Below are 70,782 nucleotides of genomic sequence, written 5' to 3'. Positions count from 1 at the left end.
CATAAATGATGGTTGAACTGACGGAGTCTCTGGCTGCGCTCTGGGTATGGAAAGGTTGAAACCTCCTGAGCAGTCTGCAGCTGGGTTATTGTGCCCATTAGCTACTCTCCACAGCCTTCCCACCTGTGTGTTGCCCCCTCCACACTGTACCATGTCCCTTCAGCACATCCTGTGGGCAGTGGCTACTGTGACAGACCCTGGTAGCACATCTCTGATGAGCCTGTGCTAGAGGGAGCTGGAGAGGGTCCTAGAGCAGGTGTGGAGGCCTAGAGGTTGTGGGTGGGGAGGCCTCGCTATCAGTGGATCACCAAGATCTTTGCGTAACTTTGGGGATCCCTTGATCCTGGGTCCCCCTTTTCATTGCTCAGGGAGAAGGGAAGGGACCCCCTTCCTAGAATGATCCGAGGGAAATTTCCATGTTGGGAGCCCTGTGGAATCTCCCTTCCCTGGCCTGCACCCTGGGTTTGTAATGCAGGACAGAGGGCTACTGGGGAGAAATCTGGTCCTATATTAGTAATATTTTTATTATTAATTTACTTATTTATTAATTATGTTTGAGCAAGATCACAGCTGTGCCACTGTTACCAGGTGGCCGCCCCCGAGGTAGCCATGTGACTAATCGGAACCATACGAACCGTGACGACAAACCCGGATCCCAGGAATAGAGCCTGCAGCAGGGCTCGGCACTGCAGTCCAGCTGACTAGCATCACCGCGCATCCCCTGTGATTTGGCCTCCTGCAGTTTGCCATTGGCTGTCACGGGGAGGAAACCTGGTGCAAACTAAGCCGAGCAGCTGAGGTTCCCTGATGGCCAAGTAGGCCCCAAGGGAATGTGCAAACCTGCTTCATAAAGAGAGTTTTCTCCCTGTCTGAACAGATACTGCCTGCAGCCTGCTGCCCACGCAACCCCTCCGGTGACTCCTTGTGCTCCAGGGTGAAGACCTCTGGTGTCAGCAGCTCCCCTTCCAGCAGGAATTGGGTACGTTGGCAGGTTTGGCTATCTTTAAAATGTGAAGTGGAGGGGAAAGGCTGCAAGATGTTTCCATTGGCAGATATTGTCTGAAGCAGCAGAGGACTCAGTGATGGGGCTGGAGGGAAGGAAGCGCCACGTCATTTGGGAAATCCTCCCCTACATCTACCCATGCTGCACAGTGAATAATTTTAGCTACACAGAAATCTGACATTCCAAGCGAGCTCAGAGTGTCAAAACCCTGATGCCCTGTGTCAGGATTTCTCAAGGTCTCCTCTTTCTGTAGATGCTCTGGGCCCCATAATGCTCTGGGCTGAGCAAGAAGAGACCCCAGGGAATAAGAGTTACTAGTTCCCAATCAAGCCAGGTTTATTTTGTCCTGGAAATTTAATCAGCAAATGCATTTTCAACCATTTTATTCTCTGGCTCGATTGTGAATGCAAGAATTCAGGGCCGTGCACTCAACCACTTTGTAATACCTGTGAAAGACTTTCCAAAAGGTCCTGGAGAACAGAACCGCTGGTCCGTGTTTCAGCAAAGAGTAGATCTGAGGTGCATGAAAGGGGAGTGTAATAGTGGTTTAAATGTAGATTACACACATCACCTGTTACACGAGCATGGTTGAAGTAACTTGCACCCTCAGCTGGATATTAGTGCAAACTTAGTGTTTGCACTATTCACCCTTTTGTAACACCAACCCCACCCCGCCCAGCTGAAATAACTCTCTGTCTTTTCTGTCAAGCTTCTCATTTGCCAAATACAGGATGCAGATCCTGTGAGGATGAAGGGAAGTCTATAGGACAATTGAACTCTCTGCATTCAGTCAACATTGGCTAGGAAAATCACTTCAGCTTCTCTTGGAGGGATTTTGGGGGGTCAGAGTATATCACTGGGAGCATTTGGCAAGGGAAAGTTAATGGAGTCCTCTTCTAATTGAATTGAAACATGTAAATCTGGAGTGATGACGTTACAGTTAATGTTACTGAATTCAGAAAATGGTGCTAAAAATGATCTCATGTGCTCCAAAGAGGTAGTGGCATAATTTGGACTCTCTGGATAGGATAAAGTAAATAAAATATATATAATGAGGCAATGAAACACGTAAATAGCTTCAGTGCAGGGTAGATAAATACTATGACCATTTTCACCGTGCACTTCCCATGTGTTTACACAAATGTTATGATACAATGGGCCACACTCAGAAGTGCAGGGCCAAAAAGGGTGTTTGTGGGAAGGTCACAATTGCAAAAGCACACAGTGCTCCAATAGGCTGTGGAACTGTGAGCCACAAGATATCAATGGGGCCAGTTGCTTAGAAGAATGCAAAGAGGGGCAGGGTGTTTAAATGGGTTACTATTGGTGCTGAAAATGCAAAACTATGTTTTTGCTGATCTTCCTTGAACTCCAGGGAGTCTCTAGAATTCCACTCAGAGCAGAATGATGTCTCAATAAATATTATCTAATCTCCTGTGCTTTTTTCCTTCAGGAAGAAAAGTTTAAAACTCATCGGACCTTCTCAGTCCATTATGTCCGCTGTCAATAAAACAAAATTCAACCCTGCAGTTTTCTTTCTCACCGGGATACCTGGGAAGGAAGACGTCCATCTCTGGATCTCTATCCCCTTCTGCTTAGTGTATGTTACTTCAATAGTAGGAAATTCACTCATTCTGTTTGCTATAAAAACAGATCCAAGCCTCCATGAGCCCATGTACATTTTACTTTCCATGTTGGCCATCACAGACCTTGGTTTATCGATAAGCACTATACCGACGATACTGGGTATATACTTGTTTAACTCTAGGGAAATCAGCCTCAATGCTTGTTTTACCCAGATGTTCTTTATCCACTTTCTTGCAATAATTGAATCCGCCATGCTTTTGATGATGGCCTTTGATCGCTTCATTGCAATCTGTAACCCACTGAGATATGCTTCCATCTTAACCCTGCCGAGATTAGCCAAGATGGGGTCGGTGTTTGTGCTAAGAGGTGTGGCCGTAACATTACCATTCCCCTTACTCCTGAAACGGTTCCAATACTGTCGAGCCAACATCCTCTCCCATTCTTACTGCCTGCACCAGGACATCATGAAGTTGGCATGTGCGGACATCACAGTCAATAACATCTATGGCTTGTTTGTTACACTCATAACGCTGTGGTTGGACTCGCTGCTCATCTTCCTCTCTTATGTGATGATCCTTAAAACAGTGCTGAGCATCACCTCCCACATGGAGTGCCTCAGGGCCTTGAACACCTGCGTCTCCCACCTCTGCGCCGTCCTGGTTTTCTACATACCAGAGTTCAGCCTGACTGTCATACACAGATTCTGGAAGAGCTCTTCTCCCTTGCTACAAATTCTCCTGGGCTACAGCTACTTGCTGGGCCCGCCCCTGATTAATCCAATAGTGTACAGTGTGAAAAGCAAACACCTTCGTGCAAGGATAATTAGGGTGTTTGTCAAATAAATAATCAGTTCATCATATGGTGATACAGGAGTTAAGAAAAATAGACCATGGCCACCTATTCAACCCTGCACCCTTATGTGTGAGTCGAGAGCCATGTCTACACTACCCGCTGGATCGGCGGGTAGTGATCGATCCCCGATTGCTCTGCTGTCGACTCCGGAACTCCATCAGGACGAGAGGCGGAAGCAGAGTCAACAGGGGATGGGCGGCCGTCGATCCAACGCCGCGAGGATGCGAAGTAAGTGATTCTAAGTCAATCTAAGATACGGCAACTTCAGCTATGCTATTCTTGGAGCTAAAGTTGCGTATCTTAGATCGATTCCGCCCCCCCAGTGTAGACCAGGCCTAGAATGATTTCCACTCTTTCCACTGATCTCCACTCTTTAGGGAGAAGTTCAGAAGGGGTGTAAGACGTGGAGTAGTGGAAGTGGGGCTGTTCCCACTCACTGGTCAGAGAGGACAGGGCACTGGGGGAATGAGACCAAGGCTAACAGCAGCATATACAAAGTGACTGTGCTCGTGGAGAGCCAGGGGACTGGTGAGATGTTGGCCCATGAAGAGCCGTGTCAGTGGCTGTTCCAACCTCAGTATTCCGGTCAATACAGTTAATAAAGAGAAGGAGTGTGGAGGTTGTTTCACATTACACCTGGCCTGTCACACTGTCCAAATCATAGAATCATAGAATCATAGAATATCAGGGTTGGAAGGGACCTCAGCAGGTCATCTAGTCCAACCCCCTACACAAAGCAGGACCAATCCCCAACTAAATCATCCCAGCCAGGGCTTTGTCAAGCCTGACCTTAAAAACTTCAAAGGAAGGAGATTCCACCACCTCCCTAGGGAACACATTCCAGTGTTTCACCACCCTCCTGGTGAAAACATTTTTCCTAATATCCAACCTAAACCTCCTGCACTGCAACTTGAGACCATTCCTCCTTCTTCTGTCATCTGCTACCACTGAGAACAGTCTAGATCCATCCTCTTTGGAACACTGTTTCAGGTAGTTGAAAGCAGCTATCAAATCCCCCCTCATTCTTCTCTTCCACAGATTTAACAATCCCAGTTCCCTCAGCCTCTTCTCATAAGTCATGTGTTCCAGTCCCCTAATCATTTTTGTTGCCCTCCGCTGGACTCTTTCCAATTTTTCCACATCCTTCTTGTAGTGTGGGACCCAAAACTGGACACAGGACTCCAAATGAGGCCTCACCAAGGTCGAATAGAGGGGAACGATCACGTCCCTCGATCTGCTCGCTATGCCCCTACTTATACACCCCAAAATGCCATTGGCCTTCTTGGCTACAAGGGCACACTGTTGACTCATATCCAGCTTCTGATCGACTGTAACCCCTAGGTCCTTTTCTGCAGAACTGCTGCTGAGCCATTCGGTCCCTAGCCTGTAGCGGTGCATGGGATTCTTCCATCCTAAGTGCAGGACTCTGCATGGGTCCTTGTTGAATCTAATCAGATTTCTTTTTGCCCAATCCCCTAATTTGTCCAGGGCCCTCTGTATCCTATCCCTACCCTCCAGAGTATCTACCTCTCCTCCCAGTTTTAGTGTCATCTGAAAACTTGCTGAGGTCTTGCAGAGCTCTTCTGCAGTCACAGTCCTAGTGCTTCCTGAGTGCTCTGGGAGCTGCATGATCCATGCTCCAGCTGTGGACAGGGGCTATTCAAGGGACACAGTCCCGCACCCTTCCCCCATGCCCTCACCCAGGTGCTTGAGACAGAGACATGATTAACACAGGAGCCCCAGGAGAAGCCATTCAGGTAACATCCCCTGCCCATTATTGATGGCTCTGCACACAGAAGTATATTTCCTAGTACTCCTCCACTCTGTTTGTGCTGTCCCAGCAATGCAGTCACAACAATCTCCTGTCTCAGCCCAGCCCATTCAGTGTAGGCTGAGCACCTTCTCAGAAGCCAAAAGCAGGACACAGGCAGGAGCCCTGCCCCCTACATGGCCTCACCCCTGGTCCTCTTCTTTCCCCAAGCCTCACCCACTGACTAGGCTGGACATCACAGACAGGCCATGGTAAGAGGAGCCCAGGGAGCAAGTGCTGCTCTGGGGACCCCCAGATCCTCCATCTGTCCCCTAACTTGGGGCGTGGCCTCATAGCGGGTAGAGGGGGAGCTAAGGACCTCCTCCTCCCTCTGACTGTGAAAAGGGTGGTGCTGCCCATGAGCCTTCCGCAGGCATGGATCAGCATGGCAGGTAATACAGGACAAATGCTCGTCTAAAGTCATTCAGCCCACAGCGGGACTTGAACTCTGTATTTCGGGACTCTCCTGCCCAACTGGGGATGGGCAGTACACTCTAATTCACCACTCCTTTTGCCCCACCACCACAGCCAGAGCCAGAGTAGCGAGCCCCCCTCTCCCAGAGCAGCCCAGAGCTTCCACACACCGCATGGCTGAACCAATGATCCCCCCACCCCAACCCCAATGTTGGAGGAGCCCTGGGACGGCTGGAGCACTGCCAGCCATGCCGAGCTCACTCTCCTGAGACCCCAAGCCAGCCCATGGGAAAAGCATGTCTCTTCCCAAAGAACCTGAGCTTTTTATATGCCCCCGATATTGATCTTAGTGCTATGATTGTGGTATGACTATGATCTAGTTATGTGTGTCTTGTAGAAAAAAGATTCTTGGGTGTTTACTATGGAAAGCTGTGATGTGGAGAATATGATGGTCCTATTTGTGTGCTTGTATCATTTTTGCATCTGAAATTATGAATATAGAGTATGTATCTGTATTTCAAATGTAGTTCACTCCATTTTGGTATGTCAATTTGACTGCTATATAACATGGGGAGTGATACCATGTCTTGGCCTCACTCCCCACACAAGAGAACTCCTGGAAACAGCTGAGGAACAATTTCTGAACAGGGGGAAGTGCTGATCCCAAGCTAAAAGGATTTCTAGCTTGTGTTTGAAAATTTGATAGCCTGCTTGTCCCATCACCCAGGGTGAGAAATTGTTCATTCATATCCATTTTATTTTGCGTGTTACACTTAGTTTCCATTTTTTGTTTATGTGCTGGATAATGTGCTTTAATCGGGTTTCTATTCATTTAAAATCCATCTTTTTGTAGGAAATCAAACTATTTTATGCTATATCTTTACCAGCGTGTTTTGAGTGAAATGGCTTGGGAAAATCCCAGCTTTGTGTACAAAGGCTGTCGTATATCCTTCCCACATCAAGGGGAAAGCCACCTAGATTAATGAGCTTGTGTTGTACTCCTGTGCCCTGCAAAATGGTATAATTTGGGGTTTATACTCCAGTAAGGGAGCAAAGGCTGGGGAGTTGGGAAATTGTCTGTTGTCTCCAGCCTGTCCTTGAGTGGCTCACTAAAGCACTCGGGCCGCTCAGTTGGGGGTGTGGCACCACCTACCGTTGTGTTGGGTGATAACAGGGCTTGAAGAGGCTGTCTTTGTCACCAGCAAAGCAGTGTACGATTGGCCAGCCATGCTGGAGGGATGAGCGGCACAGGGGTTCCCACAGCACCGAGACTGCCCCCTGGGGGTGACAACCTGTCACAGCGCTCTGTGTTTCTCAGCTTCCTGGTTTCATCAGTAATCTCCATGGAGTGCAGCGAGATTCCTGAAGAAGCTGAGTAGCACATATTGCCTCCTCAGCTACCCTGGAACCTGCTTGGCACATAAGAATAAAAAGGTCCCTGTGCGAACCCTGCAACTGGCAGCGAGTGGCCACAGCAGCACCAGGGAGGCTGAGCCTGTCCAGGCCTATGTCCACCACTGGCACTTCCCCCCGTTCAGTCTTTGTTCCTCAGGTGTTTGCAGGAGTTCCCTTGTGTAGGGAGTGAGGCCAAGAGATAGTTTTATTCCATCCAGCTTAGATAGTGGAAAAATACAGGTAACCACAATGGAGTCAGTGTCATGTGGTCTGGTCACATGCTGTCAAGGCTGAATCCCCACTCTGTCACTCCGAGTGCAGAAGGTGGGGGCCCACAAGGAGTCTAAAAAATAATACTGGCCACTCCAGGCTTGTAGTAAACTCCCAAGGTTACAGCTTTTCTCTGACCGTGGCTTGGTAATTGCTGACACCACCCAAATGCAAAACAAAAACAAAAACAAAAACAAAATAAAACAACTTGGACCCAGGAAGGAGCACTTGGGAATTCCTCTCTGTGGGGGATGCAAAAGTCCTCCCCCCCGTTCCCCAGGGAAGAACTGGAAAAGAAAACAAAGAAAGTAGCTGTTGCCACCAGCTAATCACACAGCATGTGCACAAACCTCTTAGAACACCAAAAATCCTGTCTTCTTCTTAAAAAAGGGAAATTTTATTAAAAACAAAGAGGAAGAAAAATACATCCAGAACTTAGGCTTTTGCTAGATTTGAAAAGAGCAATTCCAATAATTAAGCACCCGAAATAGCTTTTGTGGGGGTTCAGCTTAAAGGTTACAAGCAAACAAAAGCATCTGGGGTTAGCACAGAGGAGATCTAAAAGCCAAAAAAAAGAAATAAACCTAATAATGTCTCTTTAACCGTGCCCTGTCCCATGATTTCTTCTAGGTACGGAAGATGAATTTTTATACCTGGTTCAAGCTTTACACAGCATTGCTGCTTAAAGCATTGCTGGTCCCTGGCTCATTCTTCAGAGACCAACAGACAAAGGGAAAGTTTCTTTCCCAATTTGAAAAGTTCTAGCCTTCCCATTGGCTCTTTTGGTTAGGTGCCCACTCCTTTTGTTTTACCTGTGGGCTTGTTCACCCTTTACAGGTAAAGCAAAGAGAGAACAGACACCAAGAGGGATTTTACAGCTGACTGCCTGTCTGGGTGTTCATAAAAGGGAGCTACCCTCCCTACACCTTCACTTATCTCATGCCCCCCAAATCACAGAAAGTGCTGGCCAGCCTGGTTCAGGTCAGGTCTACGCCATCTGGGATTTCTTCCTGGAAGTTTAGGAAAGAGAGTTAATAAATGACATGCACAGCTAATTTTACTAATAATTACATGAAGAACTAAACAGTACTTTTACATTTGGCGGACTACAATGCCTTAGAATGCAGGGACATTTTTACCTGGCTGATTCTGGGAAACCTTCCCGCGAGAGTGCATCAGCCACTTTGTTAGCGGCTCTTGAAATGTGATGTATCTCAACATCAAAGCGTTGACTAGCTAAACAGCAGCAAAGATGTTTTTTGTTCATCTCTCTGACTGTGTGAAGCCATTTCAGCGCACATGGTCAGTCTGCAGTTGGAAGCGCAGTCCCCAAATATATGGGCATAGCTTCTCCAGAACATACACAATGGCATAATCTTCTTTTTCAAAGAGAGACCAGTGGCTTTGCCTCTCAGAAAGTTCTTTTGCTGAGAAACACGACAGGATGGAATTGCTGATGTGGTCCTTATTGCAGTTAAACTCCGCCTACACCATGCTCAGAGGCATCTGTGATTCCCCATGAATCTGAGAATATAGCCACATCATCAAGGTAGGTGACTGCAAATTCCCCAAATCCAGCCAGAAGGTTATGTAGCAATTACTAGAAGGTGGAGGATGCATTTCACATTCCGAAACAGAGCTATCCCCCACGCAGAAACTTCATTTATCCCACATGCCCTTGCATGCCCGACTGAGTCATAGGAGCCACTACTCATAGGCTGTCTGGAACATTCTCAGGAAGGCTCACCTGGTGAGGGATAAACTTCTCTTAAGGCCTATTGTTTCCCCTAATGGCCCACTACCCTAAACCGGCCCTTCACAGCTAGCTGTCTTCAATGGAAACATTCTACCTGGTGGTTGTCAAGCCAGTGTAACCACGTCTGGAACATAGATACATAGTCTATATTCGTAAGTTAAGATATAAAAATGATACATGCACACAAATAGGATCATCATATTATGGAAACCATAACTTTTTCTTAGACACCTCACAGGCTATATTTTGTAGAAGATATGTCAGAACTACGTCATAAACATATCGCAAGGAAACTACTGTGATGAATATGTGGGCAGTGTCACAACCGTCTCCTCGGCTGCCCTGGAACCTACAAGATGAAAATAACAAGCTCAGGGTTTTTGGGACGAGAGAAGCTTTTCCCCAGGTTGGCTTCAGGTCTCAAGAGAGGTGGAGTGGCATGGCTCGGCGGGGGCGGCTCCATCCCCGTGGGCTGTAGAGGCTCTGGGCATCTCCAGGATGTGGGGGCTTGGCATTCCGGGTGCAGGGTAGGGTGTGACTTGTGCAGAAGGAGAGGGGCCGGTGGGCTCGCCTCCCTCAAGAGTAACAGAAATATACGAATCTCTCTATCTGTGGTATGCCCACACCTTGAATACTTTGTGTAATTCTGGTCGCCCCATCTCAGAAAAGATATATTAGACTTGGAAAGTGTACAGACAAAGGTGACAAAAATCTTTAGGGGCAGGGAACAGCTTCCATATGAGGAGAGGAAAAGCCTGGGAATTTTCAACTTGGAAAAGAGACGATTCAGAGGAGATATGAGAGAGGTCTATAAAGTCATGATTGATGTGGAGGAAGTTATTCAGGAAGAGCTATTTGCCCCTTCACAGAGGTCACACATGAAGTTAATGAGCATCAGGTTTAAAAGAAACAAAAGGAATTATTTCTTCACACAAGGCACAGTCAGCCTGTGGAACTCATTGCTAGGTGACGTTGTGAAGGCCAAATGCATAACTGGGTCCAGGTAAGATCAAGGGAGAGAGATTCATCAGTGGTTATTAGCCAGGATAGTGAGGGACGAAACCCCATGCTCTGGTGTCTGTAAACCACTGACTGTCAGAGGATGGGAGCAGATGACGGAGGATGAAACACTCAACAATTGCACTGATCTGTTAATTGCCTCTGAAGCATCTTCACCGGCCATCGTCAAACGACAGGACACTGGGCTAGATGGACCATTGGTCTGAATCCATATGGTCATTCTTATGTTCTTATCTGTTCCTCTGATGGATGGTTTGATTCAGACAAGCCTTTTCCAGGGGCTCCCTCCATTATAGAGTTGTGTGGCCATCGTCCATGGTAGGGTGACAATACATATAGTTTCATTATGTATCTTTTTGGCCAGGACAGTCCCTTTTTTAAGTCCTGTGTCAGGCTTTTATTTTTCCGGAAGGAGGAATTTGTCCTCTTTGCTCTTGCTGTCTTGATCAGCTGGGAACAGCAAAGAGGAGATATGCCCACTTCTGTCAAAGAAGTGGGGAAGTGGAGAGTGGAGGAATGTTCGGGGGAGGTGAGTGCAGATGCCAGCCACCTGCAAGGGATGAGGCAGAGCTGTGGGGGAGAAAACAGCCTCCTGAAACCCTGAGGGGGCCCTTACAGAGTTACAGCAATAGGCAACAGCATCTCATGGGGGTGGGAGCCTTAATGCGATCATCTGGGGGTCTCCTGTTTTCTCTTTGGGAATTATAGTCACCCTAAGGGGCTGCTCAGTGTGGGACGCTGGCAGAGGGCTACTGACAGCTAGTAGCTGGAGGTGGGCTGGAAAACACACAACATTTTGACCCAAACTAAAATGTTTCCTTTGCATCCTTTTTGGGGGTGTGTCATAAATATAAAGGGAAGGGTAACCACCTTTCTGTATGGAGTGCTATAAAATCCCTCCTGGCCAGAAGCAACATCCTGTTACCTGTAAAGGATTAAGAAGCTCAGCTAACCTGGCTGGCACCTGACCCAAAGGACCAGTAAGGAGACATGATACTTTGAAATCTTGGGGTGGTGGAAGGGTTTTGTTTGTGCTCATTGTTTACGTGGTTGTCCTCTCTTGGGACTGAGAAAGGTAAGACAGAAATCCATCTTCTCCTGCCTATCCTAATCCAAGTCTCCAATATTGCAACCAGTGTAGGTAAGCCAGGCAAGACGGATGAGTTTATGTTTTGTTTTATGTGAATTTTCCCTGTCTTAAGAGGGAGGTTTATTCCTGTTTTCTGTAACTTTAAGGTTTTGCCCAGAGGGGGATCCTCTCTGTTTTGTATCTGAATACCCTGTAAAGTATTTTCCATCCTGATTTTAGAGAGATGATTTTTACCTTTCTTTTTTTAATAAAACCCTTCTTTTCAGAACCTGACTGATTTTTCCATTGTTCCAAGATCTAGGAGTTTGGGTCTTTGATGGTTTTGTAACCAATTGGTTAGTATATTATTCTTAAGCCTCCCCAGGAAAGGGGGTGTAGGACTTGCGGGGATATTTTGGGGGAAGACGTCTCCGTGTCGTCTCTTCCCCTGTTCTTTGTTTAAAATGCTTGGTGGTGGCAGCATAGGGTTCAAGGAGAAGGCAAAGTTTGTACCTTAGGGAAGTTTTTAAGCTTAGGGGTTATTTCATGCGGGTCCCTACATCTTTACCCTAGGGTTCAGAGTGGGGAAGGAACCCCACAGGGTGACTTTTCATAGAAAATGGAACATTGTTCTCTGAAAGCTCAGCTGCCATGATGTTACCCAGCTGCACCTGCCTGGATCCCCAAAAGAAATGGGAGGCTTTTCATCTGCCTCATCCTCAGAACATAAATGATGGTTGAACTGATGAAGGGACCCCTTCCTGGAACGATCCGAGGGAAATTCCATGTAGGGAGCCTTGTGGAATCTCCCTTCCCCTGCACCCTGGGTTTGTAATACAGGACAGGGGGCTGCTGGGGAGAAATCTGGTCCTATATTAATAATATTTTGATTGTTAATTTACTTATTTATTAATTTTATTTCAGCAAGATCACAGCTGTAACATTGTTACCAGGTGGCCGCCCCCGAGGTAGCCATGTGACTAATCGGAACCATACGAACCGTGACGACAAACCCGGATCCCAGGAATAGAGCCTGCAGCAGGGCTTGGCACTGCAGTCCAGTTGACTAGCATCACCGCGCATCCCCTGTGATTTGGCCTCCTGCAGTTTGCCATTGGCTGTCACGGGGATGAAACCTGGTGCAAACTAAGCCGAGCAGCTAAGGTTCCCTGATGGCCAAGTAGGCCCCAAGGGAATGTGCTAACCTGCTTCATAAAGACAGTTCCCTCCCTGTCTGAACAGATACTGCCTGCAGCCTGCTGCCCACGCAACCTGTCCGGTGACTCCTTGTGCTACAGGGTGAAGACCTCTGGTGTCAGCAGCTCCCCTTCCAGCAGGAATTGGGTATGTTGGCAGGTTTGGCTATCTTTAAAATGTGAAGTAAAGGGGAAAGGCTGCAACGTGTTTCCATTGGCAGATATTGTCCGAAGCAGCAGAGGACTCAGTGATGGGGCTGGAGGGAAGGCAGCGCTAGGTCATTTGGGAACTCCTCCCCTACATCTACCCATGCTGCACAGTGAATAATTTCAGCTACACAGAAATCTGACATTCAAAGCGAGCCCAGAGTGTTTTAAAACCCTGATGCTCCATGTCAGGATTTCCAAAGAGCTCCTCTTTCTGTAGATGCCGTGTGCTCTGGGCCCGATAATGCTCTGGGCTGCGAAAGAAGAGACCCCAGGGAATAAGAGTTACTAGTTCCCCAATCATGCCAGGTTTATTTTGTCCTGGAAATTTAATCAGCAAATGCATTTTTAACCATTTTATTCTCTGGCTCGATTGTGAATCCGTGCACTCCACCACTTTGTAATACTTGTGAAAGACCTTCCAAAAGGTCCTGGAGAACAGAACCGCTGGTCCGTGTTTCAGCAAAGAGTAGATCTGAGGTGCATGAAAGGGGAGAGTAATAGTGGTTTGAATGTGATTTACACACATCACCTGTTACACAAGCTTGGCTGAGGTAACTTGCACACTCAGCTGGATATTAGTGCAAACTTAGTGTTTGCACTATTCACCCTTTTGTAACAGCAACCCCACCCCGCCCAGCTGAAATAACTCTCTGTCTTTTCTGTCAAGCTTCTCATTTGCCAAATACAGGATGCAGATCCTGTGAGGATGAAGGGAAGTCTATAGGACAATTGAACTCTCTGCATTCAGTCAACATTGGCTAGGAAAATCACTTCAGCTTCTCTTGGAGGGATTTTGGGGGGTCAGAGTATATCACTGGGAGCATTTGGCAAGGGAAAGTTAATGGAGTCCTCTTCTAATTGAATTGACACATGTAAATCTGGAGTCATGCCGTTACAGTCAATGTTTTTGAACTCAGAAAATGGCGCGAAAAATGATCTCCTGTGCTCCAAAGAGGTAGTGGCATAATTTGGACTCTCCGGATAGGATAAAGTGCCACACTCAGAAGGGCAGGGCCAAAAAGGGTGTCTGTGGGAAGGTCACAACTGCAAAAGCACACAGTGCTCCAATAGGCTGCGGAACTCTGAGCCACAAGATCTCAATGGGGCCAGTTGCTTAGAAGAATGCAAAGAGGGGCAGGGTGTTTATATGGGTTACTATTGGTGCTGAAAATCCAAAACTATGTTTTTGCTGATCTTCCTTGAACTCCAGGGAGTCTCTAGAATTCCACTCAGAGCAGAATAATGTCTCAATAAATATCATCTAGTCTCCTGTGCTTTTTCCTTCCAGGAAGAAAAGTTTAAAACTCATCGGACCTTCTCAGTCCATTATGTCAGCTGTCAATAAAACCAAATTCAACCCTGCAGTTTTCTTTCTCACCGGGATACCTGGGAAGGAAGACATCCATCTCTGGATCTCTATCCCCTTCTGCTTAGTGTATGTTACTTCAATAGTAGGAAATTCACTCATTCTGTTTGCTATAAAAACAGATCCAAGCCTCCATGAGCCCATGTACATTTTACTTTCCATGTTGGCCGTCACAGACCTTGGTTTATCGATAAGCACTATACCGACGATACTGGGTATATACTTGTTTAACTCTAGGGAAATCAGCCTCAATGCTTGTTTTACCCAGATGTTCTTTATCCACTTTCTTGCAACACTTGAATCCGCCATGCTTTTGATGATGGCCTTTGATCGCTTCATTGCTATCTGTAACCCACTGAGATATGCTTCCATCTTAACCCTGCCGAGAATAGCCAAGATGGGGTTGGTGGTTGTGCTAAGAGGTGTGGCCATAGAATTACCATTCCCCTTACTCCTGAAACGGTTCCAATACTGTCGAGCCAACGTCCTCTCCCATTCCTACTGCCTGTACCAGGACGTCATGAAGTTGGCATGTGCGGACATCACATTCAATAATATCCATGGCTTGTTTGTAACAATCATAACGCTGTGGTTGGACTCGCTGCTCATCTTCCTCTCTTATGTGATGATCCTCAAAGCAGTGCTGAGTATCGCATCCCACATGGAGTGCCTCAGGGCCTTGAACACCTGCGTCTCCCACCTCTGCGCCGTCCTGGTCTTCTACATGCCAGAGTTCAGCCTGACTGTCATACACAGATTCTGGAAGAGCTCTTCTCCCTTGCTTCAAATTCTCCTGGGCTATATCTACTTGCTGGGCCCGCCCCTGATTAATCCAGTAGTGTACAGCATGAAAAGCAAACATCTTCGTGCAAGGATAATTAGGGTGTTTGTCAAATGAATAGTCAGTTCATCATCCAGTGACACAGGAGTTAAGAAAAACAGGCCGTGGCCACCTATTCAATCCTGGAACCTTACGTGTGAGCCTAGGGCCATGTCTACACGATCTCCGATTGCTCTGCTGTCGACTCCGGAACTCCACCAGGGCAAGAGGTGGAAGCGGAGTCAACAGGGGGGCTGCGGCCGTTGATCCAATGCCGTGAGGCCATGGAGAAAGTGATTCTAAGTCCATCTAAGATACGTCAACTTCAGCTATGCTATACTCGTAGCTTTAGTTGCATATCTAGATCGATTCTGCCCCCCCCCACCCCACAGTGTAGACCAGGGGTAGAAGAGCTACTGATTTCCACTCTTTAGAGAGAGGTTCAGATGGGGTGTAAGACACGGAGCAGTGGAAATGGGGCTGTTCCAACTCGCTGGTCAGAGAGGACACGGCACTGGGGGAAGGAGACCAAGGCGGGCAGCAGCATATACGAAGTGACTGTGCTCATGGAGAGCCAGGGGAATCGTGAGATGTTGGCCCATAAAGTGCCATATCGGTGGCTGTTCCAACCTCAGAATTCCGGTCAATACAGTGAATCAAGAAAAGGGGTGTGGAGGTTGTTTCCCATTTCACCTGGCCTGTCACACTGTCCAAATCATAGAATCATAGAATATCAGGGTTGATAGGGACCTCAGGAGGTCATCTAGTCCAACACCCTGCTCAAACCAGGAACAATTCCCAACTAAATCATCCCAGCCTGGGCTTTGTCAAGCCTGACCTTAAAAACTTCAAAGGAAGTGTGCCATTGGCCTTCTTGGCAACAAGGGCACACTGTTGACTCATATCCAGCTTCTCATCCACTGTAACCCCTTGGTCCTTTTCTGCAGAACTGCTGCCGAGCCATTCGGTCCCTAGCCTGTAGTGGTGCATGGGATTTTTCCATCCTAAGTGCAGGACTCTGCATTGGTCCTTGTTGAACCTCATCAGATTTCTTTTGGCCCAGTCCTCTAATTTGTCCAGGGCCCTCTGTATCCTATCCTTAGCCTCCAGCGTATCTACCTCTCCTCCCAGTTTAGTGTCATCTGCAAACTTGCTGAGGTCTTGCAGCGCTCTTCTGCAGTCACAGTCCTCGTCCTTCCTGAGCGCTCTGGGAGCTTCATGATCCATTCCACAGCTGTGGACAGGGGCTATTCAAGGGACACAGTCCCGCACCCTTCCCCCATGCCCTCACCCAGGTGCTTGAGACTGAGTCATGTCAGAGACATGATTAACACGAGCCCCATGAGAAGCCATTCAGCTAAGAGCCCCCACCACTTATTATTGGCTCTGCACACAGAAGCATTTTTCCTAGGACTCCTCCCCTCTGTTTCTGCTGCCCCAGCAATGCAGGGGGGTAGAAACAGGCCTCAGGTCTCCAACAGAATCACGGCGATCTCCTGCCTCAGCCCAGCCCATTCAGTGTAGGGTGAGCACCTTCTCGAAAGCCAAAAGCAGGACACAGGCAGGAGCCGTGCACCCTACATGGCCTCACCCTGGCCATCTTCTTCCCCCTGAACTCCCACCTCCTGGTCCTCCTCTTTCCCCAAGCCTCACCCACTGACTAGGCTGGACATCACAGACAGGCCATGGTAAGAGGAGCCCAGGGAGCAAGTGCTGCTCTGAGGACCCCCAGACCCTCTACCTGCCCCCTAACTTGGGGCGTGGCCTCATAGCGGGTGGAGGGGGAGCTAAGGACCTCCTCCTCCCCCGAACTGTGAAAAGGGTGGCGCTGCCCATGAGGCTTGGGCAGGCGTGGATCGGCATGGCAGGTAATTCAGGACAAATGCTCTTTTAAAGTCATTCAGCCCACAGCGGGACTTGAACTCTGAATTTTGGGACTCTCCTGCCCAACTGGGGATGGGCAGTCCACTATAATTCACCACTCCTTTTGCCCCACCACCACAGCCAGAGCCAGAGTAGCGAGGCCCCCTCTCCCAGAGCAGCCCAGAGCTTCCACACACCGCATGGCTGAACCAATGATCCTCCCACCCCACCCCCAAAGTTGGAGGAGCCCTGGGACGGCTGGAGCACTGCCAGCCATGCCAAGCTCACTCTCCTGAGACCCCAAGCCAGCCAATGGGAAAAGCATGTCTCTTCCCAAAGAACCTGAGCTTTTTATATGCCCCCAATATTGATCTTAGTGCTATGATTGTGGTATGACTATGATCTAGTTATGTGTGTCTTGTAGAAAAAAGATTCTTGGTTGTTTAGTATGGAAAGCTGTGATGTGGAGAATATGATGGTCCTATTTGTGTGCTTGTATCATTTTTGCATCTGAAATTATAAATATTGACTATGTATCTGTATTTCAAATGTAGTTTGTTAGAGGGCTTATTCCTTCACCCACTTACTTCCCTGGTCCTTTTCGCATGAACAGAGAGCAACAATACCCGAAGTCCAAATGTGCAAACAATTCGATGTTTATTGGGGTGAACTTCCAGCAAGCATGATTCCAGTTTCCTTCCTTAGTATCCTCCTTCCCAGCTCTGACACCACAGAGCCTTACACCTGTGTCCCTGTTCCCATTCCTACCCTTAGCTAAACATGATTCCAACTTCCTTACTCCCATTCCCTGTTCCCATTTCCCCCTTTAGCAAAACATGATTCCAATTTTCTTACCCCCATTCCCTGTTCCCATCTCACACACCCACATGCACATGCCCATGCCCACCCCCACCCCCACCCACATCCAGTCACTTCCTCATTGACTACAGATTATATAGTAAAACTTGAGTTCTGCTTAGCTATACCTTAACCAATCATTTTCCTGAAATTTAACTAACCAATCCTAACATATTGTAACATGATTATGTAACCAATTATATCCCACCACCTCAATTAGTTTACACCCAGCAAAATTAATTATACAGCAGACAGGAGCAATCACAGAACCAGACAGAGATTATACAGACAAACAACAGCAAAGTGGGAACTATAATGACAAAACAATACAGAAGTGAGGATTTCACATCCCAGCTATTGATAAGTGAGTTCTTGCCAGACAAGATGCTATCAAACTAAGTTTCCTTTTACATTTTCTAGGCACTTCCCTTTCTCTGGAGGTGATAGGAACTATCAGGACAGGATTGTATTCCTAACAGCCCAATAGCACCTTATTTCAGTGTGACTAGTTTGGAATGTGAGGATGTGACCGGTCGCTTCCCAGCTTATGGCTGCCTCTGCTGCTTAGCCAAAGGCCTGAGCCTAAGCACAGGGCCACAAACTGTCACAGTAAGAGAAGGCCCTTACACCAGCAGACAGTGATTTTGATTCTTTCTTTTATACCTCTGGAACTAGCCAAGTGATAAGAATACACCAAAATTCTTAAAGTACAGGCCTTTGCAGACAGGCCTGAATATCTATATCCTAACATAGTTCACTCCATTTTGGTAGGTGTATTTTTCTGCTATATAACACGGGGAGTGACACCATGTCTTGGCCTCACTCCCCACACAAGAGAACTCCTGCTGAGGAACAATTTCTGAACATGGGGAAGTGCTGATCCCAAGCTAAAAGGATTTCTAGCTTGCGTTTGAAAATTTGATGGACTGCTTGTTTCATCACCCAGGGTGAGAAATTGTTCATTCATATCCAATTTATTTTGCGTGTTTTCATTTGTTGTTTACATGCTAGATATTGTGCTTTAATCTGGTTTCTATCCATTTAATATCCATCTTTTTCTAGGTAATAAAACTATTTTATGCTTTATCTTTACCAGCGTGTTTTGAGTAAAGTGTCTGGGGAAAATCCCAGCTCTGTGTACAAAGGCTGTCGTATATCCTTCCCACATCAAGGGGAAAGCCACCTAGATTAATGAGCTTGTGTTGTACTCCTGTGCCGTGCAAAATGGTATAATTTTGGGTTTATACTCCAGTAAGGGAGCAAAGGCTGGGGAGTTGGGAAATTGTCTGTTGTCTCCAGCCTGTCCTTGAGTGGCTCACTAAAGCACTCGGGCCGCTCAGTTGGGTGTGTGGCACCACCTACCGTTGTGTTGGGTGATAGGAGGGCTTGAAGAGGCTGTCTTTGTCACCAGCAAAGCAGTGTACGATTGGCCAGCCATGCTGGAGGGATGAGCGACACAGGGGTTCCCACAGCACCGAGACTGCCCCCTGGGGGTGACAACCTTTCACAGCGCTCTGTGTTTCTCAGCTTCCTGGTTTCATCAGTAATCTCCATGGAGTGCAGCGAGATTCCTGAAGAAGCTGAGTAGCACATATTGCCTCCTCAGCTACCCTGGAACCTGCTTGGCACATAAGAATAAATAGTTCCCTGTGCGAACCCTGCAACTGGCAGCGAGTGGCCAGAGCAGCACCAGGGAGGCTGAGCCTGTCCAGGCCTATATCCACCACTGGCACTTCCCCCCGTTCAGTCTTTGTTCCTCAGGTGTTTGCAGGAGTTCCCTTGTGTAGGGAGTGAGGCCAAGAGATAGTGTTATTTCCCAGCTTAGATAGTGGAAAAATACAGGTAACCACAATGGTGTTAAGTTCCATGTGGTCTGGTCACATGCTGTCAAGGCTGAATCCCCACTCTGTCACTCCGAGTGCAGAAGGTGGGGGCCCACAAGGAGTCTAAAAAATAATACTGGCCACTCCAGGCTTGTAGTAAACTCCCAAGGTTACAGCTTTTCTCTGACCGTAGCTTGGTAATTGCTGACACCACCCAAATGCAAAAAAAAACAAAAAAACAAAAACAAAATAAAACAACTTGGACCCAGGAAGGAGCACTTGGGAATTCCTCTCTGTGGGGGACCCACAAGTCCTCCCCCCATTCCCTGGGGAAGAACTGGAAAAGAAAACAAAGGAAAGTAGCTGTTGCCACCAGCTTTATCAAACAGCATGTGCACAAACCTCTTAGCACACCAAAAATCCAATCCTCTTCTTAAAAAAGGGAAATTTTATTAAAAACAAAGAGGAAGAAAAATACATCCAGAACTTAGGCTTTTGCTAGATTTGAAAAGAGCAATTCCAAAAATTAAGCACCCAAAATAGCTTTCGTGGGGGTTCAGTTTAAAGGTTACAAGCAAACAAAAGCATCTGGGATTAGCACAGAGGAGCTCCAAAAGCCAAAACAAAGAAAAAAACCTAATCATGTCTCTTTAACCATGCCCTGTCCCATGATTTCTTCTAGGTATGGAAGATGAATTTTTATACGTGGTTCAAGACTTACACAGCATTGCTGCTTACAGCATTGCTGGTCCCTGTCTCCTTCTCCAGAGACCAACAGACAAAGGGAAAGTTTCTTTCCCAATTTGAAAAGTTCTAGCCTTCCCATTGGCACTTTTGGTTAGGTGCCCACGCCTTTTCTTTTACCTGTTATCTTGTTACCCCTTTACAGGTAAAGCAAACAGAGAACAGACACCAAGAGTGATTTTATAGTTAACTGCCTGTCTGGGTGTTCATAAAAGGGAGCTACCCCCCCTACACCTTCACTTATCTCATGCCCCCAAATCACAGAAAGTGCTGGCCAGCCTGGATCAGGTCAGGTCCACACCTGCTGGGATTTCTTCCTGGAGGTTTAAGAAAGAGAGTTAATAAATTATATGCACCTCTAATTTTACTAATAAATACATGAAGAACTAAACAGTATTTTTACATTTGAAGGAGTATAATGCCTTAAAATGCAAGGACATTTTTACCCGGCTGATTTTGGGAAACCTTCCCAGGACAGTGCATCAGCCACTTTGTTAGCGGCTCTTGAAATGTGTTGTATCTCAACATCAAAGTGTTGACTAGCTAAACTGCACCAAAGATGTTTTTTGTTCGTCTCTCTGGCTGTGTAAAGCCACTTCAGCGCAGCATGGTCATTCTGCAGTTGGAAGCGCAGTCCCCAAATGTATGGGCGTAGCTTCTCCAGAGCATACACAATGGCGTAATCTTTTTTTTTCAGAGAGTGACCAGTGGCTTTGCCTCTCAGAAAGTTCTTTTGCTGAGAAACACGACAGGATGGAATTGTTGATGTGGTCCTTATGGCTTTTAAACTCCTCCTACACCATGCTCGGAGGCATCTGTGATTCCCCATGAATCTGAGAATATAGCCACATCATCAAGGTAGGTGACTGTAAATTCCCCACATCCAGCCAGAAGGTTATGTAGCAATTTCTGGAAGGTGGAGGATGCATTTCCCAGTCCAAAAGGGAGCTACGCCCCCCCCCCCCCCCAGAAACTTCATTTATCTCACATGCCCTTGCATGCCCGACTGAGTCATACGAGGCATTACAAATAGGCTGTCTGGAACATTGTCAGGAAGGCTCACCTGGTGAGGGAAAAACTTCTCTTAAGGCCTATTGTATCCCCTAATGGCCCACTACCCTGAACCGGCCCTTCACAACTAGCTGTCTTCAATGGAAACATTCTACCTGGTGGATGTCAAGCCAGTGTAACCACGTCTGGAACATAGATACATAGTCTATATTCGTAAGTTTAGATATAAAAATGATACATGCACACAAATTGGATCATCATATTCTGGAAACCATAACTTTTTCATAGACACCTCACAGGCTATATTTTGTAGAAGATATGTCAGAACTACGTCATAAACGTATCGCAAGGATACTACTGTGATGAATATGCGGGCAGTGTCACTATCGTCTCCGCGGCTGCCCTGGAACCTACAAGGTGAAAATAACAAGCTCAGGTTTTTTGGGACATGAGAAGCTTTTCCCCAGGTTGGCTTCAGGTCTCAAGAGAGGTGGAGTGGCACAGCTGGGGAGGAGGAGCGGCTCCATCCCCGTGGGCTGTGGAGGTGCTGGACATCTCCAGGATGGGGGGGTTTGGCATTCCGGGTGCAGGGTAGCGTGTGCCTCATGCAGAAGGAGAGGGGCCAGCGGGCTCGCCTCCCCGAAGGTGACAGAAATATATGAAAATCTAAATCTGTGGTATGGCCACACCTTGAATACTTTGTGTCGTTCTGGTCGCCCCATCTCAGAAAAGATATATTAGACTTGAAAGTGTACAGACAAAGGTGACAAAAATCTTTAGGGGCAGGGAACAGCTACCATATGAGGAGAGGAAACGCCTGGAAATTTTCAACTTGGAAAAGAGACGATTCAGAGGAGATATGAGAGAGGTCTATAAAGTCATGATTGATGTGGAAGAAGTGATTCAGGAAGAGCTATTTGCCCCTTCACAGGGGTCACCCGTGAAGTTAATGAGCATCAGGTTTAAAAGAAACAAAAGGAAGTATTTCTTCACACAAGGCACAGTCAGCCTGTGGAACTCATTGCTAGGTGATGTTGTTTAGGCCAAATGCATAACTGGGTCCATGTAAGATCAAGGGAGAGAGGTTCATCAGTGGCTATTAGCCAGGATAGTGAAGGACGAAACCCCATGCTCTGGCTGTCTGTAAACCACTGACTGTCAGAGGATGGGAGCAGACGACTGAGGATGAAACACTCAACAATTGCACTGATCTGTTAATTGCCTCTGAAACATCTTCACTGGCCATTGTCAAACGACAGGACACTGGGCTAGATGGACCATTCGTCTGAATCCATACGGTCATTCTTATATTCTGAATCTGTTCCTCTGATGGATGGTTTGATTCAGACAAGCCTTTTCCAGGGGCTCCCTCCATTATAGGACTTGTGTGGCCATCATCCATGGTAGGGTGACAATACATATAGTTTCATTATGTATCTTTTTGGCCAGGACAGTCCCTTTTTTAAGTCCTGGGTGAGACTTTTTTTTTTTCCGGAAGGAGGAATTTGTCCTCTTTGCTCTTGTTGTCATGATCAGCTGGGAACAGCAAAGAGGAGATATGCCCACTTCTGTCAAAGAAGTGGAGAGTGGAGGAATGTTCGGGGGAGGTGAGTGGAGATGCCAGCCACCTGCAAGGGATGAGGCAGAGCGGTTGGGGAGGAAACAGCCTCCTAAAACCCTGAGGGGACCCTTACAGAGTTACAGCAATAGGCAACAGCATCTCATGGGGGTGGGAGGCTTCGTGCGATCATCTGGGGGTCTCCTGTTTTCTCTTTGGGAATTATAGTCACCCTAAGGGGCTGCTCAGTGTGGGAGGCTGATGGAGGGCTACTGCCAGTTAGTGGCATGGTCCTATAGCACAAGTGACAGAGGCTGATGTTTTGAGCTGGAGCTGGAGCTGGGCTGGAAAACACACAACATTTTGACCCAAACTAAAATGTTTCCTTTGCATCCTCTTTGGGGGTGTGTCATAAATATAAAGGGAAGGGTAACCACCTTTCTCTATAGAGTACTATAAAATCCCTCCTGGCCAGAAGCAGCATCCTCTTACCTGTAAAGGGTTAAGAAGCTCAGCTAACCTGGCTGGCACCTGACCCTAAGGACCAATAAGGAGACATGATACTTTGAAATCTTGGGGTGGGGGAAGGGTTTTGTTTGTGCTCCTTCTTTACGTGGTTGTCCTCACTTGGGACTGAGAGAGGTAAGACAGAAATCCATCTTCTCCTGCCTATCCTAATCCAAGTCTCCAATATTGCAACCAGTGTAGGTAAGCCAGGCAAGACGGATGAGTTTATCTTTTGTTTTATATGAATTTTCCCCGTGTTAAGAGGTAGGTTTATTCTTGGTTTTTTGTTTTTTTTTTTTTGTATCTTTATGGTTTTGCCCAGAGGGGGATCCTCTGTGTTTTGTATCTGAATACCCTGTAAAGTATTTTCCATCCTGATTTTAGAGAGATGATTTTTACCTTTCTTTTTTTAATAAAACCCTTCTTTTCAGAACCTGACTGATTTTTCTATTCTTCCAAGATCCAGGCGTTTGGGTCTTTGATGGTTTTGTAACCAATTGGTTAGGATATTATGCTTAAGCCTCCCCCGGAAAGGGGGTGTAGGTCATGGGGGGATATTCTGGGGGAAGACATCTCCAGGTGGTCTCTTCCCCTGTTCTTTGTTTAAAAGGCTTGGTGGTGGCAGCATAGGGTTCAGGACAAGGCAAAGTTTGTACCTTGAGGAAGTTTTTCACCTAAGCTGCTAAGAATAAGCGTAGGGGGTCTTTCATGTGGTTCCCCACATCTCTACCCTAGAGTTCAGAGTGGGGAAGGAACCCTGACAGGGTGACTTTTCACAGAAAATGGAACATTGTTCTCTGAAAGCTCAGCTGCCATGATGCTGCCCAGCTACAGCTGCCTGGATCCCCAAGAGAAATGGTAGGCTTTTCATTTGCCTCGTCCTCAGAACATAAATGATGGTTGAACTGACGGAGTCTCTGGCTGCGCTCTGGGTATGGAAAGGTTGAAACCTCCTGAGCAGTCTGCAGCTGGGTTATTGTGCCCATTAGCTACTCTCCACAGCCTTCCCACCTGTGTGTTGCCCCCTCCACACTGTACCATGTCCCTTCAGCACATCCTGTGGGCAGTGGCTACTGTGACAGACCCTGGTAGCACATCTCTGATGAGCCTGTGCTAGAGGGAGCTGGAGAGGGTCCTAGAGCAGGTGTGGAGGCCTAGAGGTTGTGGGTGGGGAGGCCTCGCTATCAGTGGATCACCAAGATCTTTGCGTAACTTTGGGGATCCCTTGATCCTGGGTCCCCCTTTTCATTGCTCAGGGAGAAGGGAAGGGACCCCCTTCCTAGAATGATCCGAGGGAAATTTCCATGTTGGGAGCCCTGTGGAATCTCCCTTCCCTGGCCTGCACCCTGGGTTTGTAATGCAGGACAGAGGGCTACTGGGGAGAAATCTGGTCCTATATTAGTAATATTTTTATTATTAATTTACTTATTTATTAATTATGTTTGAGCAAGATCACAGCTGTGCCACTGTTACCAGGTGGCCGCCCCCGAGGTAGCCATGTGACTAATCGGAACCATACGAACCGTGACGACAAACCCGGATCCCAGGAATAGAGCCTGCAGCAGGGCTTGGCACTGCAGTCCAGCTGACTAGCATCACCGCGCATCCCCTGTGATTTGGCCTCCTGCAGTTTGCCATTGGCTGTCACGGGGAGGAAACCTGGTGCAAACTAACCCGAGCAGCTGAGGTTCCCTGATGGCCAAGTAGGCCCCAAGGGAATGTGCAAACCTGCTTCATAAAGAGAGTTTTCTCGCTGTCTGAACAGATACTGCCTGCAGCCTGCTGCCCACGCAACCCCTCCGGTGACTCCTTGTGCTCCAGGGTGAAGACCTCTGGTGTCAGCAGCTCCCCTTCCAGCAGGAATTGGGTACGTTGGCAGGTTTGGCTATCTTTAAAATGTGAAGTGGAGGGGAAAGGCTGCAAGATGTTTCCATTGGCAGATATTGTCTGAAGCAGCAGAGGACTCAGTGATGGGGCTGGAGGGAAGGAAGCGCCACGTCATTTGGGAAATCCTCCCCTACATCTACCCATGCTGCACAGTGAATAATTTTAGCTACACAGAAATCTGACATTCCAAGCGAGCTCAGAGTGTCAAAACCCTGATGCCCTGTGTCAGGATTTCTCAAGGTCTCCTCTTTCTGTAGATGCTCTGGGCCCCATAATGCTCTGGGCTGAGCAAGAAGAGACCCCAGGGAATAAGAGTTACTAGTTCCCAATCAAGCCAGGTTTATTTTGTCCTGGAAATTTAATCAGCAAATGCATTTTCAACCATTTTATTCTCTGGCTCGATTGTGAATGCAAGAATTCAGGGCCGTGCACTCAACCACTTTGTAATACCTGTGAAAGACTTTCCAAAAGGTCCTGGAGAACAGAACCGCTGGTCCGTGTTTCAGCAAAGAGTAGATCTGAGGTGCATGAAAGGGGAGTGTAATAGTGGTTTAAATGTAGATTACACACATCACCTGTTACACGAGCATGGTTGAAGTAACTTGCACCCTCAGCTGGATATTAGTGCAAACTTAGTGTTTGCACTATTCACCCTTTTGTAACACCAACCCCACCCTAGCTGAAATAACTCTCTGTCTTTTCTGTCAAGCTTCTCATTTGCCAAATACAGGATGCAGATCCTGTGAGGATGAAGGGAAGTCTATAGGACAATTGAACTCTCTGCATTCAGTCAACATTGGCTAGGAAAATCACTTCAGCTTCTCTTGGAGGGATTTTGGGGGGTCAGAGTATATCACTGGGAGCATTTGGCAAGGGAAAGTTAATGGAGTCCTCTTCTAATTGAATTGAAACATGTAAATCTGGAGTGATGACGTTACAGTTAATGTTACTGAATTCAGAAAATGGTGCTAAAAATGATCTCATGTGCTCCAAAGAGGTAGTGGCATAATTTGGACTCTCTGGATAGGATAAAGTAAATAAAATATATATAATGAGGCAATGAAACACGTAAATAGCTTCAGTGCAGGGTAGATAAATACTATGACCATTTTCACCGTGCACTTCCCATGTGTTTACACAAATGTTATGATACAATGGGCCACACTCAGAAGTGCAGGGCCAAAAAGGGTGTTTGTGGGAAGGTCACAATTGCAAAAGCACACAGTGCTCCAATAGGCTGTGGAACTGTGAGCCACAAGATATCAATGGGGCCAGTTGCTTAGAAGAATGCAAAGAGGGGCAGGGTGTTTAAATGGGTTACTATTGGTGCTGAAAATGCAAAACTATGTTTTTGCTGATCTTCCTTGAACTCCAGGGAGTCTCTAGAATTCCACTCAGAGCAGAATGATGTCTCAATAAATATCATCTAATCTCCTGTGCTTTTTTCCTTCAGGAAGAAAAGTTTAAAACTCATCGGACCTTCTCAGTCCATTATGTCCGCTGTCAATAAAACCAAATTCAACCCTGCAGTTTTCTTTCTCACCGGGATACCTGGGAAGGAAGACGTCCATCTCTGGATCTCTATCCCCTTCTGCTTAGTGTATGTTACTTCAATAGTAGGAAATTCACTCATTCTGTTTGCTATAAAAACAGATCCAAGCCTCCATGAGCCCATGTACATTTTACTTTCCATGTTGGCCATCACAGACCTTGGTTTATCGATAAGCACTATACCGACGATACTGGGTATATACTTGTTTAACTCTAGGGAAATCAGCCTCAATGCTTGTTTTACCCAGATGTTCTTTATCCACTTTCTTGCAATAATTGAATCCGCCATGCTTTTGATGATGGCCTTTGATCGCTTCATTGCAATCTGTAACCCACTGAGATATGCTTCCATCTTAACCCTGCCGAGATTAGCCAAGATGGGGTCGGTGTTTGTGCTAAGAGGTGTGGCCGTAACATTACCATTCCCCTTACTCCTGAAACGGTTCCAATACTGTCGAGCCAACATCCTCTCCCATTCTTACTGCCTGCACCAGGACATCATGAAGTTGGCATGTGCGGACATCACAGTCAATAACATCTATGGCTTGTTTGTTACACTCATAACGCTGTGGTTGGACTCGCTGCTCATCTTCCTCTCTTATGTGATGATCCTTAAAACAGTGCTGAGCATCACCTCCCACATGGAGTGCCTCAGGGCCTTGAACACCTGCGTCTCCCACCTCTGCGCCGTCCTGGTTTTCTACATACCAGAGTTCAGCCTGACTGTCATACACAGATTCTGGAAGAGCTCTTCTCCCTTGCTACAAATTCTCCTGGGCTACAGCTACTTGCTGGGCCCGCCCCTGATTAATCCAATAGTGTACAGTGTGAAAAGCAAACACCTTCGTGCAAGGATAATTAGGGTGTTTGTCAAATAAATAATCAGTTCATCATATGGTGATACAGGAGTTAAGAAAAATAGACCATGGCCACCTATTCAACCCTGCACCCTTATGTGTGAGTCGAGAGCCATGTCTACACTACCCGCTGGATCGGCGGGTAGTGATCGATCCCCGATTGCTCTGCTGTCGACTCCGGAACTCCATCAGGACGAGAGGCGGAAGCAGAGTCAACAGGGGATGGGCGGCCGTCGATCCAACACCGCGAGGATGCGAAGTAAGTGATTCTAAGTCAATCTAAGATACGGCAACTTCAGCTATGCTATTCTTGGAGCTAAAGTTGCGTATCTTAGATCGATTCCGCCCCCCCAGTGTAGACCAGGCCTAGAATGATTTCCACTCTTTCCACTGATCTCCACTCTTTAGGGAGAAGTTCAGAAGGGGTGTAAGACGTGGAGTAGTGGAAGTGGGGCTGTTCCCACTCACTGGTCAGAGAGGACAGGGCACTGGGGGAATGAGACCAAGGCTAACAGCAGCATATACAAAGTGACTGTGCTCGTGGAGAGCCAGGGGACTGGTGAGATGTTGGCCCATGAAGAGCCATGTCAGTGGCTGTTCCAACCTCAGTATTCCGGTCAATACAGTTAATAAAGAGAAGGAGTGTGGAGGTTGTTTCACATTACACCTGGCCTGTCACACTGTCCAAATCATAGAATCATAGAATATCAGGGTTGGAAGGGACCTCAGCAGGTCATCTAGTCCAACCCCCTACACAAAGCAGGACCAATCCCCAACTAAATCATCCCAGCCAGGGCTTTGTCAAGCCTGACCTTAAAAACTTCAAAGGAAGGAGATTCCACCACCTCCCTAGGGAACACATTCCAGTGTTTCACCACCCTCCTGGTGAAAACATTTTTCCTAATATCCAACCTAAACCTCCTGCACTGCAACTTGAGACCATTCCTCCTTCTTCTGTCATCTGCTACCACTGAGAACAGTCTAGATCCATCCTCTTTGGAACACTGTTTCAGGTAGTTGAAAGCAGCTATCAAATCCCCCCTCATTCTTCTCTTCCACAGATTTAACAATCCCAGTTCCCTCAGCCTCTTCTCATAAGTCATGTGTTCCAGTCCCCTAATCATTTTTGTTGCCCTCCGCTGGACTCTTTCCAATTTTTCCACATCCTTCTTGTAGTGTGGGACCCAAAACTGGACACAGGACTCCAAATGAGGCCTCACCAAGGTCGAATAGAGGGGAACGATCACGTCCCTCGATCTGCTCGCTATGCCCCTACTTATACACCCCAAAATGCCATTGGCCTTCTTGGCTACAAGGGCACACTGTTGACTCATATCCAGCTTCTGATCGACTGTAACCCCTAGGTCCTTTTCTGCAGAACTGCTGCTGAGCCATTCGGTCCCTAGCCTGTAGCGGTGCATGGGATTCTTCCATCCTAAGTGCAGGACTCTGCATGGGTCCTTGTTGAATCTAATCAGATTTCTTTTTGCCCAATCCTCTAATTTGTCCAGGGCCCTCTGTATCCTATCCCTACCCTCCAGAGTATCTACCTCTCCTCCCAGTTTTAGAGTCATCTGAAAACTTGCTGAGGTCTTGCAGAGCTCTGATGCAGTCACAGTCCTAGTGCTTCCTGAGTGCTCTGGGAGCTGCATGATCCATGCTCCAGCTGTGGACAGGGGCTATTCAAGGGACACAGTCCCGCACCCTTCCCCCATGCCCTCACCCAGGTGCTTGAGACAGAGACATGATTAACACAGGAGCCCCAGGAGAAGCCATTCAGGTAACATCCCCTGCCCATTATTGATGGCTCTGCACACAGAAGTATATTTCCTAGTACTCCTCCACTCTGTTTGTGCTGTCCCAGCAATGCAGTCACAACAATCTCCTGTCTCAGCCCAGCCCATTCAGTGTAGGCTGAGCACCTTCTCAGAAGCCAAAAGCAGGACACAGGCAGGAGCCCTGCCCCCTACATGGCCTCACCCCTGGTCCTCTTCTTTCCCCAAGCCTCACCCACTGACTAGGCTGGACATCACAGACAGGCCATGGTAAGAGGAGCCCAGGGAGCAAGTGCTGCTCTGGGGACCCCCAGATCCTCCATCTGTCCCCTAACTTGGGGCGTGGCCTCATAGCGGGTAGAGGGGGAGCTAAGGACCTCCTCCTCCCTCTGACTGTGAAAAGGGTGGTGCTGCCCATGAGCCTTCCGCAAGCATGGATCAGCATGGCAGGTAATACAGGACAAATGCTCGTCTAAAGTCATTCAGCCCACAGCGGGACTTGAACTCTGTATTTCGGGACTCTCCTGCCCAACTGGGGATGGGCAGTACACTCTAATTCACCACTCCTTTTGCCCCACCACCACAGCCAGAGCCAGAGTAGCGAGCCCCCCTCTCCCAGAGCAGCCCAGAGCTTCCACACACCGCATGGCTGAACCAATGATCCCCCCACCCCACCCCCAATGTTGGAGGAGCCCCGGGACGGCTGGAGCACTGCCAGCCATGCCGAGCTCACTCTCCTGAGACCCCAAGCCAGCCCATGGGAAAAGCATGTCTCTTCCCAAAGAACCTGAGCTTTTTATATGCCCCCGATATTGATCTTAGTGCTATGATTGTGGTATGACTATGATCTAGTTATGTGTGTCTTGTAGAAAAAAGATTCTTGGGTGTTTACTATGGAAAGCTGTGATGTGGAGAATATGATGGTCCTATTTGTGTGCTTGTATCATTTTTGCATCTGAAATTATGAATATAGAGTATGTATCTGTATTTCAAATGTAGTTCACTCCATTTTGGTATGTCAATTTGACTGCTATATAACATGGGGAGTGATACCATGTCTTGGCCTCACTCCCCACACAAGAGAACTCCTGGAAACAGCTGAGGAACAATTTCTGAACAGGGGGAAGTGCTGATCCCAAGCTAAAAGGATTTCTAGCTTGTGTTTGAAAATTTGATAGCCTGCTTGTCCCATCACCCAGGGTGAGAAATTGTTCATTCATATCCATTTTATTTTGCGTGTTACACTTAGTTTCCATTTTTTGTTTATGTGCTGGATAATGTGCTTTAATCGGGTTTCTATTCATTTAAAATCCATCTTTTTGTAGGAAATCAAACTATTTTATGCTATATCTTTACCAGCGTGTTTTGAGTGAAATGGCTTGGGAAAATCCCAGCTTTGTGTACAAAGGCTGTCGTATATCCTTCCCACATCAAGGGGAAAGCCACCTAGATTAATGAGCTTGTGTTGTACTCCTGTGCCCTGCAAAATGGTATAATTTGGGGTTTATACTCCAGTAAGGGAGCAAAGGCTGGGGAGTTGGGAAATTGTCTGTTGTCTCCAGCCTGTCCTTGAGTGGCTCACTAAAGCACTCGGGCCGCTCAGTTGGGGGTGTGGCACCACCTACCGTTGTGTTGGGTGATAACAGGGCTTGAAGAGGCTGTCTTTGTCACCAGCAAAGCAGTGTACGATTGGCCAGCCATGCTGGAGGGATGAGCGGCACAGGGGTTCCCACAGCACCGAGACTGCCCCCTGGGGGTGACAACCTGTCACAGCGCTCTGTGTTTCTCAGCTTCCTGGTTTCATCAGTAATCTCCATGGAGTGCAGCGAGATTCCTGAAGAAGCTGAGTAGCACATATTGCCTCCTCAGCTACCCTGGAACCTGCTTGGCACATAAGAATAAAAAGGTCCCTGTGCGAACCCTGCAACTGGCAGCGAGTGGCCACAGCAGCACCAGGGAGGCTGAGCCTGTCCAGGCCTATGTCCACCACTGGCACTTCCCCCCGTTCAGTCTTTGTTCCTCAGGTGTTTGCAGGAGTTCCCTTGTGTAGGGAGTGAGGCCAAGAGATAGTTTTATTCCATCCAGCTTAGATAGTGGAAAAATACAGGTAACCACAATGGAGTCAGTGTCATGTGGTCTGGTCACATGCTGTCAAGGCTGAATCCCCACTCTGTCACTCCGAGTGCAGAAGGTGGGGGCCCACAAGGAGTCTAAAAAATAATACTGGCCACTCCAGGCTTGTAGTAAACTCCCAAGGTTACAGCTTTTCTCTGACCGTGGCTTGGTAATTGCTGACACCACCCAAATGCAAAACAAAAACAAAAACAAAAACAAAATAAAACAACTTGGACCCAGGAAGGAGCACTTGGGAATTCCTCTCTGTGGGGGATGCAAAAGTCCTCCCCCCCGTTCCCCAGGGAAGAACTGGAAAAGAAAACAAAGAAAGTAGCTGTTGCCACCAGCTAATCACACAGCATGTGCACAAACCTCTTAGAACACCAAAAATCCTGTCTTCTTCTTAAAAAAGGGAAATTTTATTAAAAACAAAGAGGAAGAAAAATACATCCAGAACTTAGGCTTTTGCTAGATTTGAAAAGAGCAATTCCAATAATTAAGCACCCGAAATAGCTTTTGTGGGGGTTCAGCTTAAAGGTTACAAGCAAACAAAAGCATCTGGGGTTAGCACAGAGGAGATCTAAAAGCCAAAAAAAAGAAATAAACCTAATAATGTCTCTTTAACCGTGCCCTGTCCCATGATTTCTTCTAGGTACGGAAGATGAATTTTTATACCTGGTTCAAGCTTTACACAGCATTGCTGCTTAAAGCATTGCTGGTCCCTGGCTCATTCTTCAGAGACCAACAGACAAAGGGAAAGTTTCTTTCCCAATTTGAAAAGTTCTAGCCTTCCCATTGGCTCTTTTGGTTAGGTGCCCACTCCTTTTGTTTTACCTGTGGGCTTGTTCACCCTTTACAGGTAAAGGAAAGAGAGAACAGACACCAAGAGGGATTTTACAGCTGACTGCCTGTCTGGGTGTTCATAAAAGGGAGCTACCCTCCCTACACCTTCACTTATCTCATGCCCCCCAAATCACAGAAAGTGCTGGCCAGCCTGGTTCAGGTCAGGTCTACGCCATCTGGGATTTCTTCCTGGAAGTTTAGGAAAGAGAGTTAATAAATGACATGCACAGCTAATTTTACTAATAATTACATGAAGAACTAAACAGTACTTTTACATTTGGCGGACTACAATGCCTTAGAATGCAGGGACATTTTTACCTGGCTGATTCTGGGAAACCTTCCCGCGAGAGTGCATCAGCCACTTTGTTAGCGGCTCTTGAAATGTGATGTATCTCAACATCAAAGCGTTGACTAGCTAAACAGCAGCAAAGATGTTTTTTGTTCATCTCTCTGACTGTGTGAAGCCATTTCAGCGCACATGGTCAGTCTGCAGTTGGAAGCGCAGTCCCCAAATGTATGGGCATAGCTTCTCCAGAACATACACAATGGCATAATCTTCTTTTTCAAAGAGAGACCAGTGGCTTTGCCTCTCAGAAAGTTCTTTTGCTGAGAAACACGACAGGATGGAATTGCTGATGTGGTCCTTATTGCAGTTAAACTCCGCCTACACCATGCTCAGAGGCATCTGTGATTCCCCATGAATCTGAGAATATAGCCACATCATCAAGGTAGGTGACTGCAAATTCCCCAAATCCAGCCAGAAGGTTATGTAGCAATTACTAGAAGGTGGAGGATGCATTTCACATTCCGAAACAGAGCTATCCCCCACGCAGAAACTTCATTTATCCCACATGCCCTTGCATGCCCGACTGAGTCATAGGAGCCATTACTAATAGGCTGTCTGGAACATTCTCAGGAAGGCTCACCTGGTGAGGGATAAACTTCTCTTAAGGCCTATTGTTTCCCCTAATGGCCCACTACCCTAAACCGGCCCTTCACAGCTAGCTGTCTTCAATGGAAACATTCTACCTGGTGGTTGTCAAGCCAGTGTAACCACGTCTGGAACATAGATACATAGTCTATATTCATAAGTTCAGATATAAAAATGATACATGCACACAAATAGGATCATCATATTCTGGAAACCATAACTTTTTCTTAGACACCTCACAGGCTATATTTTGTAGAAGATATGTCAGAACTATATCATAAACATATCGCAAGGAAACTACTGTGATGAATATGCGGGCAGTGTCACAACCGTCTCCTCGGCTGCCCTGGAACCTACAAGGTGAAAATAACAAGCTCAGGGTTTTTGGGACGAGAGAAGCTTTTCCCCAGGTTGGCTTCAGGTCTCAAGAGAGGTGGAGTGGCACGGCTCGGCGGGGGCGGCTCCATCCCCGTGGGCTGTAGAGGCTCTGGGCATCTCCAGGATGTGGGGGCTTGGCATTCCGGGTGCAGGGTAGGGTGTGACTTGTGCAGAAGGAGAGGGGCCGGCGGGCTCGCCTCCCTCAAGAGTAACAGAAATATACGAATCTCTATATCTGTGGTATGCCCACACCTTGAATACTTTGTGTCGTTCTGGTCGCCCAATCTCAGAAAAGATATATTAGACATGGAAAGTGTACAGACAAAGGTGACAAAAATCTTTAGGGGCAGGGAACAGCTTCCATATTAGGAGAGAAAAAGCCTGGGAATTTTCAACTTGGAAAAGAGACGACTCAGAGGGCATATGACAGAGGTCTGTAAAGTCATGATTGATGTGGAGGAAGTTATTCAGGAAGAGCTATTTGCCCCTTCACAGAGGTCACACATGAAGTTAATAAGCATCAGATTTAAAAGAAACAAAAGGAATTATTTCTTCACACAAGGCACAGTCAGCCTGTGGAACTCATTGCTAGGTGACGTTGTGAAGGCCAAATGCATAACTGGGTCCAGGTAAGATCAAGGGAGAGAGATTCATCAGTGGCTATTAGCCAGGATACTGAGGGACGAAACCCCATGCACTGGCTGTCTATAAACCACTGAGTGTCAGAGGATGGGAGCAGATGACGGAGGATGAAACACTCAACAATTGCGCTGATCTGTTAATTGCCTCTGAAGCATCTTCACTGGCCATCGTCAAAGGACAGGACACTGGGCTAGATGGACCATTGGTCTCAATCCATACGGTCATTCTTATATTCTGAATCTGTTCCTCTGATGGATGGTTTGATTCAGACAAGCCTTTTCCAGGGGCTCCCTCCATTATAGGACTTGTGTGGCCATCGTCCATGGTAGGGTGACAATACATATAGTTTCATTATGTATCTTTTTGGCCAGGACAGTCCCTTTTTTAAGTCCTGTGTCAGGCTTTTATTTTTCCGGAAGGAGGAATTTGTCCTCTTTGCTCTTGCTGTCTTGATCAGCTGGGAACAGCAAAGAGGACGTATGCCCACTTCTGTCAAAGAAGTGGGGAAGTGGAGAGTGGAGGAATGTTCGGGGGAGGTGAGTGGAGATGCCAGCCACCTGCAAGGGATGAGGCAGAGCTGTGGGGGAGAAAACAGCCTCCTGAAACCCTGAGGGGGCCCTTACAGAGTTACAGCAATAGGCAACAGCATCTCATGGGGGTGGGAGCCTTAATGCGATCATCTGGGGGTCTCCTGTTTTCTCTTTGGGAATTATAGTCACCCTAAGGGGCTGCTCAGTGTGGGACGCTGGTAGAGGGCTACTGACAGCTAGTAGCTGGAGCTGGGCTGGAAAACACACAACATTTTGACCCAAACTAAAATGTTTCCTTTGCATCCTTTTTGGGGGTGTGTCATAAATATAAAGGGAAGGGTAACCCCCTTTCTCTATAGAGTACTATAAAATCCCTCCTGGCCAGAAGCAGCATCCTCTTACCTGTAAAGGGTGAAGAAGCTCAGCTAACCTGGCTGGCACCTGACCCTAAGGACCAATAAGGAGACATGATACTTTCAAATCTTGGGGTGGGGGAAGGGTTTTGTTTCTGCTCATTGTTTACGTGGTTGTCCTCTCTTGGGACTGAGAAAGGTAAGACAGAAATCCATCTTCTCCTGCCTATCCTAATCCAAGTCTCCAATATTGCAACCAGTGTAGGTAAGCCAGGCAAGACGGATGAGTTTATGTTTTGTTTTATGTGAATTTTCCCTGTCTTAAGAGGGAGGTTTATTCCTGTTTTCTGTAACTTTAAGGTTTTGCCCAGAGGGGGATCCTCTCTGTTTTGTATCTGAATACCCTGTAAAGTATTTTCCATCCTGATTTTAGAGAGATGATTTTTACCTTTCTTTTTTTAATAAAACCCTTCTTTTCAGAACCTGACTGATTTTTCCATTGTTCCAAGATCTAGGAGTTTGGGTCTTTGATGGTTTTGTAACCAATTGGTTAGGATATTATTCTTAAGCCTCCCCAAGAAAGGGGGTGTAGGACTTGCGGGGATATTTTGGGGGAAGACGTCTCCGTGTCGTCTCTTCCCCTGTTCTTTGTTTAAAATGCTTGGTGGTGGCAGCATAGGGTTCAAGGACAAGGCAAAGTTTGTACCTTAGGGAAGTTTTTAATCTTAGGGGTTCTTTTATGCGGGTCCCCACATCTGTACCCTAGGATTCAGAGTGGGGAAGGAACCCTGACAGGGTGACTTTTCATAGAAAATGGAACATTGTTCTCTGAAAGCTCAGCTGCCATGATGTTACCCAGCTGCACCTGCCTGGATCCCCAAAAGAAATGGGAGGCTTTTCATCTGCCTCATCCTCAGAACATAAATGATGGTTGAACTGATGAAGGGACTCCCTTTCTGGAACGATTCGAGGGAAATTTCTATGTAGGGAGCCTTGTGGAATCTCCCTTCCCTGGTCTGCACCCTGGGTTTGTAATACAGGACAGGGGGCTGCTGGGGAGAAATCTGGTCCTATATTAATAATATTTTCATTGTTAATTTACTTATTTATTAATTTTATTTCAGCAAGATCACAGCTGTGCCACTGTTACCAGGTGTCCGCCCCCGAGGTAGCCATGTGACTAATCGGTGCCATACGAACCGTGACGACAAACCCGGATGCCAGGAATAGAGCCTGCAGCAGGGCTTGGCACTGCAGTCCAGTTGACTAGCATCACCGCACATCCCCTGTGATTTGGCCTCCTGCAGTTTGCCATTGGCTGTCATGGGGATGAAACCTGGTGCAAACTAAGCCGAGCAGCTAAGGTTCCCTGATGGCCAAGTAGGCCCCAAGGGAATGTGCTAACCTGCTTCATAAAGACAGTTCCCTCCCTGTCTGAACAGATACTGCCTGCAGCCTGCTGCCCACGCAACCTGTCCGGTGACTCCTTGTGCTACAGGGTGAAGACCTCTGGTGTCAGCAGCTCCCCTTCCAGCAGGAATTGGGTATGTTGGCAGGTTTGGCTATCTTTAAAATCTGAAGTAAAGGGGAAAGGCTGCAACGTGTTTCCATTGGCAGATATTGTCCGAAGCAGCAGAGGACTCAGTGATGGGGCTGGAGGGAAGGCAGCGCTAGGTCATTTGGGAACTCCTCCCCTACATCTACCCATGCTGCACAGTGAATAATTTCAGCTACACAGAAATCTGACATTCAAAGCGAGCCCAGAGTGTTTTAAAACCCTGACACCCCATGTCAGGATTTCCAAAGAGCTCCTCTTTCTGTAGATGCCGTGTGCTCTGGGCCCAATAATGCTCTGGGCTGCGAAAGAAGAGACCCCAGGGAATAAGAGTTACTAGTTCCCCAATCATCCCAGGTTTATTTTGTCCTGGAAATTTAATCAGCAAATGCATTTTTAACCATGTTATTCTCTGGCTCGATTGTGAATCTGTGCACTCCACCACTTTGTAATACTTGTGAAAGACCTTCCAAAAGGTCCTGGAGAACAGAACCGCTGGTCCGTGTTTCAGCAAAGAGTAGATCTGAGGTGCATGAAAGGGGAGAGTAATAGTGGTTTGAATGTGATTTACACACATAACCTGTTACACAAGCTTGGCTGAGGTAACTTGCACACTCAGCTGGATATTAGTGCAAACTATTCACCCTTTTGTAACAGCAACCCCACCCCGCCCAGCTGAAATAACTCTCTGTCTTTTCTGTCAAGCTTCTCATTTGCCAAATACAGGATGCAGATCCTGTGAGGATGAAGGGAAGTCTATAGGACAATTGAACTCTCTGCATTCAGTCAACATTGGCTAGAAAAATCACTTCAGCTTCTCTTGGAGGGATTTTGGGGGGTCAGAGTATATCACTGGGAGCATTTGGCAAGGGAAAGTTAATGGAGTCCTCTTCTAATTGAATTGACACATGTAAATCTGGAGTCATGCCGCTACAGTCAATGTTATTGAATTCAGAAAATGGCGCGAAAAATGATCTCCTGTGCTCCAAAGAGGTAGTGGCATAATTTGGACTCTCCGGATAGGATAAAGTGCCACACTCAGAAGGGCAGGGCCAAAAAGGGTGTCTGTGGGAAGGTCACAACTGCAAAAGCACACAGTGCTCCAATAGGCTGCGGAACTCTGAGCCACAAGATCTCAATGGGGCCAGATGCTTAGAAGAATGCAAAGAGGGGCAGGGTGTTTATATGGGTTACTATTGGTGCTGAAAATCCAAAACTATGTTTTTGCTGATCTTCCTTGAACTCCAGGGAGTCTCTAGAATTCCACTCAGAGCAGAATGATGTCTCAATAAATATCATCTAGTCTCCTGTGCTTTTTCCTTCCAGGAAGAAAAGTTTAAAACTCATCGGACCTTCTCAGTCCATTATGTCAGCTATCAATGAAACTAAATTCAACCCTGCTGTTTTCTTTCTCACCGGGATACCTGGGAAGGAAGACGTCCATCTCTGGATCTCTATCCCCTTCTGCTTAGTATATGTTACTTCAATAGTAGGAAATTCACTCATTCTGTTTGCTATAAAAACAGATCCAAGCCTCCATGAGCCCATGTACATTTTCCTTTCCATGTTGGCCTTCACAGACCTTGGTTTATCGATAACCACCATACCGACGACACTGGGTATATACTTGTTTAACTCTAGGGAAATCAGCCTCAATGCTTGTTTTACCCAGATGTTCTTTATCCACTTTCTTGCAACACTTGAATCCGCCATGCTTTTGATGATGGCCTTTGATCGCTTCATTGCTATCTGTAACCCACTGAGATATGCTTCCATCTTAACCCTGCCGAGAATAGCCAAGATGGGGTTGGTGGTTGTGCTAAGAGGTGTGGCCATAGAATTACCATTCCCCTTACTCCTGAAACGGTTCCAATACTGTCGAGCCAACGTCCTCTCCCATTCCTACTGCCTGTACCAGGACGTCATGAAGTTGGCATGTGCGGACATCACATTCAATAATATCCATGGCTTGTTTGTAACACTCATAACGCTGTGGTTGGACTCGCTGCTCATCTTCCTCTCTTATGTGATGATCCTCAAAGCAGTGCTGAGTATCGCATCCCACATGGAGTGCCTGAGGGCCTTGAACACCTGCGTCTCCCAGCTCTGCGCCGTCCTGGTCTTCTACATGCCAGAGTTCAGCCTGACTGTCATACACAGATTCTGGAAGAGCTCTTCTCCCTTGCTTCAAATTCTCCTGGGCTATATCTACTTGCTGGGCCCGCCCCTGATTAATCCAGTAGTGTACAGCATGAAAAGGAAACATCTTCGTGCAAGGATAATTAGGGTGTTTGTCAAATGAATAGTCAGTTCATCATCCAGTGACACAGGAGTTAAGAAAAACAGGCTGTGGCCACCTATTCAATCCTGGAACCTTACGTGTGAGCCTAGGGCCATGTCTACACGATCTCCGATTGCTCTGCTGTCGACTCCGGAACTCCACCAGGGCAAGAGGTGGAAGCGGAGTCAACAGGGGGGCTGCGGCCGTTGATCCAATGCCATGAGGCCATGGAGAAAGTGATTCTAAGTCCATCTAAGATACGTCAACTTCAGCTATGCTATACTCGTAGCTAAAGTCGCATATTTTAGATCGATTCCGCCCCCCCCACCCCACAGTGTAGACCAGGCGTAGAAGAGCTACTGATTTCCACTCTTTAGAGAGAGGTTCAGATGGGGTGTAAGACACGGAGCAGTGGAAATGGGGCTGTTCCAACTCGCTGGTCAGAGAGGACACGGCACTGGGGGAAGGAGACCAAGGCGGGCAGCAGCATATACGAAGTGACTGTGCTCATGGAGAGCCAGGGGACTCGGGAGATGTTGGCCCATAAAGCGCCATATCGGTGGCTGTTCCAACCTCAGAATTCCGGTCAATACAGTGAATCAAGAAAAGGGGTGTGGAGGTTGTTTCCCATTTCACCTGGCCTGACACACTATCCAAATCATAGAATCATAGAATCATAGAATATCAGGGTTGATAGGGACCTCAGGAGGTCATCTAGTCCAACACCCTGCTCAAACCAGGAACAATTCCCAACTAAATCATCCCAGCCTGGGCTTTGTCAAGCCTGACCTTAAAAACTTCAAAGGAAGTGTGCCATTGGCCTTCTTGGCAACAAGGGCACACTGTTGACTCATATCCAGCTTCTCATCCACTGTAACCCCTTGGTCCTTTTTTGCAGAACTGCTGCCGAGCCATTCGGTCCCTAGCCTGTAGCGGTGCATGGGATTTTTCCATCCTAAGTGCAGGACTCTGCATTGGTCCTTGTTGAACCTCATCAGATTTCTTTTGGCCCAGTCCTCTAATTTGTCCAGGGCCCTCTGTATCCTATCCTTAGCCTCCAGCGTATCTACCTCTCCTCCCAGTTTAGTGTCATCTGCAAACTTGCTGAGGTCTTGCAGCGCTCTTCTGCAGTCACAGTCCTCGTCCTTCCTGAGCGCTCTGGGAGCTTCATGATCCATTCCACAGCTGTGGACAGGGGCTATTCAAGGGACACAGTCCCGCACCCTTCCCCCATGCCCTCACCCAGGTTCTTGAGACTGAGTCATGTCAGAGACATGATTAACACTGGAGCCCCATGAGAAGCCATTCAGGTAAGAGCCCCCACCCCTTATTATTGGCTCTGCACACAGAAGCATATTTCCTAGGACTCCTCCCCTCTGTTTGTGCTGCCCCAGCAATGCAGAGGGGTAGAAACAGGCCTCAGGTCTCCAACAGAGTCACGGCGATCTCCTGCCTCAGCCCAGCCCATTCAGTGTAGGGTGAGCACCTTCTCGAAAGCCAAAAGCAGGACACAGGCAGGAGCCGTGCACCCTACATGGCCTCACCCCGGCCATCTTCTTCCCCCTGAACTCCCACCTCCTGGTCCTCCTCTTTCCCCAAGCCTCACCCACTGACTAGGCTGGACATCACAGAAAGGCCATGGTAAGAGGAGCCCAGGGAGCAAGTGCTGCTCTGGGGACCCCCAGACCCTCCACCTACCCCCTAACTTGGGGCGTGGCCTCATAGCGGGTGGAGGGGGAGCTAAGGACCTCCTCCTCCCCCGAACTGTGAAAAGGGTGGCGCTGCCCATGAGGCTTGGGCAGGCGTGGATCGGCATGGCAGGTAATTCAGGACAAATGCTCTTTTAAAGTCATTCAGCCCACAGCGGGACTTGAACTCTGAATTTTGGAACTCTCCTGCCCAACTGGGGATGGGCAGTCCACTATAATTCACCACTCCTTTTGCCCCACCACCACAGCCAGAGCCAGAGTAGCAAGGCCCCCTCTCCCAGAGCAGCCCAGAGCTTCCACACACCGCATGGCTGAACCAATGATCCTCCCACCCCACCCCCAAAGTTGGAGGAGCCCTGGGACGGCTGGAGCACTGCCAGCCATGCCGAGCTCACTCTCCTGAGACCCCAAGCCAGCCAATGGGAAAACCATGTCTCTTCCCAAAGAACCTGAGCTTTTTATATGCCCCCAATATTGATCTTAGTGCTATGATTGTGGTATGACTATGATGTAGTTATGTGTGTCTTGTAGAAAAAAGATTCTTGGTTGTTTAGTATGGAAAGCTGTGATGTGGAGAATATGATGGTCCTATTTGTGTGCTTGTATCATTTTTGCATCTGAAATTATAAATATTGACTATGTATCTGTATTTCAAATGTAGTTCACTCCATTTTGGTAGGTGTATTTTTCTGCTATATAACACGGGGAGTGACACCATGTCTTGGCCTCACTCCCCACACAAGAGAACTCCTGGAAACAGCTGAGGAACAATTTCTGAACATGGGGAAGTGCTGATCCCAAGCTAAAAGGATTTCTAGCTTGCGTTTGAAAATTTGATGGACTGCTTGTTTCATCACCCAGGGTGAGAAATTGTTCATTCATATCCAATTTATTTTGTGTGTTTTCATTTGTTGTTTACATGCTAGATATTGTGCTTTAATCTGGTTTCTATCCATTTAATATCCATCTTTTTCTAGGTAATAAAACTATTTTATGCTTTATCTTTACCAGCGTGTTTTGAGTAAAGTGTCTGGGGAAAATCCCAGCTCTGTGTACAAAGGCTGTCGTATATCCTTCCCACATCAAGGGGAAAGCCACCTAGATGAATGAGCTTGTGTTGTACTCCTGTGCAATGCAAAATGGTATAATTTGGGGTTTATACTCCAGTAAGGGAGCAAAGGCTGGGGAGTTGGGAAATTGTCTGTTGTCTCCAGCCTGTCCTTGAGTGGCTCACTAAAGCACTCAGGCCGCTCAGTTGGGTGTGTGGCATCACCTACCGCTGTGTTGGGTGATAACAGGGCTTGAAGAGGCTGTCTTTGTCACGAGCAAACCAGTGTACGATTGGACAGCCATGCTGGAGGGATGAGCGGCACAGGGGTTCCCACAGCACCGAGACTGCCCCCTGGGGGTGACAACCTGTCACAGCGCTCTGTGTTTCTCAGCTTCCTGGTTTCATCAGTAATCTCCATGGAGTGCAGCGAGATTCCTGAAGAAGCTGAGTAGCACATATTGCCTCCTCAGCTACCCTGGAACCTGCTTGGCACATAAGAATAAATGGTTCCCTGTGCGAACCCTGCAACTGGCAGCGAGTGGCCACAGCAGCACCAGGGAGGCTGAGCCTGTCCAGGCCTATATCCACCACTGGCACTTCCCCCCGTTCAGTCTTTGTTCCTCAGGTGTTTGCAGGAGTTCCCTTGTGTAGGGAGTGAGCTAAGAGACAGCGTTATTTCCCAGCTTAGATAGTGGAAAAATACAGGTAACCACAATGGAGTCAGTGTCATGTGGTCTGGTCACATGCTGTCAAGGCTGAATCCCCACTCTGTCACTCCGAGTGCAGAAGGTGGGGGCCCACAAGGAGTCTAAAAATAATACTGGCCACTCCAGGCTTGTAGTAAACTCCCAAGGTTACAGCTTTTCTCTGACTGTACCTTGGTAATTGCTGACACCACCCAAATGCAAAAAAAACAAAAACAAAACAAAAACAAAATAAAACAACTTGGACCCAGGAAGGAGCACTTGGGAATTCCTCTCTGTGGGGGACCCACAAGTCCTCCCCGCATTCCCTGGGGAAGAACTGGAAAAGAAAACAAAGGAAAGTAGCTGTTGCCACCAGCTTTATCAAACAGCATGTGCACAAACCTCTTAGCACACCAAAAATCCAATCCTCTTCTTAAAAAAGGGAAATTTTATTAAAAACAAAGAGGAAGAAAAATACATCCAGAACTTAGGCTTTTGCTAGATTTGAAAAGAGCAATTCCAAAAATTAAGCACCCAAAATAGCTTTCGTGGGGGTTCAGTTTAAAGGTTACAAGCAAACAAAAGCATCTGGGATTAGCACAGAGGAGCTCCAAAAGCCAAAACAAAGAAAAAAACCTAATCATGTCTCTTTAACCATGCCCTGTCCCATGATTTCTTCTAGGTATGGAAGATGAATTTTTATACGTGGTTCAAGACTTACACAGCATTGCTGCTTACAGCATTGCTGGTCCCTGTCTCCTTCTCCAGAGACCAACAGACAAAGGGAAAGTTTCTTTCCCAATTTGAAAAGTTCTAGCCTTCCCATTGGCACTTTTGGTTAGGTGCCCACGCCTTTTCTTTTACCTGTTATCTTGTTACCCCTTTACAGGTAAAGCAAACAGAGAACAGACACCAAGAGTGATTTTATAGTTAACTGCCTGTCTGGGTGTTCATAAAAGGGAGCTACCCCCCCTACACCTTCACTTATCTCATGCCCCCAAATCACAGAAAGTGCTGGCCAGCCTGGATCAGGTCATGTCCACACCTGCTGGGATTTCTTCCTGGAGGTTTAAGAAAGAGAGTTAATAAATTATATGCACCTCTAATTTTACTAATAAATACATGAAGAACTAAACAGTATTTTTACATTTGAAGGAGTATAATGCCTTAAAATGCAAGGACATTTTTACCTGGCTGATTTTGGGAAACCTTCCCAGGAGAGTGCATCAGCCACTTTGTTAGCGGCTCTTGAAATGTGTTGTATCTCAACATCAAAGTGTTGACTAGCTAAATTGCACCAAAGAAGTTTTTTGTTCGTCTCTCTGGCTGTGTAAACCACTTCAGCGCAGCATTGTCATTCTGCAGTTGGAAGCGGAGTCCCCAAATGTATGGGCGTAGCTTCTCCAGAGCATACACAATGGCGTAATCTTTTTTTTCAGAGAGTGACCAGTGGCTTTGCCTCTCAGAAAGTTCTTTTGCTGAGAAACACGACAGGATGGAATTGTTGATGTGGTCCTTATTGCTTTTAAACTCCTCCTACACCATGCTCGGAGGCATCTGTGATTCCCCATGAATCTGAGAATATAGCCACATCATCAAGGTAGGTGACTGTAAATTCCCCACATCCAGCCAGAAGGTTATGTAGCAATTTCTGGAAGTTGGAGGATGCATTTCCCAGTCCAAAAGGGAGCTACCCCCCGCCGCACAGAAACTTCATTTATCTCACATGCCCTTGCATGCCCGACTGAGTCATACGAGGCATTACAAATAGGCTGTCTGGAACATTGTCAGGAAGGCTCACCTGGTGAGGGAAAAACTTCTCTTAAGGCCTATTGTATCCCCTAATGGCCCACTACCCTGAACCGGCCCTTCACAACTAGCTTTCTTCAATGCAAACATTCTACCTGGTGGTTGTCAAGCCAGTGTAACCACGCCTGGAACATAGATACATAGTCTATATTCATAAGTTTAGATATAAAAATGATACATGCACACAAATTGGATCATCATATTCTGGAAACCATAACTTTTTCATAGACACCTCACAGGCTATATTTTGTAGAAGATATGTCAGAACTACGTCATAAACATATCGCAAGGATACTACTGTGATGAATATGCGGGCAGTGTCACAACCGTCTCCTCAGCTGCCCTGGAACCTACAAGGTGAAAATAACAAGCTCAGATTTTTTGGGACATGAGAAGCTTTTCCCCAGGTTGGCTTCAGGTCTCAAGAGAGGTGGAGTGGCACGGCTGGGGAGGAGGAGCGGCTCCATCCCCGTGGGCTGTGGAGGTGCTGGACATCTCCAGGATGGGGGGGCTTGGCATTCCGGGTGCAGGGTAGCGTGTGCCTCGTGCAGAAGGAGAGGGGCCGGCGGGCTCACCTCCCCGAAGGTGACAGAAATATATGAAAATCTAAATCTGTGGTATGGCCACACCTTGAATACTTTGTGTCGTTCTGTTCGCCCCATCTCAGAAAAGATATATTAGACTTGGAAAGTGTACAGACAAAGGTGACAAAAATCTTTAGGAGCAGGGAACAGCTACCATATGAGGAGAGGAAACGCCTGGAAATTTTCAACTTGAAAAAGAGACGATTCAGAGGAGATATGAGAGAGGTCTGTAAAGTCATGATTGATGTGGAAGAAGTGATTCAGGAAGAGCTATTTGCCCCTTCACAGGGGTCACCCGTGAAGTTAATGAGCATCAGGTTTAAAAGAAACAAAAGGAAGTATTTCTTCACACAAGGCACAGCCTGTGGAACTCATTGCTAGGTGATGTTGTGAAGGCCAAATGCATAACTGGGTCCATGTAAGATCAAGGGAGAGAGGTTCATCAGTGGCTATTAGCCAGGATAGTGAAGGACGAAACCCCATGCTCTGGCTGTCTGTAAACCACTGACTGTCAGAGGATGGGAGCAGACGACTGAGGGTGAAACACTCAACAATTGCACTGATCTGTTAATTGCCTCTGAAGCATCTTCACTGGCCATTTTCAAACGACAGGACACTGGGCTAGATGGACCATTCGTCTGAATCCATACGGTCATTCTTATATTCTGAATCTGTTCCTCTGATGGATGGTTTGATTCAGACAAGCCTTTTCCAGGGGCTCCCTCCATTATAGGGCTTGTGTGGCCATCGTCCATGGTAGGGTGACAATACATATAGTTTCATTATGTATCTTTTTGGCCAGGACAGTCCCTTTTTTAAGTCCTGGGTGAGACTTTTTTTTTTTTCTGGAAGGAGGAATTTGTCCTCTTTGCTCTTGCTGTCATGATCAGCTGGGAACAGCAAAGAGGAGATATGCCCACTTCTGTCAAAGAAGTGGAGAGTGGAGGAATGTTCGGGGGAGGTGAGTGGAGATGCCAGCCACCTGCAAGGGATGAGGCAGAGCTGTTGGGGAGGAAACAGCCTCCTAAAACCCTGAGGGGGCCCTTACAGAGTTACAGCAATAGGCAACAGCATCTCATGGGGGTGGGAGGCTTCGTGCGATCATCTGGGGGTCTCCTGTTTTCTCTTTGGGAATTATAGTCACCCTAAGGGGCTGCTCAGTGTGGGAGGCTGATGGAGGGCTACTGCCAGTTAGTGGCATGGTCCTATAGCACAAGTGACAGAGGCTGATGTTTTGAGCTGGAGCTGGAGCTGGGCTGGAAAACACACAACATTTTGACCCAAACTAAAATGTTTCCTTTGCATCCTTTTTGGGGGTGTGTCATAAATATAAAGGGAAGGGTAACCACCTTTCTCTATAGAGTACTATAAAATCCCTCCTGGCCAGAAGCAGCATCCTCTTACCTGTAAAGGGTTAAGAAGCTCAGCTAACCTGGCTGGCACCTGACCCTAAGGACCAATAAGGAGACATGATACTTTGAAATCTTGGGGTGGGGGAAGGGTTTTGTTTGTGCTCCTTCTTTACGTGGTTGTCCTCACTTGGGACTGAGAGAGGTAAGACAGAAATCCATCTTCTCCTTCCTATCCTAATCCAAGTCTCCAATATTGCAACCAGTGTAGGTAAGCCAGGCAAGACGGATGAGTTTATCTTTTGTTTTATATGAATTTTCCCCGTGTTAAGAGGTAGGTTTATTCTTGGTTTTGTTTTTTTTTGTATCTTTATGGTTTTGCCCAGAGGGGGATCCTCTGTGTTTTGTATCTGAATACCCTGTAAAGTATTTTCCATCCTGATTTTAGAGAGATGATTTTTACCTTTCTTTTTTTAATAAAACCCTTCTTTTCAGAACCTGACTGATTTTTCTATCCTTCCAAGATCCAGGCGTTTGGGTCTTTGATGGTTTTGTAACCAATTGGTTAGGATATTATTCTTAAGCCTCCCCCGGAAAGGGGGTGTAGGTCATGGTGGGATATTCTGGGGGAAGACATCTCCAGGTGGTCTCTTCCCTTGTTCTTTGTTTAAAATGCTTGGTGGTGGCAGCATAGGGTTCAAGGACAAGGCAAAGTTTGTACCTTGAGGAAGTTTTTCACCTAAGCTGGTAAGAATAAGCTTAGGGGGTCTTTCATGTGGTTCCCCACATCTCTACCCTAGAGTTCAGAGTGGGGAAGGAACCCTGACAGGGTGACTTTTCACAGAAAATGGAACATTGTTCTCTGAAAGCTCAGCTGCCATGATGCTGCCCAGCTACAGCTGCCTGGATCCCCAAGAGAAATGGGAGGCTTTTCATTTGCCTCGTCCTCAGAACATAAATGATGGTTGAACTGACGGAGTCTCTGGCTGCGCTCTGGGTATGGAAAGGTCGAAACCTCCTGAGCAGTCTGCAGCTGGGTTATTGTGCCCATTAGCTACTCTCCACAGCCTTCCCACCTGTGTGTTGCCCCCTCCACACTGTACCATGTCCCTTCAGCACATCCTGTGGGCAGTGGCTACTGTGACAGACCCTGGTAGCACATCTCTGATGAGCCTGTGCTAGAGGGAGCTGGAGAGGGTCCTAGAGCAGGTGTGGAGGCCTAGAGGTTGTGGGTGGGGAGGCCTCGCTATCAGTGGATCACCAAGATCTTTGCGTAACTTTGGGGATCCCTTGATCCTGGGTCCCCCTTTTCATTGCTCAGGGAGAAGGGAAGGGACCCCCTTCCTAGAATGATCCGAGGGAAATTTCCATGTTGGGAGCCCTGTGGAATCTCCCTTCCCTGGCCTGCACCCTGGGTTTGTAATGCAGGACAGAGGGCTACTGGGGAGAAATCTGGTCCTATATTAGTAATATTTTTATTATTAATTTACTTATTTATTAATTATGTTTGAGCAAGATCACAGCTGTGCCACTGTTACCAGGTGGCCGCCCCCGAGGTAGCCATGTGACTAATCGGAACCATACGAACCGTGACGACAAACCCGGATCCCAGGAATAGAGCCTGCAGCAGGGCTTGGCACTGCAGTCCAGTTGACTAGCATCACCGCGCATCCCCTGTGATTTGGCCTCCTGCAGTTTGCCATTGGCTGTCACGGGGAGGAAACCTGGTGCAAACTAAGCCGAGCAGCTGAGGTTCCCTGATGGCCAAGTAGGCCCCAAGGGAATGTGCAAACCTGCTTCATAAAGAGAGTTTCCTCCCTGTCTGAACAGATACTGCCTGCAGCCTGCTGCCCACGCAACCTCTCCGGTGACTCCTTGTGCTACAGGTTGAAGACATCTGGTGTCAGCAGCTCCCCTTCCAGCAGGAATTGGGTACGTTGGCAGGCTTCGCTATCTTTAAAATGTGAAGTGGAGGGGAAAGGCTGCAAGGTGTTTCCATTGGCAGATATTGTCTGAAGCAGCAGAGGACTCAGTGATGGGGCTGGAGGGAAGGCAGCGCTAGGTCATTTGGGAACTCCTCCCCTACATCTACCCATGCTGCACAGTGAATAATTTCAGCTACACAGAAATCTGACATTCCAAGCAAGCTCAGAGTGTCAAAACCCTGATGCCCTGTGTCAGGATTTCTCAAGGGCTCCTCTTTCTGTAGATGCCGTGTGCTCTGGGCCTGATAATGCTCTGGGCTGAGCAAGAACAGACCCCAGGGAATAAGAGTTACTAGTTCCCCAATCAAGCCAGGTTTATTTTGTCCTGCAAATTTAATCAGCAAATGCATTTTCAACCATTTTATTCTCTGGCTCGATTGTGAATGCAAGAATTCAGGGCCGTGCACTCAACCACTTTGTAATACCTGTGAAAGACTTTCCAAGAGGTCCTGGAGAACAGAACTGCTGGTCCGTGTTTCAGCAAAGAGTAGATCTGAGTTGCATGAAAGGGGAGTGTAATAGTGGTTTCAATGTAGTTTACACACATCACCTGTTACACGAGCATGGTTGAAGTAACTTGCACCCTCAGCTGGATATTAGTGCAAACTTAGTGTTTGCACTATTCACCCTTTTGTAACATCAACCCCACCCCTGCTGAAATAACTCTCTGTCTTTTCTGTAAAGCTTCTCATTTGCCAAATACAGGATGCAGATCCTGTGAGGATGAAGGGAAGTCTATAGGACAATTGAACTCTCTGCTTTCAGTCAACATTGGCTAGGAAAATCATTTCAGCTTCTCTAGGGGGTCAGAGTGTATTACTGGGAGCATTTGGCAAGGGAAAGTTAATGGAGTCCTCTTCTAATTGAATTGAAACATGTAAATCTGGAGTGATGCTGTTACAGTCAATGTTACTGAATTCAGAAAATAGGGCTAAAAATGATCTCATGTGCTCCAAAGAGGTAGTGGCATAATTTGGACTCTCCGGATAGGATAAAGAAAATAAAATATATATAATGAGGCATTGAAACACGTAAATAGCTTCAGTGCAGGATAGATAAATACTATGACCGTTTTCACCGTGCACTTGCCATGTGTTTACACACATGTTATGATACAATGGGCCAAACTCAGAAGGGCAGGGCCAAAAAGGGTGTCTGTGGGAAGGTCACAATTGCAAAAGCACACAGTGCTCAAATAGGCTGTGGCACTGTGATCCACAAGATATCAATGGGGCCAGTTGCTTAGAAGAATGCAAAGAGGGGCGGGGTGTTTAAATGGGTTACTATTGGTGCTGAAAATCCAAAACTATGTTTTTGCTGATCTTCCTTGAACTCCAGGGAGTCTCTAGAATTCCACTCAGAGCAGAATGATGTCTCAATAAATATAATCTAGTCTCCTGTGCTTTTTCCTTCCAGGAAGAAAAGTTTAAAACTCGTCGGACCTTCTCAGTCCATTATGTCAGCTGTCAATAAAACCAAATTCAACCCTGCTGTTTTCTTTCTCACCGGGATACCTGGGAAGGAAGATGTCCATCTCTGCATCTCTATCCCCTTCTGCTTAGTGTATGTTACTTCAATAGTAGGAAATTCACTCATTCTGTTTGCTATAAAAACAGATCCAAGCCTCCATGAGCCCATGTACATTTTACTTTCCATGTTGGCCGTCACAGACCTTGGTTTATCGATAACCACCATACCGACGATACTGGGTATATACTTGTTTAACTCTAGGGAAATCAGCCTCAATGCTTGTTTTACCCAGATGTTCTTTATCCACTTTCTTGCAAAAATTGAATCCGCCATGCTCTTGATGATGGCCTTTGATCGCTTCATTGCAATCTGTAACCCACTGAGATATGCTTCCATCTTAACCCTGCCGAGATTAGCCAAGATGGGGTCGGTGTTTGTGCTAAGAGGTGTGGCCGTAACATTACCATTCCCCTTACTCCTGAAACAGTTCCAATACTGTCGAGCCAATGTCCTCTCCCATTCCTACTGTCTGCACCAGGACATCATGAAGTTGGCATGTGCGGACGTCACAGTCAATAACATCTATGGCTTGTTTGTTACACTCATAACGGTGTGGTTAGACTCGCTGCTCATCTTCCTCTCTTATGTGATGATCCTTAAAGCAGTGCTGAGCATCACCTCCCACATGGAGTGCCTCAGGGCCTTGAACACCTGCGTCTCCCACCTCTGCGCCGTCCTGGTTTTCTACATACCAGAGTTCAGCCTGACTGTCATACACAGATTCTGGAGGAGCTCTTCTCCCTTGCTTCAAATTCTCCTGGGCTACATCTACTTGCTGGGCCCGCCTCTGATTAATCCAATAGTGTACAGTGTGAAAAGCAAACACCTTCGTGCAAGGATAATTAGGGTGTTTGTCAAATAAATAGTCAGTTCATCATACGGTGATACAGGAGTTAGGAAAAATAGACTGTGGCCACCTATTCAATCCTGCACCCTTACGTGTGAGTCTAGGGCCACGTCTACACTACCCGCTGCATCGGCGGATAGCGATCGATCCTCGATTGCTCTGCTGTCGACTCCGGAACTCCATCAGGGCGACAGGCGGAAGCGGAGTCAACAGGGGATGGGCGGCCGTCGATCCAACGCCGCGAGGACGCGAAGTAAGTGATTCTAAGTCAATCTAAGATATGGCAACTTCAGCTATGCTATTCTCGGAGCTAAAGTTGCGTATCTTAGATCGATTCTGTCCCCCCCAGTGTAGACTAGGCCTAGAAGAGCTACTGATTTCCATTCTTTAGGGAGAAGTTCAGAAGGGATGTAAGACGTGGAGTAGTGGAAGTGGGGCTGTTCCCACTCGCTGGTCAGAGAGGACAGGGCACTGGGGGAATGAGACCAAGGCTAACAGCAGCATATACGAAGTGACTGTGCTCGTGGAGAGCCAGGGGACTGGTGAGTTGTTGGCCCATGAAGAGCCGTATCAGTGGCTGTTCCAACCTAAGAATTCCGGTCAATACAGTGAATCAAAAGAAGGGGTGTGGAGGTTGTTTCCCATTACACCTGGCCTGTCACACTGTCCAAATCAAAGAATCATAGAATCATAGAATATCAGAGTTGAAAGGGACCTCAGCAGGTCATCTAGTCCAACCCCCTACACAAAGCAGGACCAATCCCCAACTAAATCATCCCAGCCAGGGCTTTGTCAAGCCTGACCTTAAAAACTTCAAAGGAAGGAGATTCCACCTAGGGAACGCATTCCAGTGTTTCACCAGCCTCCTGGTGAAAACATTTTTCCTAATATCCAACCTAAACCTCCCCCACTACAACTTGAGACCATTCCTCCTTTTTCTGTCATCTGCTACCACTGAGAACAGTCTAGATCGATCTTCTTTGGAACCCTCTTTCAGGTAGTTGAAAGCAGCTATCAAATCCCCCCTCATTCTTCTCTTCCACAGATTTAACAATCCCAGTTCTCTCAGCCTCTTCTCATAAGTCATGTGTTCCAGTCCCCTAATCATTTTTGTTGCCCTCCGCTGGACTCTTTCCAATTTTTCCACATCCTTCTTGTAGTGTGGGACCCAAAACTGGACACAGGACTCCAAATGAGGCCTCACCAAGGTCAAATAGAGGGGAACGATCACGTCCCTTGATCTGCTGGCATTGCCCCTACATATACATCCCAAAATGCCATTGGCATTCTTGGCTACAAGGGCACACTGTTGACTCATATCCAGCTTCTGATCGACTGTAACCCCTAGGTCCTTTTCTGCAGAACTGCTGCTGAGCCATTCGGTCCCTAGTCTGTAGCGGTGCACGGGATTTTTCCATCCTAAGTGCAGGACTCTGCATTGGTCCTTGTTGAACCTCATCAGATTTCTTTTGGCCCAATCCCCTAATTTGTCTAGGTCCCTCTGTATCCTATCCCTACCCTCCCAGTTTAGTGTCATCTGCAAACTTGCTGAGATCTTGCACAGCTCTTCTGCAGTCACAGTCCTAGTGCTTCCTGAGCGCTCTGGGAGCTGCATGATCCATTCTCCAGCTGTGGACAGGGGCTATTCAAGGGACACAGTCCCGCACCCTTCCCCCATGGCCTCACCCAGGTGCTTGAGACAGAGACATGATTAACACAGGAGCCCCAGGAGAAGGCATTCAGGTAACATCTCCTGCCCATTATTGATGGCTCTGCACACAGAAGTATATTTCCTAGGACTCCTCCGCTCTGTTTGTGCTGTCCCAGCAATGCAGTCACAACAATCTCCGGTCTCAGCCCAGCCCATTCAGTGTAGGCTGAGCACCTTCTCAAAAGCCAAAAGCAGGACACAGGCAGGAGCCCTGCCCCCTACATGGCCTCAACCCTGGCCCTCTTCTTTCCCCTGAACTCCCACCTCCTGGTCCTCTTCTTTCCCCAAGCCTCACCCACTGACTAGGCTGGACATCACAGACAGGCCATGGTAAGAGGAGCCCAGGGAGCAAGTGCTGCTCTGGGGACCCCCAGATCCTCCACCTGCCCCCTAACTTGTTCGTGGCCTCATAGCGGGTGGAGGGGGAGCTAAGGACCTCCTCCTCCCTCTGACTGTGAAAAAGGTGGTGCTGCCCATGAGCCTTCTGCAGGCATGGATCGGCATGGCTGGTATTTCAGGACAAATGCTCTTCTAAAGTCATTGAGCCCACAACGGGACTTGAACTCTGTATTTCGGGACTCTCCTACCCAACTGGGGATGGGCAGTCCACTCTAATTCACCACTCCTTTTGCCCCACCACCACAGCCAGAGCCAGAGTAGCGAGGCCCCCTCTCCCAGAGCAGCCCAGAGCTTCCACACACCGCCTGGCTGAACCAATGATCCTCCCACCCAACCCCCAATGTTGGAGGAGCCCTGGGACGGCTGCAGCACTGCCAGCCATGCCGAGCTCACTCTCCTGAGACCCCAAGCCAGCCCATGGGAAAAGCATGTCTCTTCCCAAAGAACCTGAGCTTTTTATATGTCCCCGATATTGATCTTAGTGCTATGATTGTGGTATGACTATGATCTAGTTATGTGTGTCTTGTAGAAAAAAGATTCTTGGGTGTTTACTATGGAAAGCTATGATGCGGAGAATATGATGGTCCTATTTGTGTGCTTGTATCATTTTTGCATCTGAAATTATGAATATTGACTATGTATCTGTATTTCAAATGTAGTTCACTCCATTTTGGTATGTCAATTTGACTGCTATATAACACGGGGAGTGACACCATCTCTTGGCCTCACTCCCCACACAAGAGAACTCCTGGAAACAGCTGAGGAACAATGTCTGAACAGGGGGAAGTGCTGATCCCAAGCTAAAAGGATTTCTAGCTTGTGTTTGAAAATTTGATAGCCTGCTTGTCTCATCAGCCAGAGTGAGATATTGTTCATTCATATCCATTTTATTTTGTGTGTTACGCTTAGTTTCCATTTTTTGTTTATGTGCTGGATAATGTGCTTTAATCGGGTTTCTATTCATTTAAAATCCATCTTTTTGTAGGAAATAAAACTATTTTATGCTATATCTTTACCAGCGTGTTTTGAGTGAAATGCCTTGGGAAAATCCCAGCTCTGTGTACAAAGGCTGTTGTATATCCTTCCACATCAAGGGGAAAGCCACCTAGATTATTGAGCTTGTGTTGTACTCCTGTGCAATGCAAAATGGTATAATTTTGGGTTTATACTCCAGGAAGGGAGCAAAGGCTGGGGAGTTGGGAAATTGTCTGTTGTCTCCAGCCTGTCCTTGAGTGGCTCACTAAAGCACTCAGGCCGCTCAGTTGGGTGTGTGGCACCACCTACCGTTGTGTTGGGTGATAGCAGGGCTTGAAGAGACTGTCTTTGTCACCAGCAAAGCAGTGTAGGATTGGCCAGCCATGCTGGAGGGATGAGCGGCACAGGGGTTCCCACAGCAGCGAGACTGCCCCCTGGGGCTGACAACCTTTCACAGCGCTCTGTGTTTCTCAGCTTCCTGGTTTCATCAGTAATCTCCATGGAGCGCAGCGAGATTCCTGAAGAAGCTGAGTAGCACATATTGCCTCCTCAGTTACCCTGGAACCTGCTTGTCACATAAGTATAAATAGTTCCCTGTGCAAACCCTGCAACTGGCAGCGAGTGGCCACAGCAGCACCAGGGAGGCTGAGCCTGTCCAGGCCTATGTCCACCACTGGCACTTCCCCCCGTTCAGTCTTTGTTCCTCAGGTGTTTGCAGGAGTTCCCTTGTGTAGGGAGTGAGGCCAAGAGATAGTGTTATTCCATCCAGCTTAGATAGTGGAAAAATACAGGTAACCACAATGGAGTCAGTGTCATGTGGTCTGGTCACATGCTGTCAAGGCTGAATCCCCACTCTGTCACTCCGAGTGCAGAAGGTGGGGGCCCACAAGGAGTCTAAAAAATAATACTGGCCACTCCAGGCTTGTAGTAAACTCCCAAGGTTACAGCTTTTCTCTGACCGTGGCTTGGTAATTGCTGACACCACCCAAATGCAAAACAAAAACAAAAACAAAAAGAAAATAAAACAACTTGGACCAGGAAGGAGCACTTGGGAATTCCTCTCTGTGGGGGATGCAAAAGTCCTCCCCCCGGTTCCCCAGGGAAGAACTGGAAAAGAAAACAAAGAAAGTAGCTGTTGCCACCAGCTAATCACACAGCATGTGCACAAAACTCTTAGAACACCAAAAATCCTGTCTTCTTCTTAAAAAAGGGAAATTTTATTAAAAACAAAGAGGAAGAAAAATACATCCAGAACTTATGCTTTTGCTATATTTGAAAAGAGCAATTCCAATAATTAAGCACCCAAAATAGCTTTTGTGGGGGTTCAGCTTAAAGGTTACAAGCAAACAAAAGCATCTGGGGTTAGCACAGAGGAGATCTAAAAGCCAAAAAAAAGAAATAAACCTAATAATGTCTCTTTAACCGTGCCCTGTCCCATGATTTCTTCTAGGTACGGAAGATGAATTTTTATACCTGGTTCAAGCTTTACACAGCATTGCTGCTTAAAGCATTGCTGGTCCCTGTCTCCTTCTTCAGAGACCAACAGACAAAGGGAAAGTTTCTTTCCCAATTTGAAAAGTTCTAGCCTTCCCATTGGCTCTTTTGGTTAGGTGCTCACTCCTTTTATTTTACCTGTGGGCTTGTTCACCCTTTACAGGTAAAGCAAAGAGAGAACAGACACCAAGAGGGATTTTACAGCTAACTGCCTGTCTGGGTGTTCATAAAAGGGAGCTACCCCCCCTACACCTTCACTTATCTCATGCCCCCCAAATCACAGAAAGTGCTGGCCAGCCTGGTTCAGGTCAGGTCTACGCCAGCTGGGATTTCTTCCTGGAAGTTTAGGAAAGAGAGTTAATAAATGACATGCACAGCTAATTTTACTAATAATTACATGAAGAACTAAACAGTACTTTTACATTTGGCGGACTACAATGCCTTAGAATGCAGGGACATTTTTACCTGGCTGATTCTGGGAAACCTTCCCGCGAGAGTGCATCAGCCACTTTGTTAGCGGCTCTTGAAATGTGTTGTATCTCAACATCAAAGCGTTGACTAGCTAAACAGCAGCAAAGATGTTTTTTTTCATCTCTCTGACTGTGTGAAGCCATTTCAGCGCAGCATGGTCAGTCTGCAGTTGGAAGCGCAGTCCCCAAATGTATGGGCGTAGCTTCTCCAGAACATACACAATGGCATAATCTTCTTTTTCAAAGAGAGACCAGTGGCTTTGCCTCTCAGAAAGTTCTTTTGCTGAGAAACACGACAGGATGGAATTGTTGATGTGGTCCTTATTGCATTTAAACTCCGCCTACACCATGCTCAGAGGCATCTGTGATTCCCCATGAATCTGAGAATATAGCCACATCATCAAGGTAGGTGACTGCAAATTCCCCAAATCCAGCCAGAAGGTTATGTAGCAATTACTAGAAGGTGGAGGATGCATTTCACATTCCGAAACAGAGCTATCCCCCCACACAGAAACTTCATTTATCCCACATGCCCTTGCATGCCCGACTGAGTCATAGGAGCCATTACTCATAGGCTGTCTGGAACATTCTCAGGAAGGCTCACCTGGTGAGGGATAAACTTCTCTTAAGGCCTATTGTTTCCCCTAATGGCCCACTACCCTAAACCGGCCCTTCACAGCTAGCTGTCTTCAATGGAAACATTCTACCTGGTGGTTGTCAAGCCAGTGTAACCACGTCTGGAACATAGATACATAGTCTATATTCATAAGTTCAGATATAAAAATGATACATGCACACAAGTAGGATCATCATATTCTGGAAACCATAACTTTTTCTTAGACACCTCACAGGCTATATTTTGTAGAAGATATGTCAGAACTACGTCATAAACATATCGCAAGGAAACTACTGTGATGAATATGCGGGCAGTGTCACAACCGTCTCCTCGGCTGCCCTGGAACCTACAAGATGAAAATAACAAGCTCAGGGTTTTTGGGACGAGAGAAGCTTTTCCCCAGGTTGGCTTCAGGTCTCAAGAGAGGTGGAGTGGCATGGCTCGGCGGGGGCGGCTCCATCCCCGTGGGCTGTAGAGGCTCTGGGCATCTCCAGGATGTGGGGGCTTGGCATTCCGGGTGCAGGGTAGGGTGTGACTTGTGCAGAAGGAGAGGGGCCGGTGGGCTCGCCTCCCTCAAGAGTAACAGAAATATGCGAATCTCTATATCTGTGGTATGCCCACACCTTGAATACTTTGTGTAATTCTGGTCGCCCCATCTCAGAAAAGATATATTAGACTTGGAAAGTGTACAGACAAAGGTGACAAAAATCTTTAGGGGCAGGGAACAGCTTCCATATGAGGAGAGGAAAAGCCTGGGAATTTTCAACTTGGAAAAGAGACGATTCAGAGGAGATATGAGAGAGGTCTATAAAGTCATGATTGATGTGGAGGAAGTTATTCAGGAAGAGCTATTTGCCCCTTCACAGAGGTCACACATGAAGTTAATGAGCATCAGGTTTAAAAGAAACAAAAGGAATTATTTCTTCACACAAGGCACAGTCAGCCTGTGGAACTCATTGCTAGGTGACGTTGTGAAGGCCAAATGCATAACTGGGTCCAGGTAAGATCAAGGGAGAGAGATTCATCAGTGGCTATTAGCCAGGATAGTGAGGGACGAAACCCCATGCTCTGGTGTCTATAAACCACTGAGTGCCAGAGGATGGGAGCAGATGACGGAGGATGAAACACTCAACAATTGCACTGATCTGTTAATTGCCTCTGAAGCATCTTCACTGGCCATCGTCAAACGACAGGACACTGGGCTAGATGGACCATTGGTCTGAATCCATATGGTCATTCTTATGTTCTTATCTGTTCCTCTGATGGATGGTTTGATTCAGACAAGCCTTTTCCAGGGGCTCCCTCCATTATAGAGTTGTGTGGCCATCGTCCATGGTAGGGTGACAATACATATAGTTTCATTATGTATCTTTTTGGCCAGGACAGTCCCTTTTTTAAGTCCTGTGTCAGGCTTTTATTTTTCCGGAAGGAGGAATTTGTCCTCTTTGCTCTTGCTGTCTTGATCAGCTGGGAACAGCAAAGAGGAGATATGCCCACTTCTGTCAAAGAAGTGGGGAAGTGGAGAGTGGAGGAATGTTCGGGGGAGGTGAGTGGAGATGCCAGCCACCTGCAAGGGATGAGGCAGAGCTGTGGGGGAGAAAACAGCCTCCTGAAACCCTGAGGGGGCCCTTACAGAGTTACAGCAATAGGCAACAGCATCTCATGGGGGTGGGAGCCTTAATGCGATCATCTGGGGGTCTCCTGTTTTCTCTTTGGGAATTATAGTCACCCTAAGGGGCTGCTCAGTGTGGGACGCTGGTAGAGGGCTACTGACAGCTAGTAGCTGGAGCTGGGCTGGAAAACACACAACATTTTGACCCAAACTAAAATGTTTCCTTTGCATCCTTTTTGGGGGTGTGTCATAAATATAAAGGGAAGGGTAACCACCTTTCTGTATGGAGTGCTATAAAATCCCTCCTGGCCAGAAGCAACATCCTGTTACCTGTAAAGGATTAAGAAGCTCAGCTAACCTGGCTGGCACCTGACCCAAAGGACCAGTAAGGAGACATGATACTTTGAAATCTTGGGGTGGTGGAAGGGTTTTGTTTGTGCTCATTGTTTACGTGGTTGTCCTCTCTTGGGACTGAGAAAGTTAAGACAGAAATCCATCTTCTCCTGCCTATCCTAATCCAAGTCTCCAATATTGCAACCAGTGTAGGTAAGCCAGGCAAGACGGATGAGTTTATGTTTTGTTTTATGTGAATTTTCCCTGTCTTAAGAGGGAGGTTTATTCCTGTTTTCTGTAACTTTAAGGTTTTGCCCAGAGGGGGATCCTCTCTGTTTTGTATCTGAATACCCTGTAAAGTATTTTCCATCCTGATTTTAGAGAGATGATTTTTACCTTTCTTTTTTTAATAAAACCCTTCTTTTCAGAACCTGACTGATTTTTCCATTGTTCCAAGATCTAGGAGTTTGGGTCTTTGATGGTTTTGTAACCAATTGGTTAGGATATTATTCTTAAGCCTCCCCAGGAAAGGGGGTGTAGGACTTGCGGGGATATTTTGGGGGAAGACGTCTCCGTGTCGTCTCTTCCCCTGTTCTTTGTTTAAAATGCTTGGTGGTGGCAGCATAGGGTTCAAGGAGAAGGCAAAGTTTGTACCTTAGGGAAGTTTTTAAGCTTAGGGGTTCTTTCATGCGGGTCCCCACATCTTTACCCTAGGGTTCAGAGTGGGGAAGGAACCCTGACAGGGTGACTTTTCATAGAAAATGGAACATTGTTCTCTGAAAGCTCAGCTGCCATGATGTTACCCAGCTGCACCTGCCTGGATCCCCAAAAGAAATGGAGATGCTTTTCATCTGCCTCATCCTCAGAACATAAATGATGGTTGAACTGATGAAGGGACCCCTTCCTGGAACGATCCGAGGGAAATTCCATGTAGGGAGCTTTGTGGAATCTCCCTTCCCTGGTCTGCACCCTGGGTTTGTAATACAGGACAGGGGGCTGCTGGGGAGAAATCTGGTCCTATATTAATAATATTTTGATTGTTAATTTACTTATTTATTAATTTTATTTCAGCAAGATCACAGCTGTAACATTGTTACCAGGTGGCCGCCCCCGAGGTAGCCATGTGACTAATCGGAACCATACGAACCGTGACGACAAACCCGGATCCCAGGAATAGAGCCTGCAGCAGGGCTTGGCACTGCAGTCCAGTTGACTAGCATCACCGCGCATCCCCTGTGATTTGGCCTCCTGCAGTTTGCCATTGGCTGTCACGGGGATGAAACCTGGTGCAAACTAAGCCGAGCAGCTAAGGTTCCCTGATGGCCAAGTAGGCCCCAAGGGAATGTGCTAACCTGCTTCATAAAGACAGTTCCTTCCCTGTCTGAACAGATACTGCCTGCAGCCTGCTGCCCACGCAACCTGTCCGGTGACTCCTTGTGCTACAGGGTGAAGACCTCTGGTGTCAGCAGCTCCCCTTCCAGCAGGAATTGGGTATGTTGGCAGGTTTGGCTATCTTTAAAATGTGAAGTAAAGGGGAAAGGCTGCAACGTGTTTCCATTGGCAGATATTGTCCGAAGCAGCAGAGGACTCAGTGATGGGGCTGGAGGGAAGGCAGCGCTAGGTCATTTGGGAACTCCTCCCCTACATCTACCCATGCTGCACAGTGAATAATTTCAGCTACACAGAAATCTGACATTCAAAGCGAGCCCAGAGTGTTTTAAAACCCTGATGCTCCATGTCAGGATTTCCAAAGAGCTCCTCTTTCTGTAGATGCCGTGTGCTCTGGGCCCGATAATGCTCTGGGCTGCGAAAGAAGAGACCCCAGGGAATAAGAGTTACTAGTTCCCCAATCATCCCAGGTTTATTTTGTCCTGGAAATTTAATCAGCAAATGCATTTTTAACCATTTTATTCTCTGGCTCGATTGTGAATCCGTGCACTCCACCACTTTGTAATACTTGTGAAAGACCTTCCAAAAGGTCCTGGAGAACAGAACCGCTGGTCCGTGTTTCAGCAAAGAGTAGATCTGAGGTGCATGAAAGGGGAGAGTAATAGTGGTTTCAATGTGATTTACACACATCACCTGTTACACAAGCTTGGCTGAGGTAACTTGCACACTCAGCTGGATATTAGTGCAAACTTAGTGTTTGCACTATTCACCCTTTTGTAACAGCAACCCCACCCCGCCCAGCTGAAATAACTCTCTGTCTTTTCTGTCAAGCTTCTCATTTGCCAAATACAGGATGCAGATCCTGTGAGGATGAAGGGAAGTCTATAGGACAATTGAACTCTCTGCATTCAGTCAACATTGGCTAGGAAAATCACTTCAGCTTCTCTTGGAGGGATTTTGGGGGGTCAGAGTATATCACTGGGAGCATTTGGCAAGGGAAAGTTAATGGAGTCCTCTTCTAATTGAATTGACACATGTAAATCTGGAGTCATGCCGTTACAGTCAATGTATTTGAACTCAGAAAATGGCGCGAAAAATGATCTCCTGTGCTCCAAAGAGGTAGTGGCATAATTTGGACTCTCCGGATAGGATAAATTGCCACACTCAGAAGGGCAGGGTCAAAAAGGGTGTCTGTGGGAAGGTCACAACTGCAAAAGCACACAGTGCTCCAATAGGCTGTGGAACTCTGAGCCACAAGATCTCAATGGGGCCAGTTGCTTAGAAGAATGCAAAGAGGGGCAGGGTGTTTATATGGGTTACTATTGGTGCTGAAAATCCAAAACTATGTTTTTGCTGATCTTCCTTGAACTCCAGGGAGTCTCTAGAATTCCACTCAGAGCAGAATAATGTCTCAATAAATATCATCTAGTCTCCTGTGCTTTTTTCCTTCAGGAAGAAAAGTTTAAAACTCATCGGACCTTCTCAGTCCATTATGTCCGCTGTCAATAAAACAAAATTCAACCCTGCAGTTTTCTTTCTCACCGGGATACCTGGGAAGGAAGACGTCCATCTCTGGATCTCTATCCCCTTCTGCTTAGTGTATGTTACTTCAATAGTAGGAAATTCACTCATTCTGTTTGCTATAAAAACAGATCCAAGCCTCCATGAGCCCATGTACATTTTACTTTCCATGTTGGCCATCACAGACCTTGGTTTATCGATAAGCACTATACCGACGATACTGGGTATATACTTGTTTAACTCTAGGGAAATCAGCCTCAATGCTTGTTTTACCCAGATGTTCTTTATCCACTTTCTTGCAATAATTGAATCCGCCATGCTTTTGATGATGGCCTTTGATCGCTTCATTGCAATCTGTAACCCACTGAGATATGCTTCCATCTTAACCCTGCCGAGATTAGCCAAGATGGGGTCGGTGTTTGTGCTAAGAGGTGTGGCCGTAACATTACCATTCCCCTTACTCCTGAAACGGTTCCAATACTGTCGAGCCAACATCCTCTCCCATTCTTACTGCCTGCACCAGGACATCATGAAGTTGGCATGTGCGGACATCACAGTCAATAACATCTATGGCTTGTTTGTTACACTCATAACGCTGTGGTTGGACTCGCTGCTCATCTTCCTCTCTTATGTGATGATCCTTAAAACAGTGCTGAGCATCACCTCCCACATGGAGTGCCTCAGGGCCTTGAACACCTGCGTCTCCCACCTCTGCGCCGTCCTGGTTTTCTACATACCAGAGTTCAGCCTGACTGTCATACACAGATTCTGGAAGAGCTCTTCTCCCTTGCTACAAATTCTCCTGGGCTACAGCTACTTGCTGGGCCCGCCCCTGATTAATCCAATAGTGTACAGTGTGAAAAGCAAACACCTTCGTGCAAGGATAATTAGGGTGTTTGTCAAATAAATAATCAGTTCATCATATGGTGATACAGGAGTTAAGAAAAATAGACCATGGCCACCTATTCAACCCTGCACCCTTATGTGTGAGTCGAGAGCCATGTCTACACTACCCGCTGGATCGGCGGGTAGTGATCGATCCCCGATTGCTCTGCTGTCGACTCCGGAACTCCATCAGGACGAGAGGCGGAAGCAGAGTCAACAGGGGATGGGCGGCCGTCGATCCAACGCCGCGAGGATGCGAAGTAAGTGATTCTAAGTCAATCTAAGATACGGCAACTTCAGCTATGCTATTCTTGGAGCTAAAGTTGCGTATCTTAGATCGATTCCGCCCCCCCAGTGTAGACCAGGCCTAGAATGATTTCCACTCTTTCCACTGATCTCCACTCTTTAGGGAGAAGTTCAGAAGGGGTGTAAGACGTGGAGTAGTGGAAGTGGGGCTGTTCCCACTCACTGGTCAGAGAGGACAGGGCACTGGGGGAATGAGACCAAGGCTAACAGCAGCATATACAAAGTGACTGTGCTCGTGGAGAGCCAGGGGACTGGTGAGATGTTGGCCCATGAAGAGCCATGTCAGTGGCTGTTCCAACCTCAGTATTCCGGTCAATACAGTTAATAAAGAGAAGGAGTGTGGAGGTTGTTTCACATTACACCTGGCCTGTCACACTGTCCAAATCATAGAATCATAGAATCATAGAATATCAGGGTTGGAAGGGACCTCAGCAGGTCATCTAGTCCAACCCCCTACACAAAGCAGGACCAATCCCCAACTAAATCATCCCAGCCAGGGCTTTGTCAAGCCTGACCTTAAAAACTTCAAAGGAAGGAGATTCCACCACCTCCCTAGGGAACACATTCCAGTGTTTCACCACCCTCCTGGTGAAAACATTTTTCCTAATATCCAACCTAAACCTCCTGCACTGCAACTTGAGACCATTCCTCCTTCTTCTGTCATCTGCTACCACTGAGAACAGTCTAGATCCATCCTCTTTGGAACACTGTTTCAGGTAGTTGAAAGCAGCTATCAAATCCCCCCTCATTCTTCTCTTCCACAGATTTAACAATCCCAGTTCCCTCAGCCTCTTCTCATAAGTCATGTGTTCCAGTCCCCTAATCATTTTTGTTGCCCTCCGCTGGACTCTTTCCAATTTTTCCACATCCTTCTTGTAGTGTGGGACCCAAAACTGGACACAGGACTCCAAATGAGGCCTCACCAAGGTCGAATAGAGGGGAACGATCACGTCCCTCGATCTGCTCGCTATGCCCCTACTTATACACCCCAAAATGCCATTGGCCTTCTTGGCTACAAGGGCACACTGTTGACTCATATCCAGCTTCTGATCGACTGTAACCCCTAGGTCCTTTTCTGCAGAACTGCTGCTGAGCCATTCGGTCCCTAGCCTGTAGCGGTGCATGGGATTCTTCCATCCTAAGTGCAGGACTCTGCATGGGTCCTTGTTGAATCTAATCAGATTTCTTTTTGCCCAATCCCCTAATTTGTCCAGGGCCCTCTGTATCCTATCCCTACCCTCCAGAGTATCTACCTCTCCTCCCAGTTTTAGTGTCATCTGAAAACTTGCTGAGGTCTTGCAGAGCTCTTCTGCAGTCACAGTCCTAGTGCTTCCTGAGTGCTCTGGGAGCTGCATGATCCATGCTCCAGCTGTGGACAGGGGCTATTCAAGGGACACAGTCCCGCACCCTTCCCCCATGCCCTCACCCAGGTGCTTGAGACAGAGACATGATTAACACAGGAGCCCCAGGAGAAGCCATTCAGGTAACATCCCCTGCCCATTATTGATGGCTCTGCACACAGAAGTATATTTCCTAGTACTCCTCCACTCTGTTTGTGCTGTCCCAGCAATGCAGTCACAACAATCTCCTGTCTCAGCCCAGCCCATTCAGTGTAGGCTGAGCACCTTCTCAGAAGCCAAAAGCAGGACACAGGCAGGAGCCCTGCCCCCTACATGGCCTCACCCCTGGTCCTCTTCTTTCCCCAAGCCTCACCCACTGACTAGGCTGGACATCACAGACAGGCCATGGTAAGAGGAGCCCAGGGAGCAAGTGCTGCTCTGGGGACCCCCAGATCCTCCATCTGTCCCCTAACTTGGGGCGTGGCCTCATAGCGGGTAGAGGGGGAGCTAAGGACCTCCTCCTCCCTCTGACTGTGAAAAGGGTGGTGCTGCCCATGAGCCTTCCGCAAGCATGGATCAGCATGGCAGGTAATACAGGACAAATGCTCGTCTAAAGTCATTCAGCCCACAGCGGGACTTGAACTCTGTATTTCGGAACTCTCCTGCCCAACTGGGGATGGGCAGTACACTCTAATTCACCACTCCTTTTGCCCCACCACCACAGCCAGAGCCAGAGTAGCGAGCCCCCCTCTCCCAGAGCAGCCCAGAGCTTCCACACACCGCATGGCTGAACCAATGATCCCCCCACCCCACCCCCAATGTTGGAGGAGCCCCGGGACGGCTGGAGCACTGCCAGCCATGCCGAGCTCACTCTCCTGAGACCCCAAGCCAGCCCATGGGAAAAGCATGTCTCTTCCCAAAGAACCTGAGCTTTTTATATGCCCCCGATATTGATCTTAGTGCTATGATTGTGGTATGACTATGATCTAGTTATGTGTGTCTTGTAGAAAAAAGATTCTTGGGTGTTTACTATGGAAAGCTGTGATGTGGAGAATATGATGGTCCTATTTGTGTGCTTGTATCATTTTTGCATCTGAAATTATGAATATAGAGTATGTATCTGTATTTCAAATGTAGTTCACTCCATTTTGGTATGTCAATTTGACTGCTATATAACATGGGGAGTGATACCATGTCTTGGCCTCACTCCCCACACAAGAGAACTCCTGGAAACAGCTGAGGAACAATTTCTGAACAGGGGGAAGTGCTGATCCCAAGCTAAAAGGATTTCTAGCTTGTGTTTGAAAATTTGATAGCCTGCTTGTCCCATCACCCAGGGTGAGAAATTGTTCATTCATATCCATTTTATTTTGCGTGTTACACTTAGTTTCCATTTTTTGTTTATGTGCTGGATAATGTGCTTTAATCGGGTTTCTATTCATTTAAAATCCATCTTTTTGTAGGAAATCAAACTATTTTATGCTATATCTTTACCAGCGTGTTTTGAGTGAAATGGCTTGGGAAAATCCCAGCTTTGTGTACAAAGGCTGTCGTATATCCTTCCCACATCAAGGGGAAAGCCACCTAGATTAATGAGCTTGTGTTGTACTCCTGTGCCCTGCAAAATGGTATAATTTGGGGTTTATACTCCAGTAAGGGAGCAAAGGCTGGGGAGTTGGGAAATTGTCTGTTGTCTCCAGCCTGTCCTTGAGTGGCTCACTAAAGCACTCGGGCCGCTCAGTTGGGGGTGTGGCACCACCTACCGTTGTGTTGGGTGATAACAGGGCTTGAAGAGGCTGTCTTTGTCACCAGCAAAGCAGTGTACGATTGGCCAGCCATGCTGGAGGGATGAGCGGCACAGGGGTTCCCACAGCACCGAGACTGCCCCCTGGGGGTGACAACCTGTCACAGCGCTCTGTGTTTCTCAGCTTCCTGGTTTCATCAGTAATCTCCATGGAGTGCAGCGAGATTCCTGAAGAAGCTGAGTAGCACATATTGCCTCCTCAGCTACCCTGGAACCTGCTTGGCACATAAGAATAAAAAGGTCCCTGTGCGAACCCTGCAACTGGCAGCGAGTGGCCACAGCAGCACCAGGGAGGCTGAGCCTGTCCAGGCCTATGTCCACCACTGGCACTTCCCCCCGTTCAGTCTTTGTTCCTCAGGTGTTTGCAGGAGTTCCCTTGTGTAGGGAGTGAGGCCAAGAGATAGTTTTATTCCATCCAGCTTAGATAGTGGAAAAATACAGGTAACCACAATGGAGTCAGTGTCATGTGGTCTGGTCACATGCTGTCAAGGCTGAATCCCCACTCTGTCACTCCGAGTGCAGAAGGTGGGGGCCCACAAGGAGTCTAAAAAATAATACTGGCCACTCCAGGCTTGTAGTAAACTCCCAAGGTTACAGCTTTTCTCTGACCGTGGCTTGGTAATTGCTGACACCACCCAAATGCAAAACAAAAACAAAAACAAAAACAAAATAAAACAACTTGGACCCAGGAAGGAGCACTTGGGAATTCCTCTCTGTGGGGGATGCAAAAGTCCTCCCCCCCGTTCCCCAGGGAAGAACTGGAAAAGAAAACAAAGAAAGTAGCTGTTGCCACCAGCTAATCACACAGCATGTGCACAAACCTCTTAGAACACCAAAAATCCTGTCTTCTTCTTAAAAAAGGGAAATTTTATTAAAAACAAAGAGGAAGAAAAATACATCCAGAACTTAGGCTTTTGCTAGATTTGAAAAGAGCAATTCCAATAATTAAGCACCCGAAATAGCTTTTGTGGGGGTTCAGCTTAAAGGTTACAAGCAAACAAAAGCATCTGGGGTTAGCACAGAGGAGATCTAAAAGCCAAAAAAAAGAAATAAACCTAATAATGTCTCTTTAACCGTGCCCTGTCCCATGATTTCTTCTAGGTACGGAAGATGAATTTTTATACCTGGTTCAAGCTTTACACAGCATTGCTGCTTAAAGCATTGCTGGTCCCTGGCTCATTCTTCAGAGACCAACAGACAAAGGGAAAGTTTCTTTCCCAATTTGAAAAGTTCTAGCCTTCCCATTGGCTCTTTTGGTTAGGTGCCCACTCCTTTTGTTTTACCTGTGGGCTTGTTCACCCTTTACAGGTAAAGGAAAGAGAGAACAGACACCAAGAGGGATTTTACAGCTGACTGCCTGTCTGGGTGTTCATAAAAGGGAGCTACCCTCCCTACACCTTCACTTATCTCATGCCCCCCAAATCACAGAAAGTGCTGGCCAGCCTGGTTCAGGTCCGGTCTACGCCATCTGGGATTTCTTCCTGGAAGTTTAGGAAAGAGAGTTAATAAATGACATGCACAGCTAATTTTACTAATAATTACATGAAGAACTAAACAGTACTTTTACATTTGGCGGACTACAATGCCTTAGAATGCAGGGACATTTTTACCTGGCTGATTCTGGGAAACCTTCCCGCGAGAGTGCATCAGCCACTTTGTTAGCGGCTCTTGAAATGTGATGTATCTCAACATCAAAGCGTTGACTAGCTAAACAGCAGCAAAGATGTTTTTTGTTCATCTCTCTGACTGTGTGAAGCCATTTCAGCGCACATGGTCAGTCTGCAGTTGGAAGCGCAGTCCCCAAATGTATGGGCATAGCTTCTCCAGAACATACACAATGGCATAATCTTCTTTTTCAAAGAGAGACCAGTGGCTTTGCCTCTCAGAAAGTTCTTTTGCTGAGAAACACGACAGGATGGAATTGCTGATGTGGTCCTTATTGCAGTTAAACTCCACCTACACCATGCTCAGAGGCATCTGTGATTCCCCATGAATCTGAGAATATAGCCACATCATCAAGGTAGGTGACTGCAAATTCCCCAAATCCAGCCAGAAGGTTATGTAGCAATTACTAGAAGGTGGAGGATGCATTTCACATTCCGAAACAGAGCTATCCCCCACGCAGAAACTTCATTTATCCCACATGCCCTTGCATGCCCGACTGAGTCATAGGAGCCACTACTCATAGGCTGTCTGGAACATTCTCAGGAAGGCTCACCTGGTGAGGGATAAACTTCTCTTAAGGCCTATTGTTTCCCCTAATGGCCCACTACCCTAAACCGGCCCTTCACAGCTAGCTGTCTTCAATGGAAACATTCTACCTGGTGGTTGTCAAGCCAGTGTAACCACGTCTGGAACATAGATACATAGTCTATATTCGTAAGTTAAGATATAAAAATGATACATGCACACAAATAGGATCATCATATTATGGAAACCATAACTTTTTCTTAGACACCTCACAGGCTATATTTTGTAGAAGATATGTCAGAACTACGTCATAAACATATCGCAAGGAAACTACTGTGATGAATATGCGGGCAGTGTCACAACCGTCTCCTCGGCTGCCCTGGAACCTACAAGATGAAAATAACAAGCTCAGGGTTTTTGGGACGAGAGAAGCTTTTCCCCAGGTTGGCTTCAGGTCTCAAGAGAGGTGGAGTGGCATGGCTCGGCGGGGGCGGCTCCATCCCCGTGGGCTGTAGAGGCTCTGGGCATCTCCAGGATGTGGGGGCTTGGCATTCCGGGTGCAGGGTAGGGTGTGACTTGTGCAGAAGGAGAGGGGCCGGTGGGCTCGCCTCCCTCAAGAGTAACAGAAATATACGAATCTCTCTATCTGTGGTATGCCCACACCTTGAATACTTTGTGTAATTCTGGTCGCCCCATCTCAGAAAAGATATATTAGACTTGGAAAGTGTACAGACAAAGGTGACAAAAATCTTTAGGGGCAGGGAACAGCTTCCATATGAGGAGAGGAAAAGCCTGGGAATTTTCAACTTGGAAAAGAGACGATTCAGAGGAGATATGAGAGAGGTCTATAAAGTCATGATTGATGTGGAGGAAGTTATTCAGGAAGAGCTATTTGCCCCTTCACAGAGGTCACACATGAAGTTAATGAGCATCAGGTTTAAAAGAAACAAAAGGAATTATTTCTTCACACAAGGCACAGTCAGCCTGTGGAACTCATTGCTAGGTGACGTTGTGAAGGCCAAATGCATAACTGGGTCCAGGTAAGATCAAGGGAGAGAGATTCATCAGTGGTTATTAGCCAGGATAGTGAGGGACGAAACCCCATGCTCTGGTGTCTATAAACCACTGACTGTCAGAGGATGGGAGCAGATGACGGAGGATGAAACACTCAACAATTGCACTGATCTGTTAATTGCCTCTGAAGCATCTTCACCGGCCATCGTCAAACGACAGGACACTGGGCTAGATGGACCATTGGTCTGAATCCATATGGTCATTCTTATGTTCTTATCTGTTCCTCTGATGGATGGTTTGATTCAGACAAGCCTTTTCCAGGGGCTCCCTCCATTATAGAGTTGTGTGGCCATCGTCCATGGTAGGGTGACAATACATATAGTTTCATTATGTATCTTTTTGGCCAGGACAGTCCCTTTTTTAAGTCCTGTGTCAGGCTTTTATTTTTCCGGAAGGAGGAATTTGTCCTCTTTGCTCTTGCTGTCTTGATCAGCTGGGAACAGCAAAGAGGAGATATGCCCACTTCTGTCAAAGAAGTGGGGAAGTGGAGAGTGGAGGAATGTTCGGGGGAGGTGAGTGAAGATGCCAGCCACCTGCAAGGGATGAGGCAGAGCTGTGGGGGAGAAAACAGCCTCCTGAAACCCTGAGGGGGCCCTTACAGAGTTACAGCAATAGGCAACAGCATCTCATGGGGGTGGGAGCCTTAATGCGATCATCTGGGGGTCTCCTGTTTTCTCTTTGGGAATTATAGTCACCCTAAGGGGCTGCTCAGTGTGGGACGCTGGCAGAGGGCTACTGACAGCTAGTAGCTGGAGCTGGGCTGGAAAACACACAACATTTTGACCCAAACTAAAATGTTTCCTTTGCATCCTTTTTGGGGGTGTGTCATAAATATAAAGGGAAGGGTAACCACCTTTCTGTATGGAGTGCTATAAAATCCCTCCTGGCCAGAAGCAACATCCTGTTACCTGTAAAGGATTAAGAAGCTCAGCTAACCTGGCTGGCACCTGACCCAAAGGACCAGTAAGGAGACATGATACTTTGAAATCTTGGGGTGGTGGAAGGGTTTTGTTTGTGCTCATTGTTTACGTGGTTGTCCTCTCTTGGGACTGAGAAAGGTAAGACAGAAATCCATCTTCTCCTGCCTATCCTAATCCAAGTCTCCAATATTGCAACCAGTGTAGGTAAGCCAGGCAAGACGGATGAGTTTATGTTTTGTTTTATGTGAATTTTCCCTGTCTTAAGAGGGAGGTTTATTCCTGTTTTCTGTAACTTTAAGGTTTTGCCCAGAGGGGGATCCTCTCTGTTTTGTATCTGAATACCCTGTAAAGTATTTTCCATCCTGATTTTAGAGAGATGATTTTTACCTTTCTTTTTTTAATAAAACCCTTCTTTTCAGAACCTGACTGATTTTTCCATTGTTCCAAGATCTAGGAGTTTGGGTCTTTGATGGTTTTGTAACCAATTGGTTAGGATATTATTCTTAAGCCTCCCCAGGAAAGGGGGTGTAGGACTTGCGGGGATATTTTGGGGGAAGACGTCTCCGTGTCGTCTCTTCCCCTGTTCTTTGTTTAAAATGCTTGGTGGTGGCAGCATAGGGTTCAAGGAGAAGGCAAAGTTTGTACCTTAGGGAAGTTTTTAAGCTTAGGGGTTCTTTCATGCGGGTCCCTACATCTTTACCCTAGGGTTCAGAGTGGGGAAGGAACCCCACAGGGTGACTTTTCATAGAAAATGGAACATTGTTCTCTGAAAGCTCAGCTGCCATGATGTTACCCAGCTGCACCTGCCTGGATCCCCAAAAGAAATGGGAGGCTTTTCATCTGCCTCATCCTCAGAACATAAATGATGGTTGAACTGATGAAGGGACCCCTTCCTGGAACGATCCGAGGGAAATTCCATGTAGGGAGCCTTGTGGAATCTCCCTTCCCCTGCACCCTGGGTTTGTAATACAGGACAGGGGGCTGCTGGGGAGAAATCTGGTCCTATATTAATAATATTTTCATTGTTAATTTACTTATTTATTAATTTTATTTCAGCAAGATCACAGCTGTAACATTGTTACCAGGTGGCCGCCCCCGAGGTAGCCATGTGACTAATCGGAACCATACGAACCGTGACGACAAACCCGGATCCCAGGAATAGAGCCTGCAGCAGGGCTTGGCACTGCAGTCCAGTTGACTAGCATCACCGCGCATCCCCTGTGATTTGGCCTCCTGCAGTTTGCCATTGGCTGTCACGGGGATGAAACCTGGTGCAAACTAAGCCGAGCAGCTAAGGTTCCCTGATGGCCAAGTAGGCCCCAAGGGAATGTGCTAACCTGCTTCATAAAGACAGTTCCCTCCC

At 47.1% G+C, this 70,782-nt stretch overlaps 6 protein-coding genes across 6 annotated transcripts; all 6 read left to right on the top strand.

Annotated features, from left to right (window-relative positions):
- The first annotated feature begins 2,496 nt into the window (after positions 1-2,496).
- LOC144279286 (olfactory receptor 51G2-like) lies at positions 2,497-3,432 on the top strand. The gene has a single exon (XM_077840775.1). The coding sequence runs from the start codon at positions 2,497-2,499 to the stop codon at positions 3,430-3,432; it is 936 nt and encodes a 311-aa protein (XP_077696901.1).
- A 10,478-nt stretch (positions 3,433-13,910) lies between these two features.
- Positions 13,911-14,846, top strand: LOC144279276 (olfactory receptor 51G2-like). Its single transcript, XM_077840769.1, has one exon. It carries the CDS (start codon positions 13,911-13,913, stop codon positions 14,844-14,846), a length of 936 nt encoding a protein of 311 aa, XP_077696895.1.
- An 11,666-nt stretch (positions 14,847-26,512) lies between these two features.
- LOC144279265 (olfactory receptor 51G2-like) lies at positions 26,513-27,448 on the top strand. The gene has a single exon (XM_077840758.1). It carries the CDS (start codon positions 26,513-26,515, stop codon positions 27,446-27,448), a length of 936 nt encoding a protein of 311 aa, XP_077696884.1.
- A 10,467-nt stretch (positions 27,449-37,915) lies between these two features.
- On the top strand, positions 37,916-38,851 carry LOC144279254 (olfactory receptor 51G2-like). Its single transcript, XM_077840747.1, has one exon. The coding sequence runs from the start codon at positions 37,916-37,918 to the stop codon at positions 38,849-38,851; it is 936 nt and encodes a 311-aa protein (XP_077696873.1).
- Positions 38,852-49,459: 10,608 nt separating this feature from the next.
- Positions 49,460-50,395, top strand: LOC144279244 (olfactory receptor 51G1-like). The gene has a single exon (XM_077840737.1). It carries the CDS (start codon positions 49,460-49,462, stop codon positions 50,393-50,395), a length of 936 nt encoding a protein of 311 aa, XP_077696863.1.
- A 10,476-nt stretch (positions 50,396-60,871) lies between these two features.
- On the top strand, positions 60,872-61,807 carry LOC144279233 (olfactory receptor 51G2-like). Its single transcript, XM_077840726.1, has one exon. The coding sequence runs from the start codon at positions 60,872-60,874 to the stop codon at positions 61,805-61,807; it is 936 nt and encodes a 311-aa protein (XP_077696852.1).
- The last annotated feature ends 8,975 nt before the right edge of the window (positions 61,808-70,782 follow it).

Source organism: Eretmochelys imbricata, chromosome 1, assembly GCF_965152235.1.
Source record: "Eretmochelys imbricata isolate rEreImb1 chromosome 1, rEreImb1.hap1, whole genome shotgun sequence".
Lineage (NCBI taxonomy): Eukaryota > Metazoa > Chordata > Testudines > Cheloniidae > Eretmochelys > Eretmochelys imbricata.
The sequence above is the reverse complement of the archived record's forward strand: the minus strand, read 5'-3'. Positions and strand labels throughout refer to the sequence as shown.

Excerpts from the sequence above, each read along its gene's own strand:
- LOC144279286 (XM_077840775.1), top strand. The coding sequence starts at position 2,497 with ATGTCCGCTGTCAATAAAACAAAATTCAACCCTGCAGTTTTCTTTCTC.
- LOC144279276 (XM_077840769.1), top strand. The coding sequence starts at position 13,911 with ATGTCAGCTGTCAATAAAACCAAATTCAACCCTGCAGTTTTCTTTCTC.
- LOC144279265 (XM_077840758.1), top strand. The coding sequence starts at position 26,513 with ATGTCCGCTGTCAATAAAACCAAATTCAACCCTGCAGTTTTCTTTCTC.
- LOC144279254 (XM_077840747.1), top strand. The coding sequence starts at position 37,916 with ATGTCAGCTATCAATGAAACTAAATTCAACCCTGCTGTTTTCTTTCTC.
- LOC144279244 (XM_077840737.1), top strand. The coding sequence starts at position 49,460 with ATGTCAGCTGTCAATAAAACCAAATTCAACCCTGCTGTTTTCTTTCTC.
- LOC144279233 (XM_077840726.1), top strand. The coding sequence starts at position 60,872 with ATGTCCGCTGTCAATAAAACAAAATTCAACCCTGCAGTTTTCTTTCTC.